Source organism: Lonchura striata, unplaced genomic scaffold (genome assembly GCF_046129695.1).
Source record: "Lonchura striata isolate bLonStr1 unplaced genomic scaffold, bLonStr1.mat Scaffold_82, whole genome shotgun sequence".
NCBI classification, from domain to species: domain Eukaryota; kingdom Metazoa; phylum Chordata; class Aves; order Passeriformes; family Estrildidae; genus Lonchura; species Lonchura striata.
Window position 1 is genome coordinate 3008088 of NW_027461187.1, and position 72089 is coordinate 3080176.

A 72089-nucleotide genomic window follows, 5' to 3' on the forward strand; every position below is an offset into this window, starting at 1 on the left:
TTGTGGAATTGTCAGAGGTGGTCGCAAGGCTTTTGCCGTGACCATCAACTCCTCATTATGGTTTGCTGAAATCAAAGATGGATAAACAACAAGTCCAAGGATAGTACTTCTGTCCCTGGCCATTATTAAAAAGTCCTGCCTTTTCCAAGAAGTCCCTGTGACACCTGTAGGTATCACTGCATGGCTATTGTCCAAAAGACACGTCAATTTGGAGGTTGCCAAGACACATTGGAATCCAGGTGGTACCAAGTCTGGGTCGCTGGGGATTTTGGAGATTGCTCTGCTGAGGGGCTCTGTTCATTTCTCCCCGAGGATTGTTCCTGTTGGTTCTGTGTCACCGCCAGGATTTTTGCCTGAGCGCGCTGGTGTTGATTTGCGCTCTTTTTCCTGTTTCCCAGAATCGGAAGAAGTTTCCCATCCACATCTGTCTGTGAGTGACACTCACTTGTGAGATGTTTCCCTCTCCTGCATCGAGGGCAAAGGTCTGGTGGCTTGTTGGTCTTTGCAAGTTGTGGGCAGTTCCTTTTAATATGTCCTTGTGTCCCACACCCAAAGCACCGTCTCTTTGCCTAGAGTTGCCCTTTGTATAATTTGCAAGAACTTCCCTAACACGTTTTTCAATTCGATCCCCCAAGTGTTCCTCCATGATGGAATCAACATGTTGTGGTGTCCCCACCTTGCTGCACGCCTCGATCATGTCTGCCAAGGTGGCCTGGTACGGCATCATGCTGATGATCCGTCTGCACTCCGGATTGGCATTGGAGAACGCAAGGCTTTTGACCAGGTGTGGTTTCCCTCCCTCCTCGCTCACCTGCCGCTCCACTGCCTGAGAAAGACGATCCACGAATGAAGAAAACGGCTCTGAAGGACCCTGTTTGATCTCCGTGTAGATGTTGTCCTGGACCCCCACTGGAGCAATTTGAAGAATTGCCCTCCGTGCTGCCTCTTTGATGTCGCTGAGCACGTGATGCGGGAGCCTCACCGCCTGTTGAGTTAGACCGTCCTCAGGAGGATCACCAGCAAGCTGCACCATGGTGAGGTTTGCATTTGGCCCACCCTGGTATCTGGCTCTCAGCTCCTCCAGGGATCTCCTCCATGCCTTCTGCCACATGAGAGCTTGGGTGTCTGTAAGAACTGATGTTGCAAGATATTTAAGATCATATGGTGTTAAGTCATACATGCTAAAAATACTTTTTAACATCTGCTTGAAATATGGTGATGACAACCCATTGTCCCGAATGGCCTTAGCTAAATCTTTGATTGCTCCACGGTCCAGGCGTTCCCATCTCGGGTCTTGGCCCTAAGCGTCATAGTTCACGGCCATCATTATATTTCCCGAGCCAACTCTGCTCGAATGTCCTGCCAGTCCAATTTTGCACTCTGCAAAGCTGTAAATTCAGTGGGTACTTGCCTGTAGAGTGGAGTCATCTGTTGTGGCTGCACCTCTGGTGCAGCAGCACTCACCGATACCAACGGCGTCTGCAGCATCTGCGAAGATGAAGGCTGAGAGTCTCTGGAGAAAAGTGAAGCATCTGCTGTGGAGGAGAACACACGACTGCCCTGCATTATTTGGAAAATTTTTGGAAGATGAACCAACAGTTCTGGCTCTGACTCCAAGGCTGTGCTTAAATATTGTAAAATAAATTCAACAACCCCCTTTGATATTAAAATTGACTCTCCCGGCCCCGAAATTTTGTCAGACCTTGATTTTGGAATTGTCCAAGCTGGGACACCCTCCGAAGCAGTGATGCGTATCGTTTCATCCCGTTGCTGCGCCTCAGCAGAAGTGTCCTGAGTCCCGCACTGTTCCGGTGTCAGTGGAGGTTCCTGCTGCCGTGCAGATGTGACCTTTTTCACCCTGGTGTTTTTCTTATAAGAAACTGGAAAAAAGTCCTGCAATGTCACAGTCCCACCACTGGGTGGCGCAGTGCCTTGACCGGACAAGTTCTGCGAAGCCTGTTGCAATGTTGTGGTTCCGCCGCTAGATGGCGCTGCCGCCTGACCAGCTGAGGTGGGAACCGCACTCTGCTCTTCAATCTGCACTTCCGATAAACATTTGAGCATTTCTTCTGACAATTGATTTACATTTGCAAATCCCGCAATATTCCTGATAAACCTTTGAGCATTTCTCCTAACAACTGATTCACGTTTGCGATCCCTGCAATCGGAGAAACTGACTCTTGTTGCAATAATTGTTTTAATTTGGCCATGTCTGAAGCTGACAGGGATTAGCCCTGGGTTTGGGCTGTCTGTTGCCATGGGAATGATGACGGAACCGTGCCCTGAGGAATTTTTACATCCTGGCCACGCCCCGTCCGTGCCTGCATCATCACGGGGGAGTGAACGCTTCTGCTCCAACCCCGGCTATGCTTCGGCCTCGCTCTGCCCCACAACGCCTCTGATTCAGAGCCACTGTCATACCCCTGAGACTGACATAACCACTCTCCTGTTCCCATTCCGGCTTTGGCATCGCCCCAGGAAATGAAGGGTTGAGCCTGGAGCAGACAGTGTCTGTGATGAGCTCCAGAGGAGCTGAGCCCAGGGGCTGCTGGCCAAGGCCCAGGCCCAGTGAGCATTTCTCAGCTGGCAGGGCGGCCTGAGAAGGGGAAAGGGGAATGCACCAGATCAGGAACCATGGAACCAAGGGACTATTGTTACACTGTGGGGCCACGTGAGAAGAAGTGACCATTGGGACACTGTGGGGCCTTGTGAGACCAAGGGACCATTGGGACACTGTGGGACCATGTGAGATCAAGAGACCATTGGGACACTGTGAGTCCTCATGGATTCATGGACACCACTGTGACATTGCTGGGCCTCATGGAAGCAAGGGGACCCTAGTGACGCCGTGTGCCTCAGTGGAATGTAGGCATCATTGTGACACTGTGAGGCCCCATCCAACCAAGGCTCCATTGGGACACTGCGAGACCCCACGGAAACAAAGCTCCAGGGTAACACAGAGAGGCTGCCTGTAATCAGTGCTCCATTGTGACCCTGTGGAGCCAAAGGAGAGCGTTGTGACACTGCAAAGCCCCATGGTCCATTGGTCCAAAGGTCCATTGTGACATTGCAGGACTCATGGAACAGAGGAGTCACATGACACTGTGGGGCCTGTGGAACCATGGAGAACATTGTGACACTGCAAGGCCTCAAGGAATCATTAGGACTGTTATATGTCTATAGGATAATTCGTGCAAATAAAATTGTCGTCTATTTTAGAGTCATGTGCTGTTAAATTATACTCTTATAAGAAGTTTTTAAATCGCACAAGCCAGCAACAGCGACTGCAACACCATGTGAAAGCCACCTGGACGAGAGAGGGAGGACTTTATTTACAAGAGAACGAAAGTGGCCAGCCCAGAGAGGGATCATGCATCAAGGTTGTCCGAGAAACACCCGGACGATAAATACACGATAAATATCCGAGACCGAGATAGTCAGAGCCATCAGGGAGGTACATCTCAAATCCGAATTCCGGGACTGCAAACACAGGTGTTCATCACTCTCCGGACACGTATTGTTCAACTTGCCACAGAGAAAAGAACTCCACATGAATACATGCACTTTGAAAAGGAAGAAAGGGAACTCTGGCTCAGGCAAGGAAAATCGTATAAAAATGGGTCAGACAGGATGGTCGGTGTGAAGCATAGAGGACCCTCTGCTGCAGCTGTCCAACCTGTGTCTCACCCGGTGGCAATCCCGGGCTCCACATTGACTTTTTTTTATAGTGGCTTTTTTTCATTTTTCTCAAAGTTTATATTTGGTACACTTAATAACTTTTATTAAATTAAAAATTAATAACTTGGAGCCTTGCATTTCTAAGATGTTTATCACATTCGGTTTCTCATGATAAGCCTATCTACTTCTGCTAATCCTGAGATGGGGAAAATGAACTGTCATGATTCCCGCTTGCACTAAAGGATTGTGACACGGGCTGACTTTGTGATGCCAGAGTCTTCTGTGCCATCACAGCGCAACTGTATGACATCCCAGAGTGATAGAGCAGCACTGGCTCTGTGACATCACAAGGGGGATTTGTGAGATCTCAGGGTGGGCTGTGACATCCCAGGAGGCAGTGTGACATCTCAGGGGCTCTGTGACCTTACTGGGGAGGTCACTTCAAGCCAGCTCCCACTCACAGTTCCTCCCAGAGAAGTCCAAAGCTGCTCGTGCCCGGTGGCATCCCGTGTCCCTCTGGGTCCCCCTGCCCCTGGCGCTGCAGCCTCCTGCTGAGGATGTTCGAGGAGATCAAGCCCAGAGCCTGACACGGGGACAGGGGCTCAGGGCCGTCACAGTTGGAACAGGGAGACAGGGACCCCCTAGCAGCATCCCTGTGCCCCCAGGGCCAGAGCTTGGCCAGGGCTCCTTCACCCTCTTATGAAGGAGGGCTTGAGAGCACTTTAAAAATCCCCAGCAGGGGAGTAGCATAAAACAGCTTTAATATTAAGTGACAGCACCACAGAGTTCCTTGGCAAGAGTCACTCTGCTCCTGACTGGACACTTCAGGCACACCAAGGAAACAAAGCAACAACAAAACCAAACAAAATCCAGGCAATGAAACCAAAAAGGAGTCAAGAACTGTCCCGGTGTCTGTGTGTCTCTGTGTGTTTGTGTGTGTGTGTGTGTGTGTGTGTGTGTGTGTGTGTGTGTGTGTGTGTGTTTGACGAAAGGACAGTGAGGGCAAGGATAAAAGGAATACAGCCTAAAAGCTAAACAGAGCTGTGGAATAACACTTAACAATATTCAACTTCGCTTATAACTTCTATTAAGCTTCACAAATTAGCAAAAGAACAACTCTTAGCAGCATTTAACTTTGCTTACAGCTTGTGACTTTGTCGCTATAAGACACGTGAAAGCACGACGCGAGCCACCTGCTATTTTCAAGGTAAAGAGAAAAGTTTATTCTCTGACTCCAACTTTTATACTTTCCCAAAGGTGACATTGGATTGGAGAGTGAATGGGCCACCTGTCCAAAGACATTGGACAAAGCACTAGTACATCAAGTTTGTCCAGCCCCATAAAAGATTGTAAACAATATGTTGTTGACAGAAATTGTGTGGGAAGGTTCTCCAACAGAATGGAAACTCAGAAGGCTTTAGAAAATCTTAAGAATCAGGGTGACATGACTTAACCTTACTTCCAGGCCTGACTGGCTCAGCTATCCAAGGCAATCAAAGCCCTCAGAGAGCAGCATTTCTGCCACATTTCCCTGAGCACAGGCACTCCTGTGTGCACACAGACACAAAGAGTCACTACAAGGCACCTGTGAGAAATTCCCCTGAGCAAAGGGAAATGTTCCCTGAGGAGACTTTGGCATCTCCCCAGGGGATGAAGGGTTGAGCCTGGAGCAGACAGTGTCTGTGATGAGCTCCAGAGGAGCTGAGCCCAGGGGCTGCTGGCCAAGGCCCTGGCCCAGTGAGCATTTCTCAGCTGGCAGGGCGGCCTGAGAAGGGGAGAGGGGAATGCACCAGACCAGGAACCATGGAACCAAGGGACCATTGTTACACTGTGGGGCCATGTGAGAAGAAGTGACCATTGGGACACTGTGGGGCCTTGTGAGACCAAGGGACCATTGGGACAATGTGGGACCATGTGAGATCAAGAGACCATTGGGATACTGTGAGTCCTCATGGATTCATGGACACCACTGTGACATTGCTGGGCCTCATGGAAGCAAGGGGACCCTAGTGACGCCGTGTGCCTCAGTGGAATGTAGGCATCATTGTGACACTGTGAGGCCCCATCCAGCCAAGGCTCCATTGGGACACTGCGAGACCCCACGGAAACAAAGCTCCAGGGTAACACAGAGAGGCTGCCTGTAATCAGTGCTCCATTGTGACCCTGTGGAGCCAAAGGAGAGCGTTGTGACACTGCAAAGCCCCATGGTCCATTGGTCCAAAGGTCCATTGTGACATTGCAGGACTCATGGAACAGAGGAGTCACATGACACTGTGGGGCCTGTGGAACCATGGAGAACATTGTGACACTGCAAGGCCTCAAGGAATCATTAGGACTGTTATATGTCTATAGGATAATTCGTGCAAATAAAATTGTCGTCTATTTTATAGTTATGTGCTGTTAAATTATACTCTTATAAGAAGTTTTTAAATCGCACAAGCCAGCAACAGCGACTGCAACACCATGTGAAAGCCACCTGGACAAGAGAGGGAGGACTTTATTTACAAGCGAACGAAAGTGGCCAGCCCAGAGAGGGATCATGCATCAAGGTTGTCCGAGAAACACCCGGACGATAAATACACGATAAATATCCGAGACCGAGATAGTCAGAGCCATCAGGGAGGTACATCTCAAATCCGAATTCCGGGACTGCAAACACAGGTGTTCATCACTCTCCGGACACGTATTGTTCAACTTGCCACAGAGAAAAGAACTCCACATGAATACATGCACTTTGAAAAGGAAGAAAGGGGACTCTGGCTCAGGCAAGGAAAATCGTATAAAAATGGGTCAGACAGGATGGTCGGTGTGAAGCATAGAGGACCCTCTGCTGCAGCTGTCCAACCTGTGTCTCACCCGGTGGCAATCCCGGGCTCCACATTGACTTTTTTTTATAGTGGCTTTTTTTCATTTTTCTCAAAGTTTATATTTGGTACACTTAATAACTTTTATTAAATTAAAAATTAATAACTTGGAGCCTTGCATTTCTAAGATGTTTATCACATTCGGTTTCTCATGATAAGCCTATCTACTTCTGCTAATCCTGAGATGGGGAAAATGAACTGTCATGATTCCCGCTTGCACTAAAGGATTGTGACACGGGCTGACTTTGTGATGCCAGAGTCTTCTGTGCCATCACAGCGCAACTGTATGACATCCCAGAGTGATAGAGCAGCACTGGCTCTGTGACATCACAAGGGGGATTTGTGAGATCTCAGGGTGGGCTGTGACATCCCAGGAGGCAGTGTGACATCTCAGGGGCTCTGTGACCTTACTGGGGAGGTCACTTCAAGCCAGCTCCCACTCACAGTTCCTCCCAGAGAAGTCCAAAGCTGCTCGTGCCCGGTGGCATCCCGTGTCCCTCTGGGTCCCCCTGCCCCTGGCGCTGCAGCCTCCTGCTGAGGATGTTCGAGGAGATCAAGCCCAGAGCCTGACACGGGGACAGGGGCTCAGGGCCGTCACAGTTGGAACAGGGAGACAGGGACCCCCTAGCAGCATCCCTGTGCCCCCAGGGCCAGAGCTTGGCCAGGGCTCCTTCACCCTCTTATGAAGGAGGGCTTGAGAGCACTTTAAAAATCCCCAGCAGGGGAGTAGCATAAAACAGCTTTAATATTAAGTGACAGCACCACAGAGTTCCTTGGCAAGAGTCACTCTGCTCCTGACTGGACACTTCAGGCACACCAAGGAAACAAAGCAACAACAAAACCAAACAAAATCCAGGCAATGAAACCAAAAAGGAGTCAAGAACTGTCCCGGTGTCTGTGTGTCTCTGTGTGTTTGTGTGTGTGTGTGTGTGTGTGTGTGTGTGTGTGTGTGTGTGTGTGTGTTTGACGAAAGGACAGTGAGGGCAAGGATAAAAGGAATACAGCCTAAAAGCTAAACAGAGCTGTGGAATAACACTTAACAATATTCAACTTCGCTTATAACTTCTATTAAGCTTCACAAATTAGCAAAAGAACAACTCTTAGCAGCATTTAACTTTGCTTACAGCTTGTGACTTTGTCGCTATAAGACACGTGAAAGCACGACGCGAGCCACCTGCTATTTTCAAGGTAAAGAGAAAAGTTTATTCTCTGACTCCAACTTTTATACTTTCCCAAAGGTGACATTGGATTGGAGAGTGAATGGGCCACCTGTCCAAAGACATTGGACAAAGCACTAGTACATCAAGTTTGTCCAGCCCCATAAAAGATTGTAAACAATATGTTGTTGACAGAAATTGTGTGGGAAGGTTCTCCAACAGAATGGAAACTCAGAAGGCTTTAGAAAATCTTAAGAATCAGGGTGACATGACTTAACCTTACTTCCAGGCCTGACTGGCTCAGCTATCCAAGGCAATCAAAGCCCTCAGAGAGCAGCATTTCTGCCACATTTCCCTGAGCACAGGCACTCCTGTGTGCACACAGACACAAAGAGTCACTACAAGGCACCTGTGAGAAATTCCCCTGAGCAAAGGGAAATGTTCCCTGAGGAGACTTTGGCATCTCCCCAGGGGATGAAGGGTTGAGCCTGGAGCAGACAGTGTCTGTGATGAGCTCCAGAGGAGCTGAGCCCAGGGGCTGCTGGCCAAGGCCCTGGCCCAGTGAGCATTTCTCAGCTGGCAGGGCGGCCTGAGAAGGGGAGAGGGGAATGCACCAGACCAGGAACCATGGAACCAAGGGACCATTGTTACACTGTGGGGCCATGTGAGAAGAAGTGACCATTGGGACACTGTGGGGCCTTGTGAGACCAAGGGACCATTGGGACAATGTGGGACCATGTGAGATCAAGAGACCATTGGGATACTGTGAGTCCTCATGGATTCATGGACACCACTGTGACATTGCTGGGCCTCATGGAAGCAAGGGGACCCTAGTGACGCCGTGTGCCTCAGTGGAATGTAGGCATCATTGTGACACTGTGAGGCCCCATCCAGCCAAGGCTCCATTGGGACACTGCGAGACCCCACGGAAACAAAGCTCCAGGGTAACACAGAGAGGCTGCCTGTAATCAGTGCTCCATTGTGACCCTGTGGAGCCAAAGGAGAGCGTTGTGACACTGCAAAGCCCCATGGTCCATTGGTCCAAAGGTCCATTGTGACATTGCAGGACTCATGGAACAGAGGAGTCACATGACACTGCGGGGCCTGTGGAACCATGGAGAACATTGTGACACTGCAAGGCCTCAAGGAATCATTAGGACTGTTATATGTCTATAGGATAATTCGTGCAAATAAAATTGTCGTCTATTTTATAGTTATGTGCTGTTAAATTATACTCTTATAAGAAGTTTTTAAATCGCACAAGCCAGCAACAGCGACTGCAACACCATGTGAAAGCCACCTGGACAAGAGAGGGAGGACTTTATTTACAAGCGAACGAAAGTGGCCAGCCCAGAGAGGGATCATGCATCAAGGTTGTCCGAGAAACACCCGGACGATAAATACACGATAAATATCCGAGACCGAGATAGTCAGAGCCATCAGGGAGGTACATCTCAAATCCGAATTCCGGGACTGCAAACACAGGTGTTCATCACTCTCCGGACACGTATTGTTCAACTTGCCACAGAGAAAAGAACTCCACATGAATACATGCACTTTGAAAAGGAAGAAAGGGGACTCTGGCTCAGGCAAGGAAAATCGTATAAAAATGGGTCAGACAGGATGGTCGGTGTGAAGCATAGAGGACCCTCTGCTGCAGCTGTCCAACCTGTGTCTCACCCGGTGGCAATCCCGGGCTCCACATTGACTTTTTTTTATAGTGGCTTTTTTTCATTTTTCTCAAAGTTTATATTTGGTACACTTAATAACTTTTATTAAATTAAAAATTAATAACTTGGAGCCTTGCATTTCTAAGATGTTTATCACATTCGGTTTCTCATGATAAGCCTATCTACTTCTGCTAATCCTGAGATGGGGAAAATGAACTGTCATGATTCCCGCTTGCACTAAAGGATTGTGACACGGGCTGACTTTGTGATGCCAGAGTCTTCTGTGCCATCACAGCGCAACTGTATGACATCCCAGAGTGATAGAGCAGCACTGGCTCTGTGACATCACAAGGGGGATTTGTGAGATCTCAGGGTGGGCTGTGACATCCCAGGAGGCAGTGTGACATCTCAGGGGCTCTGTGACCTTACTGGGGAGGTCACTTCAAGCCAGCTCCCACTCACAGTTCCTCCCAGAGAAGTCCAAAGCTGCTCGTGCCCGGTGGCATCCCGTGTCCCTCTGGGTCCCCCTGCCCCTGGCGCTGCAGCCTCCTGCTGAGGATGTTCGAGGAGATCAAGCCCAGAGCCTGACACGGGGACAGGGGCTCAGGGCCGTCACAGTTGGAACAGGGAGACAGGGACCCCCTAGCAGCATCCCTGTGCCCCCAGGGCCAGAGCTTGGCCAGGGCTCCTTCACCCTCTTATGAAGGAGGGCTTGAGAGCACTTTAAAAATCCCCAGCAGGGGAGTAGCATAAAACAGCTTTAATATTAAGTGACAGCACCACAGAGTTCCTTGGCAAGAGTCACTCTGCTCCTGACTGGACACTTCAGGCACACCAAGGAAACAAAGCAACAACAAAACCAAACAAAATCCAGGCAATGAAACCAAAAAGGAGTCAAGAACTGTCCCGGTGTCTGTGTGTCTCTGTGTGTTTGTGTGTGTGTGTGTGTGTGTGTGTGTGTGTGTGTGTGTGTGTGTGTGTTTGACGAAAGGACAGTGAGGGCAAGGATAAAAGGAATACAGCCTAAAAGCTAAACAGAGCTGTGGAATAACACTTAACAATATTCAACTTCGCTTATAACTTCTATTAAGCTTCACAAATTAGCAAAAGAACAACTCTTAGCAGCATTTAACTTTGCTTACAGCTTGTGACTTTGTCGCTATAAGACACGTGAAAGCACGACGCGAGCCACCTGCTATTTTCAAGGTAAAGAGAAAAGTTTATTCTCTGACTCCAACTTTTATACTTTCCCAAAGGTGACATTGGATTGGAGAGTGAATGGGCCACCTGTCCAAAGACATTGGACAAAGCACTAGTACATCAAGTTTGTCCAGCCCCATAAAAGATTGTAAACAATATGTTGTTGACAGAAATTGTGTGGGAAGGTTCTCCAACAGAATGGAAACTCAGAAGGCTTTAGAAAATCTTAAGAATCAGGGTGACATGACTTAACCTTACTTCCAGGCCTGACTGGCTCAGCTATCCAAGGCAATCAAAGCCCTCAGAGAGCAGCATTTCTGCCACATTTCCCTGAGCACAGGCACTCCTGTGTGCACACAGACACAAAGAGTCACTACAAGGCACCTGTGAGAAATTCCCCTGAGCAAAGGGAAATGTTCCCTGAGGAGACTTTGGCATCTCCCCAGGGGATGAAGGGTTGAGCCTGGAGCAGACAGTGTCTGTGATGAGCTCCAGAGGAGCTGAGCCCAGGGGCTGCTGGCCAAGGCCCTGGCCCAGTGAGCATTTCTCAGCTGGCAGGGCGGCCTGAGAAGGGGAGAGGGGAATGCACCAGACCAGGAACCATGGAACCAAGGGACCATTGTTACACTGTGGGGCCATGTGAGAAGAAGTGACCATTGGGACACTGTGGGGCCTTGTGAGACCAAGGGACCATTGGGACAATGTGGGACCATGTGAGATCAAGAGACCATTGGGATACTGTGAGTCCTCATGGATTCATGGACACCACTGTGACATTGCTGGGCCTCATGGAAGCAAGGGGACCCTAGTGACGCCGTGTGCCTCAGTGGAATGTAGGCATCATTGTGACACTGTGAGGCCCCATCCAGCCAAGGCTCCATTGGGACACTGCGAGACCCCACGGAAACAAAGCTCCAGGGTAACACAGAGAGGCTGCCTGTAATCAGTGCTCCATTGTGACCCTGTGGAGCCAAAGGAGAGCGTTGTGACACTGCAAAGCCCCATGGTCCATTGGTCCAAAGGTCCATTGTGACATTGCAGGACTCATGGAACAGAGGAGTCACATGACACTGCGGGGCCTGTGGAACCATGGAGAACATTGTGACACTGCAAGGCCTCAAGGAATCATTAGGACTGTTATATGTCTATAGGATAATTCGTGCAAATAAAATTGTCGTCTATTTTATAGTTATGTGCTGTTAAATTATACTCTTATAAGAAGTTTTTAAATCGCACAAGCCAGCAACAGCGACTGCAACACCATGTGAAAGCCACCTGGACAAGAGAGGGAGGACTTTATTTACAAGCGAACGAAAGTGGCCAGCCCAGAGAGGGATCATGCATCAAGGTTGTCCGAGAAACACCCGGACGATAAATACACGATAAATATCCGAGACCGAGATAGTCAGAGCCATCAGGGAGGTACATCTCAAATCCGAATTCCGGGACTGCAAACACAGGTGTTCATCACTCTCCGGACACGTATTGTTCAACTTGCCACAGAGAAAAGAACTCCACATGAATACATGCACTTTGAAAAGGAAGAAAGGGGACTCTGGCTCAGGCAAGGAAAATCGTATAAAAATGGGTCAGACAGGATGGTCGGTGTGAAGCATAGAGGACCCTCTGCTGCAGCTGTCCAACCTGTGTCTCACCCGGTGGCAATCCCGGGCTCCACATTGACTTTTTTTTATAGTGGCTTTTTTTCATTTTTCTCAAAGTTTATATTTGGTACACTTAATAACTTTTATTAAATTAAAAATTAATAACTTGGAGCCTTGCATTTCTAAGATGTTTATCACATTCGGTTTCTCATGATAAGCCTATCTACTTCTGCTAATTCTGAGATGGGGAAAATGAACTGTCATGATTCCCGCTTGCACTAAAGGATTGTGACACGGGCTGACTTTGTGATGCCAGAGTCTTCTGTGCCATCACAGCGCAACTGTATGACATCCCAGAGTGATAGAGCAGCACTGGCTCTGTGACATCACAAGGGGGATTTGTGAGATCTCAGGGTGGGCTGTGACATCCCAGGAGGCAGTGTGACATCTCAGGGGCTCTGTGACCTTACTGGGGAGGTCACTTCAAGCCAGCTCCCACTCACAGTTCCTCCCAGAGAAGTCCAAAGCTGCTCGTGCCCGGTGGCATCCCGTGTCCCTCTGGGTCCCCCTGCCCCTGGCGCTGCAGCCTCCCGCTGAGGATGTTCGAGGAGATCAAGCCCAGAGCCTGACACGGGGACAGGGGCTCAGGGCCGTCACAGTTGGAACAGGGAGACAGGGACCCCCTAGCAGCATCCCTGTGCCCCCAGGGCCAGAGCTTGGCCAGGGCTCCTTCACCCTCTTATGAAGGAGGGCTTGAGAGCACTTTAAAAATCCCCAGCAGGGGAGTAGCATAAAACAGCTTTAAGATTAAGTGACAGCACCACAGAGTTCCTTGGCAAGAGTCACTCTGCTCCTGACTGGACACTTCAGGCACACCAAGGAAACAAAGCAACAACAAAACCAAACAAAATCCAGGCAATGAAACCAAAAAGGAGTCAAGAACTGTCCCGGTGTCTGTGTGTCTCTGTGTGTTTGTGTGTGTGTGTGTGTGTGTGTGTGTGTGTGTGTGTGTGTGTGTGTGTGTTTGACGAAAGGACAGTGAGGGCAAGGATAAAAGGAATACAGCCTAAAAGCTAAACAGAGCTGTGGAATAACACTTAACAATATTCAACTTTGCTTATAACTTCTATTAAGCTTCACAAATTAGCAAAAGAACAACTCTTAGCAGCATTTAACTTTGCTTACAGCTTGTGACTTTGTCGCTATAAGACACGTGAAAGCACGACGCGAGCCACCTGCTATTTTCAAGGTAAAGAGAAAAGTTTATTCTCTGACTCCAACTTTTATACTTTCCCAAAGGTGACATTGGATTGGAGAGTGAATGGGCCACCTGTCCAAAGACATTGGACAAAGCACTAGTACATCAAGTTTGTCCAGCCCCATAAAAGATTGTAAACAATATGTTGTTGACAGAAATTGTGTGGGAAGGTTCTCCAACAGAATGGAAACTCAGAAGGCTTTAGAAAATCTTAAGAATCAGGGTGACATGACTTAACCTTACTTCCAGGCCTGACTGGCTCAGCTATCCAAGGCAATCAAAGCCCTCAGAGAGCAGCATTTCTGCCACATTTCCCTGAGCACAGGCACTCCTGTGTGCACACAGACACAAAGAGTCACTACAAGGCACCTGTGAGAAATTCCCCTGAGCAAAGGGAAATGTTCCCTGAGGAGACTTTGGCATCTCCCCAGGGGATGAAGGGTTGAGCCTGGAGCAGACAGTGTCTGTGATGAGCTCCAGAGGAGCTGAGCCCAGGGGCTGCTGGCCAAGGCCCTGGCCCAGTGAGCATTTCTCAGCTGGCAGGGCGGCCTGAGAAGGGGAAAGGGGAATGCACCAGACCAGGAACCATGGAACCAAGGGACCATTGTTACACTGTGGGGCCATGTGAGAAGAAGTGACCATTGGGACACTGTGGGGCCTTGTGAGACCAAGGGACCATTGGGACACTGTGGGACCATGTGAGATCAAGGGACCATTGGGATACTGTGAGTCCTCATGGATTCATGGACACCACTGTGACATTGCTGGGCCTCATGGAAGCAAGGGGACCCTAGTGACGCCGTGTGCCTCAGTGGAATGTAGGCATCATTGTGACACTGTGAGGCCCCATCCAGCCAAGGCTCCATTGGGACACTGCGAGACCCCACGGAAACAAAGCTCCAGGGTAACACAGAGAGGCTGCCTGTAATCAGTGCTCCATTGTGACCCTGTGGAGCCAAAGGAGAGCGTTGTGACACTGCAAAGCCCCATGGTCCATTGGTCCAAAGGTCCATTGTGACATTGCAGGACTCATGGAACAGAGGAGTCACATGACACTGTGGGGCCTGTGGAACCATGGAGAACATTGTGACACTGCAAGGCCTCAAGGAATCATTAGGACTGTTATATGTCTATAGGATAATTCGTGCAAATAAAATTGTCGTCTCTTTTATAGTTATGTGCTGTTAAATTATACTCTTATAAGAAGTTTTTAAATCGCACAAGCCAGCAACAGCGACTGCAACACCATGTGAAAGCCACCTGGACAAGAGAGGGAGGACTTTATTTACAAGCGAACGAAAGTGGCCAGCCCAGAGAGGGATCATGCATCAAGGTTGTCCGAGAAACACCCGGACGATAAATACACGATAAATATCCGAGACCGAGATAGTCAGAGCCATCAGGGAGGTACATGTCAAATCCGAATTCCGGGACTGCAAACACAGGTGTTCATCACTCTCCGGACACGTATTGTTCAACTTGCCACAGAGAAAAGAACTCCACATGAATACATGCACTTTGAAAAGGAAGAAAGGGGACTCTGGCTCAGGCAAGGAAAATCGTATAAAAATGGGTCAGACAGGATGGTCGGTGTGAAGCATAGAGGACCCTCTGCTGCAGCTGTCAAACCTGTGTCTCACCCGGTGGCAATCCCGGGCTCCACATTGACCTTTTTTTATAGTGGCTTTTTTTCATTTTTCTCAAAGTTTATATTTGGTACACTTAATAACTTTTATTAAATTAAAAATTAATAACTTGGAGCCTTGCATTTCTAAGATGTTTATCACATTCGGTTTCTCATGATAAGCCTATCTACTTCTGCTAATTCTGAGATGGGGAAAATGAACTGTCATGATTCCCGCTTGCACTAAAGGATTGTGACACGGGCTGACTTTGTGATGCCAGAGTCTTCTGTGCCATCACAGCGCAACTGTATGACATCCCAGAGTGATAGAGCAGCACTGGCTCTGTGACATCACAAGGGGGATTTGTGAGATCTCAGGGTGGGCTGTGACATCCCAGGAGGCAGTGTGACATCTCAGGGGCTCTGTGACCTTACTGGGGAGGTCACTTCAAGCCAGCTCCCACTCACAGTTCCTCCCAGAGAAGTCCAAAGCTGCTCGTGCCCGGTGGCATCCCGTGTCCCTCTGGGTCCCCCTGCCCCTGGCGCTGCAGCCTCCCGCTGAGGATGTTCGAGGAGATCAAGGCCAGAGCCTGACACGGGGACAGGGGCTCAGGGCCGTCACAGTTGGAACAGGGAGACAGGGACCCCCTAGCAGCATCCCTGTGCCCCCAGGGCCAGAGCTTGGCCAGGGCTCCTTCACCCTCTTATGAAGGAGGGCTTGAGAGCACTTTAAAAATCCCCAGCAGGGGAGTAGCATAAAACAGCTTTAATATTAAGTGACAGCACCACAGAGTTCCTTGGCAAGAGTCACTCTGCTCCTGACTGGACACTTCAGGCACACCAAGGAAACAAAGCAACAACAAAACCAAACAAAATCCAGGCAATCAAACCAAAAAGGAGTCAAGAACTGTCCCGGTGTCTGTGTGTCTCTGTGTGTTTGTGTGTCTGGGTGTGTGTGTGTGTGTGTGTGTGTGTGTGACGAAAGGACAGTGAGGGCAAGGATAAAAGGAATACAGCCTAAAAGCTAAACAGAGCTGTGGAATAACACTTAACAATATTCAACTTCGCTTATAACTTCTATTAAGCTTCACAAATTAGCAAAAGAACAACTCTTAGCAGCATTTAACTTTGCTTACAGCTTGTGACTTTGTCGCTATAAGACACGTGAAAGCACGACGCGAGCCACCTGCTATTTTCAAGGTAAAGAGAAAAGTTTATTCTCTGACTCCAACTTTTATACTTTCCCAAAGGTGACATTGGATTGGAGAGTGAATGGGCCACCTGTCCAAAGACATTGGACAAAGCACTAGTACATCAAGTTTGTCCAGCCCCATAAAAGATTGTAAACAATATGTTGTTGACAGAAATTGTGTGGGAAGGTTCTCCAACAGAATGGAAACTCAGAAGGCTTTAGAAAATCTTAAGAATCAGGGTGACATGACTTAACCTTACTTGCAGGCCTGACTGGCTCAGCTATCCAAGGCAATCAAAGCCCTCAGGGAGCAGCATATCTGCCACATTTCCCTGAGCACAGGCACTCCTGTGTGCACACAGACACAAAGAGTCACTACAAGGCACCTGTGAGAAATTCCCCTGAGCAAAGGGAAATGTTCCCTGAGGAGACTTTGCATCTCCCCAGGGGATGAAGGGTTGAGCCTGGAGCAGACAGTGTCTGTGATGAGCTCCAGAGGAGCTGAGCCCAGGGGCTGCTGGCCAAGGCCCAGGCCCAGTGAGCATTTCTCAGCTGGCAGGGCGGCCTGAGAAGGGGAAAGGGGAATGCACCAGACCAGGAACCATGGAACCAAGGGACCATTGTTACACTGTGGGGCCATGTGAGAAGAAGTGACCATTGGGACACTGTGGGGCCTTGTGAGACCAAGGGACCATTGGGACACTGTGGGACCATGTGAGATCAAGAGACCATTGGGATACTGTGAGTCCTCATGGATTCATGGACACCACTGTGACATTGCTGGGCCTCATGGAAGCAAGGGGACCCTAGTGACGCCATGTGCCTCAGTGGAATGTAGGCATCATTGTGACACTGTGAGGCCCCATCCAGCCAAGGCTCCATTGGGACACTGCGAGACCCCACGGAAACAAAGCTCCAGGGTAACACAGAGAGGCTGCCTGTAATCAGTGCTCCATTGTGACCCTGTGGAGCCAAAGGAGAGCGTTGTGACACTGCAAAGCCCCATGGTCCATTGGTCCAAAGGTCCATTGTGACATTGTAGGACTCATGGAACAGAGGAGTCACATGACACTGTGGGGCCTGTGGAACCATGGAGAACATTGTGACACTGCAAGGCCTCAAGGAATCATTAGGACTGTTATATGTCTATAGGATAATTCGTGCAAATAAAATTGTCGTCTATTTTATAGTTATGTGCTGTTAAATTATACTCTTATAAGAAGTTTTTAAATCGCACAAGCCAGCAACAGCGACTGCAACACCATGTGAAAGCCACCTGGACAAGAGAGGGAGGACTTTATTTACAAGCGAACGAAAGTGGCCAGCCCAGAGAGGGATCATGCATCAAGGTTGTCCGAGAAACACCCGGACGATAAATACACGATAAATATCCGAGACCGAGATAGTCAGAGCCATCAGGGAGGTACATGTCAAATCCGAATTCCGGGACTGCAAACACAGGTGTTCATCACTCTCCGGACACGTATTGTTCAACTTGCCACAGAGAAAAGAACTCCACATGAATACATGCACTTTGAAAAGGAAGAAAGGGGACTCTGGCTCAGGCAAGGAAAATCGTATAAAAATGGGTCAGACAGGATGGTCGGTGTGAAGCATAGAGGACCCTCTGCTGCAGCTGTCCAACCTGTGTCTCACCCGGTGGCAATCCCGGGCTCCACATTGACTTTTTTTTATAGTGGCTTTTTTTCATTTTTCTCAAAGTTTATATTTGGTACACTTAATAACTTTTATTAAATTAAAAATTAATAACTTGGAGCCTTGCATTTCTAAGATGTTTATCACATTCGGTTTCTCATGATAAGCCTATCTACTTCTGCTAATTCTGAGATGGGGAAAATGAACTGTCATGATTCCCGCTTGCACTAAAGGATTGTGACACGGGCTGACTTTGTGATGCCAGAGTCTTCTGTGCCATCACAGCGCAACTGTATGACATCCCAGAGTGATAGAGCAGCACTGGCTCTGTGACATCACAAGGGGGATTTGTGAGATCTCAGGGTGGGCTGTGACATCCCAGGAGGCAGTGTGACATCTCAGGGGCTCTGTGACCTTACTGGGGAGGTCACTTCAAGCCAGCTCCCACTCACAGTTCCTCCCAGAGAAGTCCAAAGCTGCTCGTGCCCGGTGGCATCCCGTGTCCCTCTGGGTCCCCCTGCCCCTGGCGCTGCAGCCTCCCGCTGAGGATGTTCGAGGAGATCAAGGCCAGAGCCTGACACGGGGACAGGGGCTCAGGGCCGTCACAGTTGGAACAGGGAGACAGGGACCCCCTAGCAGCATCCCTGTGCCCCCAGGGCCAGAGCTTGGCCAGGGCTCCTTCACCCTCTTATGAAGGAGGGCTTGAGAGCACTTTAAAAATCCCCAGCAGGGGAGTAGCATAAAACAGCTTTAATATTAAGTGACAGCACCACAGAGTTCCTTGGCAAGAGTCACTCTGCTCCTGACTGGACACTTCAGGCACACCAAGGAAACAAAGCAACAACAAAACCAAACAAAATCCAGGCAATCAAACCAAAAAGGAGTCAAGAACTGTCCCGGTGTCTGTGTGTCTCTGTGTGTTTGTGTGTGTGTGTGTGTGTGTGTGTGTGTGTGTGTGTGTGTGTGTGTTTGACGAAAGGACAGTGAGGGCAAGGATAAAAGGAATACAGCCTAAAAGCTAAACAGAGCTGTGGAATAACACTTAACAATATTCAACTTCGCTTATAACTTCTATTAAGCTTCACAAATTAGCAAAAGAACAACTCTTAGCAGCATTTAACTTTGCTTACAGCTTGTGACTTTGTCGCTATAAGACACGTGAAAGCACGACGCGAGCCACCTGCTATTTTCAAGGTAAAGAGAAAAGTTTATTCTCTGACTCCAACTTTTATACTTTCCCAAAGGTGACATTGGATTGGAGAGTGAATGGGCCACCTGTCCAAAGACATTGGACAAAGCACTAGTACATCAAGTTTGTCCAGCCCCATAAAAGATTGTAAACAATATGTTGTTGACAGAAATTGTGTGGGAAGGTTCTCCAACAGAATGGAAACTCAGAAGGCTTTAGAAAATCTTAAGAATCAGGGTGACATGACTTAACCTTACTTCCAGGCCTGACTGGCTCAGCTATCCAAGGCAATCAAAGCCCTCAGAGAGCAGCATTTCTGCCACATTTCCCTGAGCACAGGCACTCCTGTGTGCACACAGACACAAAGAGTCACTACAAGGCACCTGTGAGAAATTCCCCTGAGCAAAGGGAAATGTTCCCTGAGGAGACTTTGGCATCTCCCCAGGGGATGAAGGGTTGAGCCTGGAGCAGACAGTGTCTGTGATGAGCTCCAGAGGAGCTGAGCCCAGGGGCTGCTGGCCAAGGCCCTGGCCCAGTGAGCATTTCTCAGCTGGCAGGGCGGCCTGAGAAGGGGAGAGGGGAATGCACCAGACCAGGAACCATGGAACCAAGGGACCATTGTTACACTGTGGGGCCATGTGAGAAGAAGTGACCATTGGGACACTGTGGGGCCTTGTGAGACCAAGGGACCATTGGGACAATGTGGGACCATGTGAGATCAAGAGACCATTGGGATACTGTGAGTCCTCATGGATTCATGGACACCACTGTGACATTGCTGGGCCTCATGGAAGCAAGGGGACCCTAGTGACGCCGTGTGCCTCAGTGGAATGTAGGCATCATTGTGACACTGTGAGGCCCCATCCAGCCAAGGCTCCATTGGGACACTGCGAGACCCCACGGAAACAAAGCTCCAGGGTAACACAGAGAGGCTGCCTGTAATCAGTGCTCCATTGTGACCCTGTGGAGCCAAAGGAGATCGTTGTGACACTGCAAAGCCCCATGGTCCATTGGTCCAAAGGTCCATTGTGACATTGCAGGACTCATGGAACAGAGGAGTCACATGACACTGTGGGGCCTGTGGAACCATGGAGAACATTGTGACACTGCAAGGCCTCAAGGAATCATTAGGACTGTTATATGTCTATAGGATAATTCGTGCAAATAAAATTGTCGTCTATTTTATAGTTATGTGCTGTTAAATTATACTCTTATAAGAAGTTTTTAAATCGCACAAGCCAGCAACAGCGACTGCAACACCATGTGAAAGCCACCTGGACAAGAGAGGGAGGACTTTATTTACAAGCGAACGAAAGTGGCCAGCCCAGAGAGGGATCATGCATCAAGGTTGTCCGAGAAACACCCGGACGATAAATACACGATAAATATCCGAGACCGAGATAGTCAGAGCCATCAGGGAGGTACATCTCAAATCCGAATTCCGGGACTGCAAACACAGGTGTTCATCACTCTCCGGACACGTATTGTTCAACTTGCCACAGAGAAAAGAACTCCACATGAATACATGCACTTTGAAAAGGAAGAAAGGGGACTCTGGCTCAGGCAAGGAAAATCGTATAAAAATGGGTCAGACAGGATGGTCGGTGTGAAGCATAGAGGACCCTCTGCTGCAGCTGTCCAACCTGTGTCTCACCCGGTGGCAATCCCGGGCTCCACATTGACTTTTTTTTATAGTGGCTTTTTTTCATTTTTCTCAAAGTTTATATTTGGTACACTTAATAACTTTTATTAAATTAAAAATTAATAACTTGGAGCCTTGCATTTCTAAGATGTTTATCACATTCGGTTTCTCATGATAAGCCTATCTACTTCTGCTAATTCTGAGATGGGGAAAATGAACTGTCATGATTCCTGCTTGCACTAAAGGATTGTGACACGGGCTGACTTTGTGATGCCAGAGTCTTCTGTGCCATCACAGCGCAACTGTATGACATCCCAGAGTGATGGAGCAGCACTGGCTCTGTGACATCACAAGGGGGATTTGTGAGATCTCAGGGTGGGCTGTGACATCCCAGGAGGCAGTGTGACATCTCAGGGGCTCTGTGACCTTACTGGGGAGGTCACTTCAAGCCAGCTCCCACTCACAGTTCCTCCCAGAGAAGTCCAAAGCTGCTCGTGCCCGGTGGCATCCCGTGTCCCTCTGGGTCCCCCTGCCCCTGGCGCTGCAGCCTCCCGCTGAGGATGTTCGAGGAGATCAAGCCCAGAGCCTGACACGGGGACAGGGGCTCAGGGCCGTCACAGTTGGAACAGGGAGACAGGGACCCCCTAGCAGCATCCCTGTGCCCCCAGGGCCAGAGCTTGGCCAGGGCTCCTTCACCCTCTTATGAAGGAGGGCTTGAGAGCACTTTAAAAATCCCCAGCAGGGGAGTAGCATAAAACAGCTTTAATATTAAGTGACAGCACCACAGAGTTCCTTGGCAAGAGTCACTCTGCTCCTGACTGGACACTTCAGGCACACCAAGGAAACAAAGCAACAACAAAACCAAACAAAATCCAGGCAATGAAACCAAAAAGGAGTCAAGAACTGTCCCGGTGTCTGTGTGTCTCTGTGTGTGTGTGTGTGTGTGTGTGTGTGTGTGTGTGTGTGTGTGTGTTTGACGAAAGGACAGTGAGGGCAAGGATAAAAGGAATACAGCCTAAAAGCTAAACAGAGCTGTGGAATAACACTTAACAATATTCAACTTCGCTTATAACTTCTATTAAGCTTCACAAATTAGCAAAAGAACAACTCTTAGCAGCATTTAACTTTGCTTACAGCTTGTGACTTTGTCGCTATAAGACACGTGAAAGCACGACGCGAGCCACCTGCTATTTTCAAGGTAAAGAGAAAAGTTTATTCTCTGACTCCAACTTTTATACTTTCCCAAAGGTGACATTGGATTGGAGAGTGAATGGGCCACCTGTCCAAAGACATTGGACAAAGCACTAGTACATCAAGTTTGTCCAGCCCCATAAAAGATTGTAAACAATATGTTGTTGACAGAAATTGTGTGGGAAGGTTCTCCAACAGAATGGAAACTCAGAAGGCTTTAGAAAATCTTAAGAATCAGGGTGACATGACTTAACCTTACTTCCAGGCCTGACTGGCTCAGCTATCCAAGGCAATCAAAGCCCTCAGAGAGCAGCATTTCTGCCACATTTCCCTGAGCACAGGCACTCCTGTGTGCACACAGACACAAAGAGTCACTACAAGGCACCTGTGAGAAATTCCCCTGAGCAAAGGGAAATGTTCCCTGAGGAGACTTTGGCATCTCCCCAGGGGATGAAGGGTTGAGCCTGGAGCAGACAGTGTCTGTGATGAGCTCCAGAGGAGCTGAGCCCAGGGGCTGCTGGCCAAGGCCCAGGCCCAGTGAGCATTTCTCAGCTGGCAGGGCGGCCTGAGAAGGGGAAAGGGGAATGCACCAGACCAGGAACCATGGAACCAAGGGACCATTGTTACACTGTGGGGCCATGTGAGAAGAAGTGACCATTGGGACACTGTGGGGCCTTGTGAGACCAAGGGACCATTGGGACACTGTGGGACCATGTGAGATCAAGAGACCATTGGGATACTGTGAGTCCTCATGGATTCATGGACACCACTGTGACATTGCTGGGCCTCATGGAAGCAAGGGGACCCTAGTGACGCCGTGTGCCTCAGTGGAATGTAGGCATCATTGTGACACTGTGAGGCCCCATCCAGCCAAGGCTCCATTGGGACACTGCGAGACCCCACGGAAACAAAGCTCCAGGGTAACACAGAGAGGCTGCCTGTAATCAGTGCTCCATTGTGACCCTGTGGAGCCAAAGGAGAGCGTTGTGACACTGCAAAGCCCCATGGTCCATTGGTCCAAAGGTCCATTGTGACATTGCAGGACTCATGGAACAGAGGAGTCACATGACACTGTGGGGCCTGTGGAACCATGGAGAACATTGTGACACTGCAAGGCCTCAAGGAATCATTAGGACTGTTATATGTCTATAGGATAATTCGTGCAAATAAAATTGTCGTCTCTTTTATAGTTATGTGCTGTTAAATTATACTCTTATAAGAAGTTTTTAAATCGCACAAGCCAGCAACAGCGACTGCAACACCATGTGAAAGCCACCTGGACAAGAGAGGGAGGACTTTATTTACAAGCGAACGAAAGTGGCCAGCCCAGAGAGGGATCATGCATCAAGGTTGTCCGAGAAACACCCGGACGATAAATACACGATAAATATCCGAGACCGAGATAGTCAGAGCCATCAGGGAGGTACATGTCAAATCCGAATTCCGGGACTGCAAACACAGGTGTTCATCACTCTCCGGACACGTATTGTTCAACTTGCCACAGAGAAAAGAACTCCACATGAATACATGCACTTTGAAAAGGAAGAAAGGGGACTCTGGCTCAGGCAAGGAAAATCGTATAAAAATGGGTCAGACAGGATGGTCGGTGTGAAGCATAGAGGACCCTCTGCTGCAGCTGTCAAACCTGTGTCTCACCCGGTGGCAATCCCGGGCTCCACATTGACCTTTTTTTATAGTGGCTTTTTTTCATTTTTCTCAAAGTTTATATTTGGTACACTTAATAACTTTTATTAAATTAAAAATTAATAACTTGGAGCCTTGCATTTCTAAGATGTTTATCACATTCGGTTTCTCATGATAAGCCTATCTACTTCTGCTAATTCTGAGATGGGGAAAATGAACTGTCATGATTCCCGCTTGCACTAAAGGATTGTGACACGGGCTGACTTTGTGATGCCAGAGTCTTCTGTGCCATCACAGCGCAACTGTATGACATCCCAGAGTGATAGAGCAGCACTGGCTCTGTGACATCACAAGGGGGATTTGTGAGATCTCAGGGTGGGCTGTGACATCCCAGGAGGCAGTGTGACATCTCAGGGGCTCTGTGACCTTACTGGGGAGGTCACTTCAAGCCAGCTCCCACTCACAGTTCCTCCCAGAGAAGTCCAAAGCTGCTCGTGCCCGGTGGCATCCCGTGTCCCTCTGGGTCCCCCTGCCCCTGGCGCTGCAGCCTCCCGCTGAGGATGTTCGAGGAGATCAAGCCCAGAGCCTGACACGGGGACAGGGGCTCAGGGCCGTCACAGTTGGAACAGGGAGACAGGGACCCCCTAGCAGCATCCCTGTGCCCCCAGGGCCAGAGCTTGGCCAGGGCTCCTTCACCCTCTTATGAAGGAGGGCTTGAGAGCACTTTAAAAATCCCCAGCAGGGGAGTAGCATAAAACAGCTTTAATATTAAGTGACAGCACCACAGAGTTCCTTGGCAAGAGTCACTCTGCTCCTGACTGGACACTTCAGGCACACCAAGGAAACAAAGCAACAACAAAACCAAACAAAATCCAGGCAATGAAACCAAAAAGGAGTCAAGAACTGTCCCGGTGTCTGTGTGTCTCTGTGTGTTTGTGTGTCTGGGTGTGTGTGTGTGTGTGTGTGTGTGTGACGAAAGGACAGTGAGGGCAAGGATAAAAGGAATACAGCCTAAAAGCTAAACAGAGCTGTGGAATAACACTTAACAATATTCAACTTCGCTTATAACTTCTATTAAGCTTCACAAATTAGCAAAAGAACAACTCTTAGCAGCATTTAACTTTGCTTACAGCTTGTGACTTTGTCGCTATAAGACACGTGAAAGCACGACGCGAGCCACCTGCTATTTTCAAGGTAAAGAGAAAAGTTTATTCTCTGACTCCAACTTTTATACTTTCCCAAAGGTGACATTGGATTGGAGAGTGAATGGGCCACCTGTCCAAAGACATTGGACAAAGCACTAGTACATCAAGTTTGTCCAGCCCCATAAAAGATTGTAAAAAATATGTTGTTGACAGAAATTGTGTGGGAAGGTTCTCCAACAGAATGGAAACTCAGAAGGCTTTAGAAAATCTTAAGAATCAGGGTGACATGACTTAACCTTACTTCCAGGCCTGACTGGCTCAGCTATCCAAGGCAATCAAAGCCCTCAGAGAGCAGCATTTCTGCCACATTTCCCTGAGCACAGGCACTCCTGTGTGCACACAGACACAAAGAGTCACTACAAGGCACCTGTGAGAAATTCCCCTGAGCAAAGGGAAATGTTCCCTGAGGAGACTTTGCATCTCCCCAGGGGATGAAGGGTTGAGCCTGGAGCAGACAGTGTCTGTGATGAGCTCCAGAGGAGCTGAGCCCAGGGGCTGCTGGCCAAGGCCCTGGCCCAGTGAGCATTTCTCAGCTGGCAGGGCGGCCTGAGAAGGGGAAAGGGGAATGCACCAGACCAGGAACCATGGAACCAAGGGACCATTGTTACACTGTGGGGCCATGTGAGAAGAAGTGACCATTGGGACACTGTGGGGCCTTGTGAGACCAAGGGACCATTGGGACACTGTGGGACCATGTGAGATCAAGAGACCATTGGGATACTGTGAGTCCTCATGGATTCATGGACACCACTGTGACATTGCTGGGCCTCATGGAAGCAAGGGGACCCTAGTGACGCCGTGTGCCTCAGTGGAATGTAGGCATCATTGTGACACTGTGAGGCCCCATCCAGCCAAGGCTCCATTGGGACACTGCGAGACCCCACGGAAACAAAGCTCCAGGGTAACACAGAGAGGCTGCCTGTAATCAGTGCTCCATTGTGACCCTGTGGAGCCAAAGGAGAGCGTTGTGACACTGCAAAGCCCCATGGTCCATTGGTCCAAAGGTCCATTGTGACATTGCAGGACTCATGGAACAGAGGAGTCACATGACACTGTGGGGCCTGTGGAACCATGGAGAACATTGTGACACTGCAAGGCCTCAAGGAATCATTAGGACTGTTATATGTCTATAGGATAATTCGTGCAAATAAAATTGTCGTCTATTTTATAGTTATGTGCTGTTAAATTATACTCTTATAAGAAGTTTTTAAATCGCACAAGCCAGCAACAGCGACTGCAACACCATGTGAAAGCCACCTGGACAAGAGAGGGAGGACTTTATTTACAAGCGAACGAAAGTGGCCAGCCCAGAGAGGGATCATGCATCAAGGTTGTCCGAGAAACACCCGGACGATAAATACACGATAAATATCCGAGACCGAGATAGTCAGAGCCATCAGGGAGGTACATGTCAAATCCGAATTCCGGGACTGCAAACACAGGTGTTCATCACTCTCCGGACACGTATTGTTCAACTTGCCACAGAGAAAAGAACTCCACATGAATACATGCACTTTGAAAAGGAAGAAAGGGGACTCTGGCTCAGGCAAGGAAAATCGTATAAAAATGGGTCAGACAGGATGGTCGGTGTGAAGCATAGAGGACCCTCTGCTGCAGCTGTCAAACCTGTGTCTCACCCGGTGGCAATCCCGGGCTCCACATTGACCTTTTTTTATAGTGGCTTTTTTTCATTTTTCTCAAAGTTTATATTTGGTACACTTAATAACTTTTATTAAATTAAAAATTAATAACTTGGAGCCTTGCATTTCTAAGATGTTTATCACATTCGGTTTCTCATGATAAGCCTATCTACTTCTGCTAATTCTGAGATGGGGAAAATGAACTGTCATGATTCCTGCTTGCACTAAAGGATTGTGACACGGGCTGACTTTGTGATGCCAGAGTCTTCTGTGCCATCACAGCGCAACTGTATGACATCCCAGAGTGATAGAGCAGCACTGGCTCTGTGACATCACAAGGGGGATTTGTGAGATCTCAGGGTGGGCTGTGACATCCCAGGAGGCAGTGTGACATCTCAGGGGCTCTGTGACCTTACTGGGGAGGTCACTTCAAGCCAGCTCCCACTCACAGTTCCTCCCAGAGAAGTCCAAAGCTGCTCGTGCCCGGTGGCATCCCGTGTCCCTCTGGGTCCCCCTGCCCCTGGCGCTGCAGCCTCCCGCTGAGGATGTTCGAGGAGATCAAGCCCAGAGCCTGACACGGGGACAGGGGCTCAGGGCCGTCACAGTTGGAACAGGGAGACAGGGACCCCCTAGCAGCATCCCTGTGCCCCCAGGGCCAGAGCTTGGCCAGGGCTCCTTCACCCTCTTATGAAGGAGGGCTTGAGAGCACTTTAAAAATCCCCAGCAGGGGAGTAGCATAAAACAGCTTTAATATTAAGTGACAGCACCACAGAGTTCCTTGGCAAGAGTCACTCTGCTCCTGACTGGACACTTCAGGCACACCAAGGAAACAAAGCAACAACAAAACCAAACAAAATCCAGGCAATGAAACCAAAAAGGAGTCAAGAACTGTCCCGGTGTCTGTGTGTCTCTGTGTGTTTGTGTGTCTGGGTGTGTGTGTGTGTGTGTGTGTGTGTGTGACGAAAGGACAGTGAGGGCAAGGATAAAAGGAATACAGCCTAAAAGCTAAACAGAGCTGTGGAATAACACTTAACAATATTCAACTTTGCTTATAACTTCTATTAAGCTTCACAAATTAGCAAAAGAACAACTCTTAGCAGCATTTAACTTTGCTTACAGCTTGTGACTTTGTCGCTATAAGACACGTGAAAGCACGACGCGAGCCACCTGCTATTTTCAAGGTAAAGAGAAAAGTTTATTCTCTGACTCCAACTTTTATACTTTCCCAAAGGTGACATTGGATTGGAGAGTGAATGGGCCACCTGTCCAAAGACATTGGACAAAGCACTAGTACATCAAGTTTGTCCAGCCCCATAAAAGATTGTAAACAATATGTTGTTGACAGAAATTGTGTGGGAAGGTTCTCCAACAGAATGGAAACTCAGAAGGCTTTAGAAAATCTTAAGAATCAGGGTGACATGACTTAACCTTACTTCCAGGCCTGACTGGCTCAGCTATCCAAGGCAATCAAAGCCCTCAGAGAGCAGCATTTCTGCCACCTTTCCCTGAGCACAGGCACTCCTGTGTGCACACAGACACAAAGAGTCACTACAAGGCACCTGTGAGAAATTCCCCTGAGCAAAGGGAAATGTTCCCTGAGGAGACTTTGGCATCTCCCCAGGGGATGAAGGGTTGAGCCTGGAGCAGACAGTGTCTGTGATGAGCTCCAGAGGAGCTGAGCCCAGGGGCTGCTGGCCAAGGCCCTGGCCCAGTGAGCATTTCTCAGCTGGCAGGGCGGCCTGAGAAGGGGAAAGGGGAATGCACCAGACCAGGAACCATGGAACCAAGGGACCATTGTTACACTGTGGGGCCATGTGAGAAGAAGTGACCATTGGGACACTGTGGAGCCTTGTGAGACCAAGGGACCATTGGGACACTGTGGGACCATGTGAGATCAAGAGACCATTGGGACACTGTGAGTCCTCATGGATTCATGGACACCACTGTGACATTGCTGGGCCTCATGGAAGCAAGGGGACCCTAGTGACGCCGTGTGCCTCAGTGGAATGTAGGCATCATTGTGACACTGTGAGGCCCCATCCAGCCAAGGCTCCATTGGGACACTGCGAGACCCCACGGAAACAAAGCTCCAGGGTAACACAGAGTGGCTGCCTGTAATCAGTGCTCCATTGTGACCCTGTGGAGCCAAAGGAGAGCGTTGTGACACTGCAAAGCCCCATGGTCCATTGGTCCAAAGGTCCATTGTGACATTGCAGGACTCATGGAACAGAGGAGTCACATGACACTGTGGGGCCTGTGGAACCATGGAGAACATTGTGACACTGCAAGGCCTCAAGGAATCATTAGGACTGTTATATGTCTATAGGATAATTCGTGCAAATAAAATTGTCGTCTATTTTATAGTTATGTGCTGTTAAATTATACTCTTATAAGAAGTTTTTAAATTGCACAAGCCAGCAACTGCGACTGCAACACCATGTGAAAGCCACCTGGACGAGAGAGGGAGGACTTTATTTACAAGCGAACGAAAGTGGCCAGCCCAGAGAGGGATCATGCACAAGGTTGTCCGAGAAACACCCGGACGATAAATACACGATAAATATCCGAGACCGAGATAGTCAGAGCCATCAGGGAGGTACATCTCAAATCTGAATTCCGGGACTGCAAACACAGGTGTTCATCACTCTCCGGACACGTATTGTTCAACTTGCCACAGAGAAAAGAACTCCACATGAATACATGCACTTTGAAAAGGAAGAAAGGGGACTCTGGCTCAGGCAAGGAAAATCGTATAAAAATGGGTCAGACAGGACGGTCGGTGTGAAGCATAGAGGACCCTCTGCTGCAGCTGTCCAACCTGTGTCTCACCCGGTGGCAATCCCGGGCTCCACATTGACCTTTTTTTATAGTGGCTTTTTTTCATTTTTCTCAAAGTTTATATTTGGTACACTTAATAACTTTTATTAAATTAAAAATTAATAACTTGGAGCCTTGCATTTCTAAGATGTTTATCACATTCGGTTTCTCATGATAAGCCTATCTACTTCTGCTAATTCTGAGATGGGGAAAATGAACTGTCATGATTCCCGCTTGCACTAAAGGATTGTGACACGGGCTGACTTTGTGATGCCAGAGTCTTCTGTGCCATCACAGCGCAACTGTATGACATCCCAGAGTGATAGAGCAGCACTGGCTCTGTGACATCACAAGGGGGATTTGTGAGATCTCAGGGTGGGCTGTGACATCCCAGGAGGCAGTGTGACATCTCAGGGGCTCTGTGACCTTACTGGGGAGGTCACTTCAAGCCAGCTCCCACTCACAGTTCCTCCCAGAGAAGTCCAAAGCTGCTCGTGCCCGGTGGCATCCCGTGTCCCTCTGGGTCCCCCTGCCCCTGGCGCTGCAGCCTCCCGCTGAGGATGTTCGAGGAGATCAAGGCCAGAGCCTGACACGGGGACAGGGGCTCAGGGCCGTCACAGTTGGAACAGGGAGACAGGGACCCCCTAGCAGCATCCCTGTGCCCCCAGGGCCAGAGCTTGGCCAGGGCTCCTTCACCCTCTTATGAAGGAGGGCTTGAGAGCACTTTAAAAATCCCCAGCAGGGGAGTAGCATAAAACAGCTTTAATATTAAGTGACAGCACCACAGAGTTCCTTGGCAAGAGTCACTCTGCTCCTGACTGGACACTTCAGGCACACCAAGGAAACAAAGCAACAACAAAACCAAACAAAATCCAGGCAATCAAACCAAAAAGGAGTCAAGAACTGTCCCGGTGTCTGTGTGTCTCTGTGTGTTTGTGTGTGTGTGTGTGTGTGACGAAAGGACAGTGAGGGCAAGGATAAAAGGAATACAGCCTAAAAGCTAAACAGAGCTGTGGAATAACACTTAACAATATTCAACTTTGCTTATAACTTCTATTAAGCTTCACAAATTAGCAAAAGAACAACTCTTAGCAGCATTTAACTTTGCTTACAGCTTGTGACTTTGTCGCTATAAGACACGTGAAAGCACGACGCGAGCCACCTGCTATTTTCAAGGTAAAGAGAAAAGTTTATTCTCTGACTCCAACTTTTATACTTTCCCAAAGGTGACATTGGATTGGAGAGTGAATGGGCCACCTGTCCAAAGACATTGGACAAAGCACTAGTACATCAAGTTTGTCCAGCCCCATAAAAGATTGTAAACAATATGTTGTTGACAGAAATTGTGTGGGAAGGTTCTCCAACAGAATGGAAACTCAGAAGGCTTTAGAAAATCTTAAGAATCAGGGTGACATGACTTAACCTTACTTCCAGGCCTGACTGGCTCAGCTATCCAAGGCAATCAAAGCCCTCAGAGAGCAGCATTTCTGCCACATTTCCCTGAGCACAGGCACTCCTGTGTGCACACAGACACAAAGAGTCACTACAAGGCACCTGTGAGAAATTCCCCTGAGCAAAGGGAAATGTTCCCTGAGGAGACTTTGGCATCTCCCCAGGGGATGAAGGGTTGAGCCTGGAGCAGACAGTGTCTGTGATGAGCTCCAGAGGAGCTGAGCCCAGGGGCTGCTGGCCAAGGCCCTGGCCCAGTGAGCATTTCTCAGCTGGCAGGGCGGCCTGAGAAGGGGAAAGGGGAATGCACCAGACCAGGAACCATGGAACCAAGGGACCATTGTTACACTGTGGGGCCATGTGAGAAGAAGTGACCATTGGGACACTGTGGAGCCTTGTGAGACCAAGGGACCATTGGGACACTGTGGGACCATGTGAGATCAAGAGACCATTGGGACACTGTGAGTCCTCATGGATTCATGGACACCACTGTGACATTGCTGGGCCTCATGGAAGCAAGGGGACCCTAGTGACGCCGTGTGCCTCAGTGGAATGTAGGCATCATTGTGACACTGTGAGGCCCCATCCAACCAAGGCTCCATTGGGACACTGCGAGACCCCACGGAAACAAAGCTCCAGGGTAACACAGAGAGGCTGCCTGTAATCAGTGCTCCATTGTGACCCTGTGGAGCCAAAGGAGAGCGTTGTGACACTGCAAAGCCCCATGGTCCATTGGTCCAAAGGTCCATTGTGACATTGCAGGACTCATGGAACAGAGGAGTCACATGACACTGTGGGGCCTGTGGAACCATGGAGAACATTGTGACACTGCAAGGCCTCAAGGAATCATTAGGACTGTTATATGTCTATAGGATAATTCGTGCAAATAAAATTGTCGTCTCTTTTATAGTTATGTGCTGTTAAATTATACTCTTATAAGAAGTTTTTAAATCGCACAAGCCAGCAACAGCGACTGCAGCACCATGTGAAAGCCACCTGGACAAGAGAGGGAGGACTTTATTTACAAGCGAACGAAAGTGGCCAGCCCAGAGAGGGATCATGCATCAAGGTTGTCCGAGAAACACCCGGACGATAAATACACGATAAATATCCGAGACCGAGATAGTCAGAGCCATCAGGGAGGTACATGTCAAATCCGAATTCCGGGACTGCAAACACAGGTGTTCATCACTCTCCGGACACGTATTGTTCAACTTGCCACAGAGAAAAGAACTCCACATGAATACATGCACTTTGAAAAGGAAGAAAGGGGACTCTGGCTCAGGCAAGGAAAATCGTATAAAAATGGGTCAGACAGGATGGTCGGTGTGAAGCATAGAGGACCCTCTGCTGCAGCTGTCAAACCTGTGTCTCACCCGGTGGCAATCCCGGGCTCCACATTGACCTTTTTTTATAGTGGCTTTTTTTCATTTTTCTCAAAGTTTATATTTGGTACACTTAATAACTTTTATTAAATTAAAAATTAATAACTTGGAGCCTTGCATTTCTAAGATGTTTATCACATTCGGTTTCTCATGATAAGCCTATCTACTTCTGCTAATTCTGAGATGGGGAAAATGAACTGTCATGATTCCCGCTTGCACTAAAGGATTGTGACACGGGCTGACTTTGTGATGCCAGAGTCTTCTGTGCCATCACAGCGCAACTGTATGACATCCCAGAGTGATAGAGCAGCACTGGCTCTGTGACATCACAAGGGGGATTTGTGAGATCTCAGGGTGGGCTGTGACATCCCAGGAGGCAGTGTGACATCTCAGGGGCTCTGTGACCTTACTGGGGAGGTCACTTCAAGCCAGCTCCCACTCACAGTTCCTCCCAGAGAAGTCCAAAGCTGCTCGTGCCCGGTGGCATCCCGTGTCCCTCTGGGTCCCCCTGCCCCTGGCGCTGCAGCCTCCCGCTGAGGATGTTCGAGGAGATCAAGGCCAGAGCCTGACACGGGGACAGGGGCTCAGGGCCGTCACAGTTGGAACAGGGAGACAGGGACCCCCTAGCAGCATCCCTGTGCCCCCAGGGCCAGAGCTTGGCCAGGGCTCCTTCACCCTCTTATGAAGGAGGGCTTGAGAGCACTTTAAAAATCCCCAGCAGGGGAGTAGCATAAAACAGCTTTAATATTAAGTGACAGCACCACAGAGTTCCTTGGCAAGAGTCACTCTGCTCCTGACTGGACACTTCAGGCACACCAAGGAAACAAAGCAACAACAAAACCAAACAAAATCCAGGCAATCAAACCAAAAAGGAGTCAAGAACTGTCCCGGTGTCTGTGTGTCTCTGTGTGTTTGTGTGTGTGTGTGTGTGTGTGGGTGTGTGTGGGTGTGTGTGTGACGAAAGGACAGTGAGGGCAAGGATAAAAGGAATACAGCCTAAAAGCTAAACAGAGCTGTGGAATAACACTTAACAATATTCAACTTTGCTTATAACTTCTATTAAGCTTCACAAATTAGCAAAAGAACAACTCTTAGCAGCATTTAACTTTGCTTACAGCTTGTGACTTTGTCGCTATAAGACACGTCAAAGCACGACGCGAGCCACCTGCTATTTTCAAGGTAAAGAGAAAAGTTTATTCTCTGACTCCAACTTTTATACTTTCCCAAAGGTGACATTGGATTGGAGAGTGAATGGGCCACCTGTCCAAAGACATTGGACAAAGCACTAGTACATCAAGTTTGTCCAGCCCCATAAAAGATTGTAAACAATATGTTGTTGACAGAAATTGTGTGGGAAGGTTCTCCAACAGAATGGAAACTCAGAAGGCTTTAGAAAATCTTAAGAATCAGGGTGACATGACTTAACCTTACTTCCAGGCCTGACTGGCTCAGCTATCCAAGGCAATCAAAGCCCTCAGAGAGCAGCATTTCTGCCACCTTTCCCTGAGCACAGGCACTCCTGTGTGCACACAGACACAAAGAGTCACTACAAGGCACCTGTGAGAAATTCCCCTGAGCAAAGGGAAATGTTCCCTGAGGAGACTTTGGCATCTCCCCAGGGGATGAAGGGTTGAGCCTGGAGCAGACAGTGTCTGTGATGAGCTCCAGAGGAGCTGAGCCCAGGGGCTGCTGGCCAAGGCCCTGGCCCAGTGAGCATTTCTCAGCTGGCAGGGCGGCCTGAGAAGGGGAAAGGGGAATGCACCAGACCAGGAACCATGGAACCAAGGGACCATTGTTACACTGTGGGGCCATGTGAGAAGAAGTGACCATTGGGACACTGTGGAGCCTTGTGAGACCAAGGGACCATTGGGACACTGTGGGACCATGTGAGATCAAGAGACCATTGGGACACTGTGAGTCCTCATGGATTCATGGACACCACTGTGACATTGCTGGGCCTCATGGAAGCAAGGGGACCCTAGTGACGCCGTGTGCCTCAGTGGAATGTAGGCATCATTGTGACACTGTGAGGCCCCATCCAGCCAAGGCTCCATTGGGACACTGCGAGACCCCACGGAAACAAAGCTCCAGGGTAACACAGAGAGGCTGCCTGTAATCAGTGCTCCATTGTGACCCTGTGGAGCCAAAGGAGAGCGTTGTGACACTGCAAAGCCCCATGGTCCATTGGTCCAAAGGTCCATTGTGACATTGCAGGACTCATGGAACAGAGGAGTCACATGACACTGTGGGGCCTGTGGAACCATGGAGAACATTGTGACACTGCAAGGCCTCAAGGAATCATTAGGACTGTTATATGTCTATAGGATAATTCGTGCAAATAAAATTGTCGTCTATTTTATAGTTATGTGCTGTTAAATTATACTCTTATAAGAAGTTTTTAAATTGCACAAGCCAGCAACTGCGACTGCAACACCATGTGAAAGCCACCTGGACGAGAGAGGGAGGACTTTATTTACAAGCGAACGAAAGTGGCCAGCCCAGAGAGGGATCATGCATCAAGGTTGTCCGAGAAACACCCGGACCATAAATACACGATAAATATCCGAGACCGAGATAGTCAGAGCCATCAGGGAGGTACATCTCAAATCTGAATTCCGGGACTGCAAACACAGGTGTTCATCACTCTCCGGACACGTATTGTTCAACTTGCCACAGAGAAAAGAACTCCACATGAATACATGCACTTTGAAAAGGAAGAAAGGGGACTCTGGCTCAGGCAAGGAAAATCGTATAAAAATGGGTCAGACAGGACGGTCGGTGTGAAGCATAGAGGACCCTCTGCTGCAGCTGTCAAACCTGTGTCTCACCCGGTGGCAATCCCGGGCTCCACATTGACCTTTTTTTATAGTGGCTTTTTTTCATTTTTCTCAAAGTTTATATTTGGTACACTTAATAACTTTTATTAAATTAAAAATTAATAACTTGGAGCCTTGCATTTCTAAGATGTTTATCACATTCGGTTTCTCATGATAAGCCTATCTACTTCTGCTAATTCTGAGATGGGGAAAATGAACTGTCATGATTCCCGCTTGCACTAAAGGATTGTGACACGGGCTGACTTTGTGATGCCAGAGTCTTCTGTGCCATCACAGCGCAACTGTATGACATCCCAGAGTGATAGAGCAGCACTGGCTCTGTGACATCACAAGGGGGATTTGTGAGATCTCAGGGTGGGCTGTGACATCCCAGGAGGCAGTGTGACATCTCAGGGGCTCTGTGACCTTACTGGGGAGGTCACTTCAAGCCAGCTCCCACTCACAGTTCCTCCCAGAGAAGTCCAAAGCTGCTCGTGCCCGGTGGCATCCCGTGTCCCTCTGGGTCCCCCTGCCCCTGGCGCTGCAGCCTCCCGCTGAGGATGTTCGAGGAGATCAAGCCCAGAGCCTGACACGGGGACAGGGGCTCAGGGCCGTCACAGTTGGAACAGGGAGACAGGGACCCCCTAGCAGCATCCCTGTGCCCCCAGGGCCAGAGCTTGGCCAGGGCTCCTTCACCCTCTTATGAAGGAGGGCTTGAGAGCACTTTAAAAATCCCCAGCAGGGGAGTAGCATAAAACAGCTTTAATATTAAGTGACAGCACCACAGAGTTCCTTGGCAAGAGTCACTCTGCTCCTGACTGGACACTTCAGGCACACCAAGGAAACAAAGCAACAACAAAACCAAACAAAATCCAGGCAATCAAACCAAAAAGGAGTCAAGAACTGTCCCGGTGTCTGTGTGTCTCTGTGTGTTTGTGTGTGTGTGTGTGTGTGTGTGTGTGTGTGTGTGACGAAAGGACAGTGAGGGCAAGGATAAAAGGAATACAGCCTAAAAGCTAAACAGAGCTGTGGAATAACACTTAACAATATTCAACTTTGCTTATAACTTCTATTAAGCTTCACAAATTAGCAAAAGAACAACTCTTAGCAGCATTTAACTTTGCTTACAGCTTGTGACTTTGTCGCTATAAGACACGTCAAAGCACGACGCAAGCCACCTGCTATTTTCAAGGTAAAGAGAAAAGTTTATTCTCTGACTCCAACTTTTATACTTTCCCAAAGGTGACATTGGATTGGAGAGTGAATGGGCCACCTGTCCAAAGACATTGGACAAAGCACTAGTACATCAAGTTTGTCCAGCCCCATAAAAGATTGTAAACAATATGTTGTTGACAGAAATTGTGTGGGAAGGTTCTCCAACAGAATGGAAACTCAGAAGGCTTTAGAAAATCTTAAGAATCAGGGTGACATGACTTAACCTTACTTCCAGGCCTGACTGGCTCAGCTATCCAAGGCAATCAAAGCCCTCAGAGAGCAGCATTTCTGCCACCTTTCCCTGAGCACAGGCACTCCTGTGTGCACACAGACACAAAGAGTCACTACAAGGCACCTGTGAGAAATTCCCCTGAGCAAAGGGAAATGTTCCCTGAGGAGACTTTGGCATCTCCCCAGGGGATGAAGGGTTGAGCCTGGAGCAGACAGTGTCTGTGATGAGCTCCAGAGGAGCTGAGCCCAGGGGCTGCTGGCCAAGGCCCTGGCCCAGTGAGCATTTCTCAGCTGGCAGGGCGGCCTGAGAAGGGGAAAGGGGAATGCACCAGACCAGGAACCATGGAACCAAGGGACCATTGTTACACTGTGGGGCCATGTGAGAAGAAGTGACCATTGGGACACTGTGGAGCCTTGTGAGACCAAGGGACCATTGGGACACTGTGGGACCATGGGAGATCAAGAGACCATTGGGACACTGTGAGTCCTCATGGATTCATGGACACCACTGTGACATTGCTGGGCCTCATGGAAGCAAGGGGACCCTAGTGACGCCATGTGCCTCAGTGGAATGTAGGCATCATTGTGACACTGTGAGGCCCCATCCAGCCAAGGCTCCATTGGGACACTGCGAGACCCCACGGAAACAAAGCTCCAGGGTAACACAGAGAGGCTGCCTGTAATCAGTGCTCCATTGTGACCCTGTGGAGCCAAAGGAGAGCGTTGTGACACTGCAAAGCCCCATGGTCCATTGGTCCAAAGGTCCATTGTGACATTGCAGGACTCATGGAACAGAGGAGTCACATGACACTGTGGGGCCTGTGGAACCATGGAGAACATTGTGACACTGCAAGGCCTCAAGGAATCATTAGGACTGTTATATGTCTATAGGATAATTCGTGCAAATAAAATTGTCGTCTATTTTATAGTTATGTGCTGTTAAATTATACTCTTATAAGAAGTTTTTAAATTGCACAAGCCAGCAACTGCGACTGCAACACCATGTGAAAGCCACCTGGACGAGAGAGGGAGGACTTTATTTACAAGCGAACGAAAGTGGCCAGCCCAGAGAGGGATCATGCATCAAGGTTGTCCGAGAAACACCCGGACGATAAATACACGATAAATATCCGAGACCGAGATAGTCAGAGCCATCAGGGAGGTACATCTCAAATCTGAATTCCGGGACTGCAAACACAGGTGTTCATCACTCTCCGGACACGTATTGTTCAACTTGCCACAGAGAAAAGAACTCCACATGAATACATGCACTTTGAAAAGGAAGAAAGGGGACTCTGGCTCAGGCAAGGAAAATCGTATAAAAATGGGTCAGACAGGATGGTCGGTGTGAAGCATAGAGGACCCTCTGCTGCAGCTGTCCAACCTGTGTCTCACCCGGTGGCAATCCCGGGCTCCACATTGACTTTTTTTTATAGTGGCTTTTTTTCATTTTTCTCAAAGTTTATATTTGGTACACTTAATAACTTTTATTAAATTAAAAATTAATAACTTGGAGCCTTGCATTTCTAAGATGTTTATCACATTCGGTTTCTCATGATAAGCCTATCTACTTCTGCTAATTCTGAGATGGGGAAAATGAACTGTCATGATTCCCGCTTGCACTAAAGGATTGTGACACGGGCTGACTTTGTGATGCCAGAGTCTTCTGTGCCATCACAGCGCAACTGTATGACATCCCAGAGTGATGGAGCAGCACTGGCTCTGTGACATCACAAGGGGGATTTGTGAGATCTCAGGGTGGGCTGTGACATCCCAGGAGGCAGTGTGACATCTCAGGGGCTCTGTGACCTTACTGGGGAGGTCACTTCAAGCCAGCTCCCACTCACAGTTCCTCCCAGAGAAGTCCAAAGCTGCTCGTGCCCGGTGGCATCCCGTGTCCCTCTGGGTCCCCCTGCCCCTGGCGCTGCAGCCTCCCGCTGAGGATGTTCGAGGAGATCAAGCCCAGAGCCTGACACGGGGACAGGGGCTCAGGGCCGTCACAGTTGGAACAGGGAGACAGGGACCCCCTAGCAGCATCCCTGTGCCCCCAGGGCCAGAGCTTGGCCAGGGCTCCTTCACCCTCTTATGAAGGAGGGCTTGAGAGCACTTTAAAAATCCCCAGCAGGGGAGTAGCATAAAACAGCTTTAATATTAAGTGACAGCACCACAGAGTTCCTTGGCAAGAGTCACTCTGCTCCTGACTGGACACTTCAGGCACACCAAGGAAACAAAGCAACAACAAAACCAAACAAAATCCAGGCAATCAAACCAAAAAGGAGTCAAGAACTGTCCCGGTGTCTGTGTGTCTCTGTGTGTTTGTGTGTGTGTGTGTGTGTGTGTGTGTGTGTGTGTGACGAAAGGACAGTGAGGGCAAGGATAAAAGGAATACAGCCTAAAAGCTAAACAGAGCTGTGGAATAACACTTAACAATATTCAACTTTGCTTATAACTTCTATTAAGCTTCACAAATTAGCAAAAGAACAACTCTTAGCAGCATTTAACTTTGCTTACAGCTTGTGACTTTGTCGCTATAAGACACGTCAAAGCACGACGCGAGCCACCTGCTATTTTCAAGGTAAAGAGAAAAGTTTATTCTCTGACTCCAACTTTTATACTTTCCCAAAGGTGACATTGGATTGGAGAGTGAATGGGCCACCTGTCCAAAGACATTGGACAAAGCACTAGTACATCAAGTTTGTCCAGCCCCATAAAAGATTGTAAACAATATGTTGTTGACAGAAATTGTGTGGGAAGGTTCTCCAACAGAATGGAAACTCAGAAGGCTTTAGAAAATCTTAAGAATCAGGGTGACATGACTTAACCTTACTTCCAGGCCTGACTGGCTCAGCTATCCAAGGCATCCAAAGCCCTCAGAGAGCAGCATTTCTGCCACATTTCCCTGAGCACAGGCACTCCTGTGTGCACACAGACACAAAGAGTCACTACAAGGCACCTGTGAGAAATTCCCCTGAGCAAAGGGAAATGTTCCCTGAGGAGACTTTGGCATCTCCCCAGGGGATGAAGGGTTGAGCCTGGAGCAGACAGTGTCTGTGATGAGCTCCAGAGGAGCTGAGCCCAGGGGCTGCTGGCCAAGGCCCTGGCCCAGTGAGCATTTCTCAGCTGGCAGGGCGGCCTGAGAAGGGGAAAGGGGAATGCACCAGACCAGGAACCATGGAACCAAGGGACCATTGTTACACTGTGGGGCCATGTGAGAAGAAGTGACCATTGGGACACTGTGGGGCCTTGTGAGACCAAGGGACCATTGGGACACTGTGGGACCATGTGAGATCATGAGACCATTGGGACACTGTGAGTCCTCATGGATTCATGGACACCACTGTGACATTGCTGGGCCTCATGGAAGCAAGGGGACCCTAGTGACGCCGTGTGCCTCAGTGGAATGTAGGCATCATTGTGACACTGTGAGGCCCCATCCAGCCAAGGCTCCATTGGGACACTGCGAGACCCCACGGAAACAAAGCTCCAGGGTAACACAGAGAGGCTGCCTGTAATCAGTGCTCCATTGTGACCCTGTGGAGCCAAAGGAGAGCGTTGTGACACTGCAAAGCCCCATGGTCCATTGGTCCAAAGGTCCATTGTGACATTGCAGGACTCATGGAACAGAGGAGTCACATGACACTGTGGGGCCTGTGGAACCATGGAGAACATTGTGACACTGCAAGGCCTCAAGGAATCATTAGGACTGTTATATGTCTATAGGATAATTCGTGCAAATAAAATTGTCGTCTATTTTATAGTTATGTGCTGTTAAATTATACTCTTATAAGAAGTTTTTAAATTGCACAAGCCAGCAACTGCGACTGCAACACCATGTGAAAGCCACCTGGACGAGAGAGGGAGGACTTTATTTACAAGCGAACGAAAGTGGCCAGCCCAGAGAGGGATCATGCATCAAGGTTGTCCGAGAAACACCCGGACGATAAATACACGATAAATATCCGAGACCGAGATAGTCAGAGCCATCAGGGAGGTACATCTCAAATCTGAATTCCGGGACTGCAAACACAGGTGTTCATCACTCTCCGGACACGTATTGTTCAACTTGCCACAGAGAAAAGAACTCCACATGAATACATGCACTTTGAAAAGGAAGAAAGGGGACTCTGGCTCAGGCAAGGAAAATCGTATAAAAATGGGTCAGACAGGACGGTCGGTGTGAAGCATAGAGGACCCTCTGCTGCAGCTGTCCAACCTGTGTCTCACCCGGTGGCAATCCCGGGCTCCACATTGACTTTTTTTTATAGTGGCTTTTTTTCATTTTTCTCAAAGTTTATATTTGGTACACTTAATAACTTTTATTAAATTAAAAATTAATAACTTGGAGCCTTGCATTTCTAAGATGTTTATCACATTCGGTTTCTCATGATAAGCCTATCTACTTCTGCTAATTCTGAGATGGGGAAAATGAACTGTCATGATTCCCGCTTGCACTAAAGGATTGTGACACGGGCTGACTTTGTGATGCCAGAGTCTTCTGTGCCATCACAGCGCAACTGTATGACATCCCAGAGTGATGGAGCAGCACTGGCTCTGTGACATCACAAGGGGGATTTGTGAGATCTCAGGGTGGGCTGTGACATCCCAGGAGGCAGTGTGACATCTCAGGGGCTCTGTGACCTTACTGGGGAGGTCACTTCAAGCCAGCTCCCACTCACAGTTCCTCCCAGAGAAGTCCAAAGCTGCTCGTGCCCGGTGGCATCCCGTGTCCCTCTGGGTCCCCCTGCCCCTGGCGCTGCAGCCTCCCGCTGAGGATGTTCGAGGAGATCAAGCCCAGAGCCTGACACGGGGACAGGGGCTCAGGGCCGTCACAGTTGGAACAGGGAGACAGGGACCCCCTAGCAGCATCCCTGTGCCCCCAGGGCCAGAGCTTGGCCAGGGCTCCTTCACCCTCTTATGAAGGAGGGCTTGAGAGCACTTTAAAAATCCCCAGCAGGGGAGTAGCATAAAACAGCTTTAATATTAAGTGACAGCACCACAGAGTTCCTTGGCAAGAGTCACTCTGCTCCTGACTGGACACTTCAGGCACACCAAGGAAACAAAGCAACAACAAAACCAAACAAAATCCAGGCAATCAAACCAAAAAGGAGTCAAGAACTGTCCCGGTGTCTGTGTGTCTCTGTGTGTTTGTGTGTGTGTGTGTGTGTGTGTGTGTGTGTGTGTGACGAAAGGACAGTGAGGGCAAGGATAAAAGGAATACAGCCTAAAAGCTAAACAGAGCTGTGGAATAACACTTAACAATATTCAACTTTGCTTATAACTTCTATTAAGCTTCACAAATTAGCAAAAGAACAACTCTTAGCAGCATTTAACTTTGCTTACAGCTTGTGACTTTGTCGCTATAAGACACGTGAAAGCACGACGCGAGCCACCTGCTATTTTCAAGGTAAAGAGAAAAGTTTATTCTCTGACTCCAACTTTTATACTTTCCCAAAGGTGACATTGGATTGGAGAGTGAATGGGCCACCTGTCCAAAGACATTGGACAAAGCACTAGTACATCAAGTTTGTCCAGCCCCATAAAAGATTGTAAACAATATGTTGTTGACAGAAATTGTGTGGGAAGGTTCTCCAACAGAATGGAAACTCAGAAGGCTTTAGAAAATCTTAAGAATCAGGGTGACATGACTTAACCTTACTTGCAGGCCTGACTGGCTCAGCTATCCAAGGCAATCAAAGCCCTCAGAGAGCAGCATTTCTGCCACATTTCCCTGAGCACAGGCACTCCTGTGTGCACACAGACACAAAGAGTCACTACAAGGCACCTGTGAGAAATTCCCCTGAGCAAAGGGAAATGTTCCCTGAGGAGACTTTGGCATCTCCCCAGGGGATGAAGGGTTGAGCCTGGAGCAGACAGTGTCTGTGATGAGCTCCAGAGGAGCTGAGCCCAGGGGCTGCTGGCCAAGGCCCTGGCCCAGTGAGCATTTCTCAGCTGGCAGGGCGGCCTGAGAAGGGGAAAGGGGAATGCACCAGACCAGGAACCATGGAACCAAGGGACCATTGTTACACTGTGGGGCCATGTGAGAAGAAGTGACCATTGGGACACTGTGGAGCCTTGTGAGACCAAGGGACCATTGGGACACTGTGGGACCATGTGAGATCAAGAGACCATTGGGACACTGTGAGTCCTCATGGATTCATGGACACCACTGTGACATTGCTGGGCCTCATGGAAGCAAGGGGACCCTAGTGACGCCGTGTGCCTCAGTGGAATGTAGGCATCATTGTGACACTGTGAGGCCCCATCCAGCCAAGGCTCCATTGGGACACTGCGAGACCCCACGGAAACAAAGCTCCAGGGTAACACAGAGAGGCTGCCTGTAATCAGTGCTCCATTGTGACCCTGTGGAGCCAAAGGAGAGCGTTGTGACACTGCAAAGCCCCATGGTCCATTGGTCCAAAGGTCCATTGTGACATTGCAGGACTCATGGAACAGAGGAGTCACATGACACTGTGGGGCCTGTGGAACCATGGAGAACATTGTGACACTGCAAGGCCTCAAGGAATCATTAGGACTGTTATATGTCTATAGGATAATTCGTGCAAATAAAATTGTCGTCTATTTTATAGTTATGTGCTGTTAAATTATACTCTTATAAGAAGTTTTTAAATTGCACAAGCCAGCAACTGCGACTGCAACACCATGTGAAAGCCACCTGGACAAGAGAGGGAGGACTTTATTTACAAGCGAACGAAAGTGGCCAGCCCAGAGAGGGATCATGCATCAAGGTTGTCCGAGAAACACCCGGACGATAAATACACGATAAATATCCGAGACCGAGATAGTCAGAGCCATCAGGGAGGTACATCTCAAATCTGAATTCCGGGACTGCAAACACAGGTGTTCATCACTCTCCGGACACGTATTGTTCAACTTGCCACAGAGAAAAGAACTCCACATGAATACATGCACTTTGAAAAGGAAGAAAGGGGACTCTGGCTCAGGCAAGGAAAATCGTATAAAAATGGGTCAGACAGGACGGTCGGTGTGAAGCATAGAGGACCCTCTGCTGCAGCTGTCAAACCTGTGTCTCACCCGGTGGCAATCCCGGGCTCCACATTGAACTTTTTTTATAGTGGCTTTTTTTCATTTTTCTCAAAGTTTATATTTGGTACACTTAATAACTTTTATTAAATTAAAAATTAATAACTTGGAGCCTTGCATTTCTAAGATGTTTATCACATTCGGTTTCTCATGATAAGCCTATCTACTTCTGCTAATTCTGAGGTGGGGAAAATGAACTGTCATGATTCCCGCTTGCACTAAAGGATTGTGACACGGGCTGACTTTGTGATGCCAGAGTCTTCTGTGCCATCACAGCGCAACTGTATGACATCCCAGAGTGCTAGAGCAGCACTGGCTCTGTGACATCACAAGGGGGATTTGTGAGATCTCAGGGTGGGCTGTGACATCCCAGGAGGCAGTGTGACATCTCAGGGGCTCTGTGACCTTACTGGGGAGGTCACTTCAAGCCAGCTCCCACTCACAGTTCCTCCCAGAGAAGTCCAAAGCTGCTCGTGCCCGGTGGCATCCCGTGTCCCTCTGGGTCCCCCTGCCCCTGGCGCTGCAGCCTCCCCCTGAGGATGTTCGAGGAGATCAAGCCCAGAGCCTGACACGGGGACAGGGGCTCAGGGCCGTCACAGTTGGAACAGGGAGACAGGGACCCCCTAGCAGCATCCCTGTGCCCCCAGGGCCAGAGCTTGGCCAGGGCTCCTTCACCCTCTTATGAAGGAGGGCTTGAGAGCACTTTAAAAATCCCCAGCAGGGGAGTAGCATAAAACAGCTTTAATATTAAGTGACAGCACCACAGAGTTCCTTGGCAAGAGTCACTCTGCTCCTGACTGGACACTTCAGGCACACCAAGGAAACAAAGCAACAACAAAACCAAACAAAATCCAGGCAATGAAACCAAAAAGGAGTCAAGAACTGTCCCGGTGTCTGTGTGTCTCTGTGTGTTTGTGTGTGTGTGTGTGTGTGTGTGTGTGTGTGTGTGTGTGTGTGTGTGTGTGACGAAAGGACAGTGAGGGCAAGGATAAAAGGAATACAGCCTAAAAGCTAAACAGAGCTGTGGAATAACATTTAACAATATTCAACTTTGCTTATAACTTCTATTAAGCTTCACAAATTAGCAAAAGAGCAACACTTAGCAGCATTTAACTTTGCTTACAGCTTGTGACTTTGTCGCTATAAGACACGTGAAAGCACGACGCGAGCCACCTGCTATTTTCAAGGTAAAGCTAAAAGTTTATTCTCTGACTCCAACTTTTATACTTTCCCAAAGGTGACATTGGATTGGAGAGTGAATGGGCCACCTGTCCAAAGACATTGGACAAAGCACTAGTACATCAAGTTTGTCCAGCCCCATAAAAGATTGTAAACAATATGTTGTTGACAGAAATTGTGTGGGAAGGTTCTCCAACAGAATGGAAACTCAGAAGGCTTTAGAAAATCTTAAGAATCAGGGTGACATGACTTAACCTTACTTCCAGGCCTGACTGGCTCAGCTATCCAAGGCAATCAAAGCCCTCAGAGAGCAGCATTTCTGCCACATTTCCCTGAGCACAGGCACTCCTGTGTGCACACAGACACAAAGAGTCACTACAAGGCACCTGTGAGAAATTCCCCTGAGCAAAGGGAAATGTTCCCTGAGGAGACTTTGGCATCTCCCCAGGGGATGAAGGGTTGAGCCTGGAGCAGACAGTGTCTGTGATGAGCTCCAGAGGAGCTGAGCCCAGGGGCTGCTGGCCAAGGCCCTGGCCCAGTGAGCATTTCTCAGCTGGCAGGGCGGCCTGAGAAGGGGAAAGGGGAATGCACCAGACCAGGAACCATGGAACCAAGGGACCATTGTTACACTGTGGGGCCATGTGAGAAGAAGTGACCATTGGGACACTGTGGAGCCTTGTGAGACCAAGGGACCATTGGGACACTGTGGGACCATGTGAGATCATGAGACCATTGGGACACTGTGAGTCCTCATGGATTCATGGACACCACTGTGACATTGCTGGGCCTCATGGAAGCAAGGGGACCCTAGTGACGCCGTGTGCCTCAGTGGAATGTAGGCATCATTGTGACACTGTGAGGCCCCATCCAGCCAAGGCTCCATTGGGACACTGCGAGACCCCATGGAAACAAAGCTCCAGGGTAACACAGAGAGGCTGCCTGTAATCAGTGCTCCATTGTGACCCTGTGGAGCCAAAGGAGAGCGTTGTGACACTGCAAAGCCCCATGGTCCATTGGTCCAAAGGTCCATTGTGACATTGCAGGACTCATGGAACAGAGGAGTCACATGACACTGTGGGGCCTGTGGAACCATGGAGAACATTGTGACACTGCAAGGCCTCAAGGAATCATTAGGACTGTTATATGTCTATAGGATAATTCGTGCAAATAAAATTGTCGTCTATTTTATAGTTATGTGCTGTTAAATTATACTCTTATAAGAAGTTTTTAAATCGCACAAGCCAGCAACAGCGACTGCAACACCATGTGAAAGCCACCTGGACAAGAGAGGGAGGACTTTATTTACAAGCGAACGAAAGTGGCCAGCCCAGAGAGGGATCATGCATCAAGGTTGTCCGAGAAACACCCGGACGATAAATACACGATAAATATCCAAGACCGAGATAGTCAGAGCCATCAGGGAGGTACATCTCAAATCCGAATTCCGGGACTGCAAACACAGGTGTTCATCACTCTCCGGACACGTATTGTTCAACTTGCCACAGAGAAAAGAACTCCACATGAATACATGCACTTTGAAAAGGAAGAAAGGGGACTCTGGCTCAGGCAAGGAAAATCGTATAAAAATGGGTCAGACAGGACGGTCGGTGTGAAGCATAGAGGACCCTCTGCTGCAGCTGTCAAACCTGTGTCTCACCCGGTGGCAATCCCGGGCTCCACATTGACTTTTTTTTATAGTGGCTTTTTTTCATTTTTCTCAAAGTTTATATTTGGTACACTTAATAACTTTTATTAAATTAAAAATTAATAACTTGGAGCCTTGCATTTCTAAGATGTTTATCACATTCGGTTTCTCATGATAAGCCTATCTACTTCTGCTAATTCTGAGATGGGGAAAATGAACTGTCATGATTCCCGCTTGCACTAAAGGATTGTGACACGGGCTGACTTTGTGATGCCAGAGTCTTCTGTGCCATCACAGCGCAACTGTATGACATCCCAGAGTGATAGAGCAGCACTGGCTCTGTGACATCACAAGGGGGATTTGTGAGATCTCAGGGTGGGCTGTGACATCCCAGGAGGCAGTGTGACATCTCAGGGGCTCTGTGACCTTACTGGGGAGGTCACTTCAAGCCAGCTCCCACTCACAGTTCCTCCCAGAGAAGTCCAAAGCTGCTCGTGCCCGGTGGCATCCCGTGTCCCTCTGGGTCCCCCTGCCCCTGGCGCTGCAGCCTCCCGCTGAGGATGTTCGAGGAGATCAAGCCCAGAGCCTGACACGGGGACAGGGGCTCAGGGCCGTCACAGTTGGAACAGGGAGACAGGGACCCCCTAGCAGCATCCCTGTGCCCCCAGGGCCAGAGCTTGGCCAGGGCTCCTTCACCCTCTTATGAAGGAGGGCTTGAGAGCACTTTAAAAATCCCCAGCAGGGGAGTAGCATAAAACAGCTTTAATATTAAGTGACAGCACCACAGAGTTCCTTGGCAAGAGTCACTCTGCTCCTGACTGGACACTTCAGGCACACCAAGGAAACAAAGCAACAACAAAACCAAACAAAATCCAGGCAATGAAACCAAAAAGGAGTCAAGAACTGTCCCGGTGTCTGTGTGTCTCTGTGTGTTTGTGTGTGTGTGTGTGTGTGTGTGTGTGTGTGTGTGTGTGTGTGTGTGTGTGACGAAAGGACAGTGAGGGCAAGGATAAAAGGAATACAGCCTAAAAGCTAAACAGAGCTGTGGAATAACATTTAACAATATTCAACTTTGCTTATAACTTCTATTAAGCTTCACAAATTAGCAAAAGAGCAACACTTAGCAGCATTTAACTTTGCTTACAGCTTGTGACTTTGTCGCTATAAGACACGTGAAAGCACGACGCGAGCCACCTGCTATTTTCAAGGTAAAGCTAAAAGTTTATTCTCTGACTCCAACTTTTATACTTTCCCAAAGGTGACATTGGATTGGAGAGTGAATGGGCCACCTGTCCAAAGACATTGGACAAAGCACTAGTACATCAAGTTTGTCCAGCCCCATAAAAGATTGTAAACAATATGTTGTTGACAGAAATTGTGTGGGAAGGTTCTCCAACAGAATGGAAACTCAGAAGGCTTTAGAAAATCTTAAGAATCAGGGTGACATGACTTAACCTTACTTCCAGGCCTGACTGGCTCAGCTATCCAAGGCAATCAAAGCCCTCAGAGAGCAGCATTTCTGCCACATTTCCCTGAGCACAGGCACTCCTGTGTGCACACAGACACAAAGAGTCACTACAAGGCACCTGTGAGAAATTCCCCTGAGCAAAGGGAAATGTTCCCTGAGGAGACTTTGGCATCTCCCCAGGGGATGAAGGGTTGAGCCTGGAGCAGACAGTGTCTGTGATGAGCTCCAGAGGAGCTGAGCCCAGGGGCTGCTGGCCAAGGCCCTGGCCCAGTGAGCATTTCTCAGCTGGCAGGGCGGCCTGAGAAGGGGAAAGGGGAATGCACCAGACCAGGAACCATGGAACCAAGGGACCATTGTTACACTGTGGGGCCATGTGAGAAGAAGTGACCATTGGGACACTGTGGGGCCTTGTGAGACCAAGGGACCATTGGGACACTGTGGGACCATGTGAGATCAAGAGACCATTGGGATACTGTGAGTCCTCATGGATTCATGGACACCACTGTGACATTGCTGGGCCTCATGGAAGCAAGGGGACCCTAGTGACGCCATGTGCCTCAGTGGAATGTAGGCATCATTGTGACACTGTGAGGCCCCATCCAGCCAAGGCTCCATTGGGACACTGCGAGACCCCACGGAAACAAAGCTCCAGGGTAACACAGAGAGGCTGCCTGTAATCAGTGCTCCATTGTGACCCTGTGGAGCCAAAGGAGAGCGTTGTGACACTGCAAAGCCCCATGGTCCATTGGTCCAAAGGTCCATTGTGACATTGCAGGACTCATGGAACAGAGGAGTCACATGACACTGTGGGGCCTGTGGAACCATGGAGAACATTGTGACACTGCAAGGCCTCAAGGAATCATTAGGACTGTTATATGTCTATAGGATAATTCGTGCAAATAAAATTGTCGTCTATTTTATAGTTATGTGCTGTTAAATTATACTCTTATAAGAAGTTTTTAAATCGCACAAGCCAGCAACAGCGACTGCAACACCACGTGAAAGCCACCTGGACAAGAGAGGGAGGACTTTATTTACAAGCGAACGAAAGTGGCCAGCCCAGAGAGGGATCATGCATCAAGGTTGTCCGAGAAACACCCGGACGATAAATACACAATAAATATCCGAGACCGAGATAGTCAGAGCCATCAGGGAGGTACATCTCAAATCCGAATTCCGGGACTGCAAACACAGGTGTTCATCACTCTCCGGACACGTATTGTTCAACTTGCCACAGAGAAAAGAACTCCACATGAATACATGCACTTTGAAAAGGAAGAAAGGGGACTCTGGCTCAGGCAAGGAAAATCGTATAAAAATGGGTCAGACAGGATGGTCGGTGTGAAGCATAGAGGACCCTCTGCTGCAGCTGTCAAACCTGTGTCTCACCCGGTGGCAATCCCGGGCTCCACATTGAACTTTTTTTATAGTGGCTTTTTTTCATTTTTCTCAAAGTTTATATTTGGTACACTTAATAACTTTTATTAAATTAAAAATTAATAACTTGGAGCCTTGCATTTCTAAGATGTTTATCACATTCGGTTTCTCATGATAAGCCTATCTACTTCTGCTAATTCTGAGGTGGGGAAAATGAACTGTCATGATTCCCGCTTGCACTAAAGGATTGTGACACGGGCTGACTTTGTGATGCCAGAGTCTTCTGTGCCATCACAGCGCAACTGTATGACATCCCAGAGTGATGGAGCAGCACTGGCTCTGTGACATCACAAGGGGGATTTGTGAGATCTCAGGGTGGGCTGTGACATCCCAGGAGGCAGTGTGACATCTCAGGGGCTCTGTGACCTTACTGGGGAGGTCACTTCAAGCCAGCTCCCACTCACAGTTCCTCCCAGAGAAGTCCAAAGCTGCTCGTGCCCGGTGGCATCCCGTGTCCCTCTGGGTCCCCCTGCCCCTGGCGCTGCAGCCTCCCGCTGAGGATGTTCGAGGAGATCAAGCCCAGAGCCTGACACGGGGACAGGGGCTCAGGGCCGTCACAGTTGGAACAGGGAGACAGGGACCCCCTAGCAGCATCCCTGTGCCCCCAGGGCCAGAGCTTGGCCAGGGCTCCTTCACCCTCTTATGAAGGAGGGCTTGAGAGCACTTTAAAAATCCCCAGCAGGGGAGTAGCATAAAACAGCTTTAATATTAAGTGACAGCACCACAGAGTTCCTTGGCAAGAGTCACTCTGCTCCTGACTGGACACTTCAGGCACACCAAGGAAACAAAGCAACAACAAAACCAAACAAAATCCAGGCAATCAAACCAAAAAGGAGTCAAGAACTGTCCCGGTGTCTGTGTGTCTCTGTGTGTTTGTGTGTGTGTGTGGGTGTGTGTGTGTGTGTGTGTGTGTGTGTGTGTGTGTGTGACGAAAGGACAGTGAGGGCAAGGATAAAAGGAATACAGCCTAAAAGCTAAACAGAGCTGTGGAATAACACTTAACAATATTCAACTTTGCTTATAACTTCTATTAAGCTTCACAAATTAGCAAAAGAACAACTCTTAGCAGCATTTAACTTTGCTTACAGCTTGTGACTTTGTCGCTATAAGACACGTGAAAGCACGACGCGAGCCACCTGCTATTTTCAAGGTAAAGAGAAAAGTTTATTCTCTGACTCCAACTTTTATACTTTCCCAAAGGTGACATTGGATTGGAGAGTGAATGGGCCACCTGTCCAAAGACATTGGACAAAGCACTAGTACATCAAGTTTGTCCAGCCCCATAAAAGATTGTAAACAATATGTTGTTGACAGAAATTGTGTGGGAAGGTTCTCCAACAGAATGGAAACTCAGAAGGCTTTAGAAAATCTTAAGAATCAGGGTGACATGACTTAACCTTACTTGCAGGCCTGACTGGCTCAGCTATCCAAGGCAATCAAAGCCCTCAGAGAGCAGCATTTCTGCCACATTTCCCTGAGCACAGGCACTCCTGTGTGCACACAGACACAAAGAGTCACTACAAGGCACCTGTGAGAAATTCCCCTGAGCAAAGGGAAATGTTCCCTGAGGAGACTTTGGCATCTCCCCAGGGGATGAAGGGTTGAGCCTGGAGCAGACAGTGTCTGTGATGAGCTCCAGAGGAGCTGAGCCCAGGGGCTGCTGGCCAAGGCCCTGGCCCAGTGAGCATTTCTCAGCTGGCAGGGCGGCCTGAGAAGGGGAAAGGGGAATGCACCAGACCAGGAACCATGGAACCAAGGGACCATTGTTACACTGTGGGGCCATATGAGAAGAAGTGACCATTGTGACACTGTGGGGCCTTGTGAGACCAAGGGACCATTGGGACACTGTGGGACCATGTGAGATCAAGGGACCATTGGGATACTGTGAGTCCTCATGGATTCATGGACACCACTGTGACATTGCTGGGCCTCATGGAAGCAAGGGGACCCTAGTGACGCCGTGTGCCTCAGTGGAATGTAGGCATCATTGTGACACTGTGAGGCCCCATCCAGCCAAGGCTCCATTGGGACACTGCGAGACCCCACGGAAACAAAGCTCCAGGGTAACACAGAGAGGCTGCCTGTAATCAGTGCTCCATTGTGACCCTGTGGAGCCAAAGGAGAGCGTTGTGACACTGCAAAGCCCCATGGTCCATTGGTCCAAAGGTCCATTGTGACATTGCAGGACTCATGGAACAGAGGAGTCACATGACACTGTGGGGCCTGTGGAACCATGGAGAACATTGTGACACTGCAAGGCCTCAAGGAATCATTAGGACTGTTATATGTCTATAGGATAATTCGTGCAAATAAAATTGTCGTCTATTTTATAGTTATGTGCTGTTAAATTATACTCTTATAAGAAGTTTTTAAATCGCACAAGCCAGCAACAGCGACTGCAACACCATGTGAAAGCCACCTGGACAAGAGAGGGAGGACTTTATTTACAAGCGAACGAAAGTGGCCAGCCCAGAGAGGGATCATGCATCAAGGTTGTCCGAGAAACACCCGGACGATAAATACACAATAAATATCCGAGACCGAGATAGTCAGAGCCATCAGGGAGGTACATCTCAAATCCGAATTCCGGGACTGCAAACACAGGTGTTCATCACTCTCCGGACACGTATTGTTCAACTTGCCACAGAGAAAAGAACTCCACATGAATACATGCACTTTGAAAAGGAAGAAAGGGGACTCTGGCTCAGGCAAGGAAAATCGTATAAAAATGGGTCAGACAGGACGGTCGGTGTGAAGCATAGAGGACCCTCTGCTGCAGCTGTCCAACCTGTGTCTCACCCGGTGGCAATCCCGGGCTCCACATTGACTTTTTTTTATAGTGGCTTTTTTTCATTTTTCTCAAAGTTTATATTTGGTACACTTAATAACTTTTATTAAATTAAAAATTAATAACTTGGAGCCTTGCATTTCTAAGATGTTTATCACATTCGGTTTCTCATGATAAGCCTATCTACTTCTGCTAATTCTGAGATGGGGAAAATGAACTGTCATGATTCCCGCTTGCACTAAAGGATTGTGACACGGGCTGACTTTGTGATGCCAGAGTCTTCTGTGCCATCACAGCGCAACTGTATGACATCCCAGAGTGATAGAGCAGCACTGGCTCTGTGACATCACAAGGGGGATTTGTGAGATCTCAGGGTGGGCTGTGACATCCCAGGAGGCAGTGTGACATCTCAGGGGCTCTGTGACCTTACTGGGGAGGTCACTTCAAGCCAGCTCCCACTCACAGTTCCTCCCAGAGAAGTCCAAAGCTGCTCGTGCCCGGTGGCATCCCGTGTCCCTCTGGGTCCCCCTGCCCCTGGCGCTGCAGCCTCCCGCTGAGGATGTTCGAGGAGATCAAGCCCAGAGCCTGACACGGGGACAGGGGCTCAGGGCCGTCACAGTTGGAACAGGGAGACAGGGACCCCCTAGCAGCATCCCTGTGCCCCCAGGGCCAGAGCTTGGCCAGGGCTCCTTCACCCTCTTATGAAGGAGGGCTTGAGAGCACTTTAAAAATCCCCAGCAGGGGAGTAGCATAAAACAGCTTTAATATTAAGTGACAGCACCACAGAGTTCCTTGGCAAGAGTCACTCTGCTCCTGACTGGACACTTCAGGCACACCAAGGAAACAAAGCAACAACAAAACCAAACAAAATCCAGGCAATCAAACCAAAAAGGAGTCAAGAACTGTCCCGGTGTCTGTGTGTCTCTGTGTGTTTGTGTGTGTGTGTGGGTGTGTGTGTGTGTGTGTGTGTGTGTGTGTGTGTGTGTGACGAAAGGACAGTGAGGGCAAGGATAAAAGGAATACAGCCTAAAAGCTAAACAGAGCTGTGGAATAACACTTAACAATATTCAACTTTGCTTATAACTTCTATTAAGCTTCACAAATTAGCAAAAGAACAACTCTTAGCAGCATTTAACTTTGCTTACAGCTTGTGACTTTGTCGCTATAAGACACGTCAAAGCACGACGCGAGGCACCTGCTATTTTCAAGGTAAAGAGAAAAGTTTATTCTCTGACTCCAACTTTTATACTTTCCCAAAGGTGACATTGGATTGGAGAGTGAATGGGCCACCTGTCCAAAGACATTGGACAAAGCACTAGTACATCAAGTTTGTCCAGCCCCATAAAAGATTGTAAACAATATGTTGTTGACAGAAATTGTGTGGGAAGGTTCTCCAACAGAATGGAAACTCAGAAGGCTTTAGAAAATCTTAAGAATCAGGGTGACATGACTTAACCTTACTTCCAGGCCTGACTGGCTCAGCTATCCAAGGCAATCAAAGCCCTCAGAGAGCAGCATTTCTGCCACATTTCCCTGAGCACAGGCACTCCTGTGTGCACACAGACACAAAGAGTCACTACAAGGCACCTGTGAGAAATTCCCCTGAGCAAAGGGAAATGTTCCCTGAGGAGACTTTGGCATCTCCCCAGGGGATGAAGGGTTGAGCCTGGAGCAGACAGTGTCTGTGATGAGCTCCAGAGGAGCTGAGCCCAGGGGCTGCTGGCCAAGGCCCTGGCCCAGTGAGCATTTCTCAGCTGGCAGGGCGGCCTGAGAAGGGGAAAGGGGAATGCACCAGACCAGGAACCATGGAACCAAGGGACCATTGTTACACTGTGGGGCCATATGAGAAGAAGTGACCATTGTGACACTGTGGGGCCTTGTGAGACCAAGGGACCATTGGGACACTGTGGGACCATGTGAGATCAAGGGACCATTGGGATACTGTGAGTCCTCATGGATTCATGGACACCACTGTGACATTGCTGGGCCTCATGGAAGCAAGGGGACCCTAGTGACGCCGTGTGCCTCAGTGGAATGTAGGCATCATTGTGACACTGTGAGGCCCCATCCAGCCAAGGCTCCATTGGGACACTGCGAGACCCCACGGAAACAAAGCTCCAGGGTAACACAGAGAGGCTGCCTGTAATCAGTGCTCCATTGTGACCCTGTGGAGCCAAAGGAGAGCGTTGTGACACTGCAAAGCCCCATGGTCCATTGGTCCAAAGGTCCATTGTGACATTGCAGGACTCATGGAACAGAGGAGTCACATGACACTGTGGGGCCTGTGGAACCATGGAGAACATTGTGACACTGCAAGGCCTCAAGGAATCATTAGGACTGTTATATGTCTATAGGATAATTCGTGCAAATAAAATTGTCGTCTATTTTATAGTTATGTGCTGTTAAATTATACTCTTATAAGAAGTTTTTAAATCGCACAAGCCAGCAACAGCGACTGCAACACCATGTGAAAGCCACCTGGACAAGAGAGGGAGGACTTTATTTACAAGCGAACGAAAGTGGCCAGCCCAGAGAGGGATCATGCATCAAGGTTGTCCGAGAAACACCCGGACGATAAATACACAATAAATATCCGAGACCGAGATAGTCAGAGCCATCAGGGAGGTACATGTCAAATCCGAATTCCGGGACTGCAAACACAGGTGTTCATCACTCTCCGGACACGTATTGTTCAACTTGCCACAGAGAAAAGAACTCCACATGAATACATGCACTTTGAAAAGGAAGAAAGGGGACTCTGGCTCAGGCAAGGAAAATCGTATAAAAATGGGTCAGACAGGACGGTCGGTGTGAAGCATAGAGGACCCTCTGCTGCAGCTGTCAAACCTGTGTCTCACCCGGTGGCAATCCCGGGCTCCACATTGACTTTTTTTTATAGTGGCTTTTTTTCATTTTTCTCAAAGTTTATATTTGGTACACTTAATAACTTTTATTAAATTAAAAATTAATAACTTGGAGCCTTGCATTTCTAAGATGTTTATCACATTCGGTTTCTCATGATAAGCCTATCTACTTCTGCTAATTCTGAGATGGGGAAAATGAACTGTCATGATTCCCGCTTGCACTAAAGGATTGTGACACGGGCTGACTTTGTGATGCCAGAGTCTTCTGTGCCATCACAGCGCAACTGTATGACATCCCAGAGTGATAGAGCAGCACTGGCTCTGTGACATCACAAGGGGGATTTGTGAGATCTCAGGGTGGGCTGTGACATCCCAGGAGGCAGTGTGACATCTCAGGGGCTCTGTGACCTTACTGGGGAGGTCACTTCAAGCCAGCTCCCACTCACAGTTCCTCCCAGAGAAGTCCAAAGCTGCTCGTGCCCGGTGGCATCCCGTGTCCCTCTGGGTCCCCCTGCCCCTGGCGCTGCAGCCTCCCGCTGAGGATGTTCGAGGAGATCAAGCCCAGAGCCTGACACGGGGACAGGGGCTCAGGGCCGTCACAGTTGGAACAGGGAGACAGGGACCCCCTAGCAGCATCCCTGTGCCCCCAGGGCCAGAGCTTGGCCAGGGCTCCTTCACCCTCTTATGAAGGAGGGCTTGAGAGCACTTTAAAAATCCCCAGCAGGGGAGTAGCATAAAACAGCTTTAATATTAAGTGACAGCACCACAGAGTTCCTTGGCAAGAGTCACTCTGCTCCTGACTGGACACTTCAGGCACACCAAGGAAACAAAGCAACAACAAAACCAAACAAAATCCAGGCAATGAAACCAAAAAGGAGTCAAGAACTGTCCCGGTGTCTGTGTGTCTCTGTGTGTTTGTGTGTGTGTGTGGGTGTGTGTGTGTGTGTGTGTGGGTGTGTGTGTGTGTGTGACGAAAGGACAGTGAGGGCAAGGATAAAAGGAATACAGCCTAAAAGCTAAACAGAGCTGTGGAATAACACTTAACAATATTCAACTTCGCTTATAACTTCTATTAAGCTTCACAAATTAGCAAAAGAACAACTCTTAGCAGCATTTAACTTTGCTTACAGCTTGTGACTTTGTCGCTATAAGACACGTGAAAGCACGACGCGAGCCACCTGCTATTTTCAAGGTAAAGAGAAAAGTTTATTCTCTGACTCCAACTTTTATACTTTCCCAAAGGTGACATTGGATTGGAGAGTGAATGGGCCACCTGTCCAAAGACATTGGACAAAGCACTAGTACATCAAGTTTGTCCAGCCCCATAAAAGATTGTAAACAATATGTTGTTGACAGAAATTGTGTGGGAAGGTTCTCCAACAGAATGGAAACTCAGAAGGCTTTAGAAAATCTTAAGAATCAGGGTGACATGACTTAACCTTACTTCCAGGCCTGACTGGCTCAGCTATCCAAGGCAATCAAAGCCCTCAGAGAGCAGCATTTCTGCCACATTTCCCTGAGCACAGGCACTCCTGTGTGCACACAGACACAAAGAGTCACTACAAGGCACCTGTGAGAAATTCCCCTGAGCAAAGGGAAATGTTCCCTGAGGAGACTTTGGCATCTCCCCAGGGGATGAAGGGTTGAGCCTGGAGCAGACAGTGTCTGTGATGAGCTCCAGAGGAGCTGAGCCCAGGGGCTGCTGGCCAAGGCCCTGGCCCAGTGAGCATTTCTCAGCTGGCAGGGCAGCCTGAGAAGGGGAAAGGGGAATGCACCAGACCAGGAACCATGGAACCAAGGGACCATTGTTACACTGTGGGGCCATGTGAGAAGAAGTGACCATTGGGACACTGTGGGGCCTTGTGAGACCAAGGGACCATTGGGACACTGTGGGACCATGTGAGATCAAGAGACCATTGGGATACTGTGAGTCCTCATGGATTCATGGACACCACTGTGACATTGCTGGGCCTCATGGAAGCAAGGGGACCCTAGTGACGCCATGTGCCTCAGTGGAATGTAGGCATCATTGTGACACTGTGAGGCCCCATCCAGCCAAGGCTCCATTGGGACACTGCGAGACCCCACGGAAACAAAGCTCCAGGGTAACACAGAGAGGCTGCCTGTAATCAGTGCTCCATTGTGACCCTGTGGAGCCAAAGGAGAGCGTTGTGACACTGCAAAGCCCCATGGTCCATTGGTCCAAAGGTCCATTGTGACATTGCAGGACTCATGGAACAGAGGAGTCACATGACACTGTGGGGCCTGTGGAACCATGGAGAACATTGTGACACTGCAAGGCCTCAAGGAATCATTAGGACTGTTATATGTCTATAGGATAATTCGTGCAAATAAAATTGTCGTCTCTTTTATAGTTATGTGCTGTTAAATTATACTCTTATAAGAAGTTTTTAAATCGCACAAGCCAGCAACAGCGACTGCAACACCATGTGAAAGCCACCTGGACAAGAGAGGGAGGACTTTATTTACAAGCGAACGAAAGTGGCCAGCCCAGAGAGGGATCATGCATCAAGGTTGTCCGAGAAACACCCGGACGATAAATACACAATAAATATCCGAGACCGAGATAGTCAGAGCCATCAGGGAGGTACATCTCAAATCTGAATTCCGGGACTGCAAACACAGGTGTTCATCACTCTCCGGACACGTATTGTTCAACTTGCCACAGAGAAAAGAACTCCACATGAATACATGCACTTTGAAAAGGAAGAAAGGGGACTCTGGCTCAGGCAAGGAAAATCGTATAAAAATGGGTCAGACAGGATGGTCGGTGTGAAGCATAGAGGACCCTCTGCTGCAGCTGTCAAACCTGTGTCTCACCCGGTGGCAATCCCGGGCTCCACATTGAACTTTTTTTATAGTGGCTTTTTTTCATTTTTCTCAAAGTTTATATTTGGTACACTTAATAACTTTTATTAAATTAAAAATTAATAACTTGGAGCCTTGCATTTCTAAGATGTTTATCACATTCGGTTTCTCATGATAAGCCTATCTACTTCTGCTAATTCTGAGATGGGGAAAATGAACTGTCATGATTCCCGCTTGCACTAAAGGATTGTGACACGGGCTGACTTTGTGATGCCAGAGTCTTCTGTGCCATCACAGCGCAACTGTATGACATCCCAGAGTGATAGAGCAGCACTGGCTCTGTGACATCACAAGGGGGATTTGTGAGATCTCAGGGTGGGCTGTGACATCCCAGGAGGCAGTGTGACATCTCAGGGGCTCTGTGACCTTACTGGGGAGGTCACTTCAAGCCAGCTCCCACTCACAGTTCCTCCCAGAGAAGTCCAAAGCTGCTCGTGCCCGGTGGCATCCCGTGTCCCTCTGGGTCCCCCTGCCCCTGGCGCTGCAGCCTCCCGCTGAGGATGTTCGAGGAGATCAAGCCCAGAGCCTGACACGGGGACAGGAGCTCAGGGCCGTCACAGTTGGAACAGGGAGACAGGGACCCCCTAGCAGCATCCCTGTGCCCCCAGGGCCAGAGCTTGGCCAGGGCTCCTTCACCCTCTTATGAAGGAGGGCTTGAGAGCACTTTAAAAATCCCCAGCAGGGGAGTAGCATAAAACAGCTTTAATATTAAGTGACAGCACCACAGAGTTCCTTGGCAAGAGTCACTCTGCTCCTGACTGGACACTTCAGGCACACCAAGGAAACAAAGCAACAACAAAACCAAACAAAATCCAGGCAATCAAACCAAAAAGGAGTCAAGAACTGTCCCGGTGTCTGTGTGTCTCTGTGTGTTTGTGTGTGTGTGTGGGTGTGTGTGTGTGTGTGTGTGTGTGTGTGTGACGAAAGGACAGTGAGGGCAAGGATAAAAGGAATACAGCCTAAAAGCTAAACAGAGCTGTGGAATAACACTTAACAATATTCAACTTTGCTTATAACTTCTATTAAGCTTCACAAATTAGCAAAAGAGCAACTCTTAGCAGCATTTAACTTTGCTTACAGCTTGTGACTTTGTCGCTATAAGACACGTGAAAGCACGACGCGAGCCACCTGCTATTTTCAAGGTAAAGAGAAAAGTTTATTCTCTGACTCCAACTTTTATACTTTCCCAAAGGTGACATTGGATTGGAGAGTGAATGGGCCACCTGTCCAAAGACATTGGACAAAGCACTAGTACATCAAGTTTGTCCAGCCCCATAAAAGATTGTAAACAATATGTTGTTGACAGAAATTGTGTGGGAAGGTTCTCCAACAGAATGGAAACTCAGAAGGCTTTAGAAAATCTTAAGAATCAGGGTGACATGACTTAACCTTACTTCCAGGCCTGACTGGCTCAGCTATCCAAGGCAATCAAAGCCCTCAGAGAGCAGCATTTCTGCCACATTTCCCTGAGCACAGGCACTCCTGTGTGCACACAGACACAAAGAGTCACTACAAGGCACCTGTGAGAAATTCCCCTGAGCAAAGGGAAATGTTCCCTGAGGAGACTTTGGCATCTCCCCAGGGGATGAAGGGTTGAGCCTGGAGCAGACAGTGTCTGTGATGAGCTCCAGAGGAGCTGAGCCCAGGGGCTGCTGGCCAAGGCCCTGGCCCAGTGAGCATTTCTCAGCTGGCAGGGCGGCCTGAGAAGGGGAAAGGGGAATGCACCAGACCAGGAACCATGGAACCAAGGGACCATTGTTACACTGTGGGGCCATGTGAGAAGAAGTGACCATTGGGACACTGTGGGGCCTTGTGAGACCAAGGGACCATTGGGACACTGTGGGACCATGTGAGATCAAGAGACCATTGGGATACTGTGAGTCCTCATGGATTCATGGACACCACTGTGACATTGCTGGGCCTCATGGAAGCAAGGGGACCCTAGTGACGCCGTGTGCCTCAGTGGAATGTAGGCATCATTGTGACACTGTGAGGCCCCATCCAGCCAAGGCTCCATTGGGACACTGCGAGACCCCACGGAAACAAAGCTCCAGGGTAACACAGAGAGGCTGCCTGTAATCAGTGCTCCATTGTGACCCTGTGGAGCCAAAGGAGAGCGTTGTGACACTGCAAAGCCCCATGGTCCATTGGTCCAAAGGTCCATTGTGACATTGCAGGACTCATGGAACAGAGGAGTCACATGACACTGTGGGGCCTGTGGAACCATGGAGAACATTGTGACACTGCAAGGCCTCAAGGAATCATTAGGACTGTTATATGTCTATAGGATAATTCGTGCAAATAAAATTGTCGTCTATTTTATAGTTATGTGCTGTTAAATTATACTCTTATAAGAAGTTTTTAAATCGCACAAGCCAGCAACAGCGACTGCAACACCATGTGAAAGCCACCTGGACGAGAGAGGGAGGACTTTATTTACAAGCGAACGAAAGTGGCCAGCCCAGAGAGGGATCATGCATCAAGGTTGTCCGAGAAACACCCGGACGATAAATACACGATAAATATCCGAGACCGAGATAGTCAGAGCCATCAGGGAGGTACATCTCAAATCCGAATTCCGGGACTGCAAACACAGGTGTTCATCACTCTCCGGACACGTATTGTTCAACTTGCCACAGAGAAAAGAACTCCACATGAATACATGCACTTTGAAAAGGAAGAAAGGGGACTCTGGCTCAGGCAAGGAAAATCGTATAAAAATGGGTCAGACAGGATGGTCGGTGTGAAGCATAGAGGACCCTCTGCTGCAGCTGTCAAACCTGTGTCTCACCGGGTGGCAATCCCGGGCTCCACATTGAACTTTTTTTATAGTGGCTTTTTTTCATTTTTCTCAAAGTTTATATTTGGTACACTTAATAACTTTTATTAAATTAAAAATTAATAACTTGGAGCCTTGCATTTCTAAGATGTTTATCACATTCGGTTTCTCATGATAAGCCTATCTACTTCTGCTAATTCTGAGATGGGGAAAATGAACTGTCATGATTCCCGCTTGCACTAAAGGATTGTGACACGGGCTGACTTTGTGATGCCAGAGTCTTCTGTGCCATCACAGCGCAACTGTATGACATCCCAGAGTGATAGAGCAGCACTGGCTCTGTGACATCACAAGGGGGATTTGTGAGATCTCAGGGTGGGCTGTGACATCCCAGGAGGCAGTGTGACATCTCAGGGGCTCTGTGACCTTACTGGGGAGGTCACTTCAAGCCAGCTCCCACTCACAGTTCCTCCCAGAGAAGTCCAAAGCTGCTCGTGCCCGGTGGCATCCCGTGTCCCTCTGGGTCCCCCTGCCCCTGGCGCTGCAGCCTCCCGCTGAGGATGTTCGAGGAGATCAAGCCCAGAGCCTGACATGGGGACAGGGGCTCAGGGCCGTCACAGTTGGAACAGGGAGACAGGGACCCCCTAGCAGCATCCCTGTGCCCCCAGGGCCAGAGCTTGGCCAGGGCTCCTTCACCCTCTTATGAAGGAGGGCTTGAGAGCACTTATAAAAATCCCCAGCAGGGGAGTAGCATAAAACAGCTTTAATATTAAGTGACAGCACCACAGAGTTCCTTGGCAAGAGTCACTCTGCTCCTGACTGGAAACTTCAGGCACAGCAAGGAAACAAAGCAACAACAAAACCAAACAAAATCCAGGCAATCAAACCAAAAAGGAGTCAAGAACTGTCCCGGTGTCTGTGTGTCTCTGTGTGTTTGTGTGTGTGTGTGTGTGTGTGTGTGAGTGTGTGTGTGTGTGTGTGTGACGAAAGGACAGTGAGGGCAAGGATAAAAGGAATACAGCCTAAAAGCTAAACAGAGCTGTGGAATAACACTTAACAATATTCAACTTTGCTTATAACTTCTATTAAGCTTCACAAATTAGCAAAAGAGCAACTCTTAGCAGCATTTAACTTTGCTTACAGCTTGTGACTTTGTCGCTATAAGACACGTGAAAGCACGACGCGAGCCACCTGCTATTTTCAAGGTAAAGAGAAAAGTTTATTCTCTGACTCCAACTTTTATACTTTCCCAAAGGTGACATTGGATTGGAGAGTGAATGGGCCACCTGTCCAAAGACATTGGACAAAGCACTAGTACATCAAGTTTGTCCAGCCCCATAAAAGATTGTAAACAATATGTTGTTGACAGAAATTGTGTGGGAAGGTTCTCCAACAGAATGGAAACTCAGAAGGCTTTAGAAAATCTTAAGAATCAGGGTGACATGACTTAACCTTACTTCCAGGCCTGACTGGCTCAGCTATCCAAGGCAATCAAAGCCCTCAGAGAGCAGCATTTCTGCCACATTTCCCTGAGCACAGGCACTCCTGTGTGCACACAGACACAAAGAGTCACTACAAGGCACCTGTGAGAAATTCCCCTGAGCAAAGGGAAATGTTCCCTGAGGAGACTTTGGCATCTCCCCAGGGGATGAAGGGTTGAGCCTGGAGCAGACAGTGTCTGTGATGAGCTCCAGAGGAGCTGAGCCCAGGGGCTGCTGGCCAAGGCCCTGGCCCAGTGAGCATTTCTCAGCTGGCAGGGCGGCCTGAGAAGGGGAAAGGGGAATGCACCAGACCAGGAACCATGGAACCAAGGGACCATTGTTACACTGTGGGGCCATGTGAGAAGAAGTGACCATTGGGACACTGTGGGGCCTTGTGAGACCAAGGGACCATTGGGACACTGTGGGACCATGTGAGATCAAGAGACCATTGGGATACTGTGAGTCCTCATGGATTCATGGACACCACTGTGACATTGCTGGGCCTCATGGAAGCAAGGGGACCCTAGTGACGCCGTGTGCCTCAGTGGAATGTAGGCATCATTGTGACACTGTGAGGCCCCATCCAGCCAAGGCTCCATTGGGACACTGCGAGACCCCACGGAAACAAAGCTCCAGGGTAACACAGAGAGGCTGCCTGTAATCAGTGCTCCATTGTGACCCTGTGGAGCCAAAGGAGAGCGTTGTGACACTGCAAAGCCCCATGGTCCATTGGTCCAAAGGTCCATTGTGACATTGCAGGACTCATGGAACAGAGGAGTCACATGACACTGTGGGGCCTGTGGAACCATGGAGAACATTGTGACACTGCAAGGCCTCAAGGAATCATTAGGACTGTTATATGTCTATAGGATAATTCGTGCAAATAAAATTGTCGTCTCTTTTATAGTTATGTGCTGTTAAATTATACTCTTATAAGAAGGTTTTAAATCGCACAAGCCAGCAACAGCGACTGCAACACCATGTGAAAGCCACCTGGACGAGAGAGGGAGGACTTTATTTACAAGCGAACGAAAGTGGCCAGCCCAGAGAGGGATCATGCATCAAGGTTGTCCGAGAAACACCCGGATGATAAATACACGATAAATATCCGAGACCGAGATAGTCAGAGCCATCAGGGAGGTACATCTCAAATCTGAATTCCGGGACTGCAAACACAGGTGTTCATCACTCTCCGGACACGTATTGTTCAACTTGCCACAGAGAAAAGAACTCCATATGAATACATGCACTTTGAAAAGGAAGAAAGGGGACTCTGGCTCAGGCAAGGAAAATCGTATAAAAATGGGTCAGACAGGATGGTCGGTGTGAAGCATAGAGGACCCTCTGCTGCAGCTGTCAAACCTGTGTCTCACCCGGTGGCAATCCCGGGCTCCACATTGAACTTTTTTTATAGTGGCTTTTTTTCATTTTTCTCAAAGTTTATATTTGGTACACTTAATAACTTTTATTAAATTAAAAATTAATAACTTGGAGCCTTGCATTTCTAAGATGTTTATCACATTCGGTTTCTCATGATAAGCCTATCTACTTCTGCTAATTCTGAGGTGGGGAAAATGAACTGTCATGATTCCCGCTTGCACTAAAGGATTGTGACACGGGCTGACTTTGTGATGCCAGAGTCTTCTGTGCCATCACAGCGCAACTGTATGACATCCCAGAGTGATGGAGCAGCACTGGCTCTGTGACATCACAAGGGGGATTTGTGAGATCTCAGGGTGGGCTGTGACATCCCAGGAGGCAGTGTGACATCTCAGGGGCTCTGTGACCTTACTGGGGAGGTCACTTCAAGCCAGCTCCCACTCACAGTTCCTCCCAGAGAAGTCCAAAGCTGCTCGTGCCCGGTGGCATCCCGTGTCCCTCTGGGTCCCCCTGCCCCTGGCGCTGCAGCCTCCCGCTGAGGATGTTCGAGGAGATCAAGCCCAGAGCCTGACACGGGGACAGGGGCTCAGGGCCGTCACAGTTGGAACAGGGAGACAGGGACCCCCTAGCAGCATCCCTGTGCCCCCAGGGCCAGAGCTTGGCCAGGGCTCCTTCACCCTCTTATGAAGGAGGGCTTGAGAGCACTTTAAAAATCCCCAGCAGGGGAGTAGCATAAAACAGCTTTAATATTAAGTGACAGCACCACAGAGTTCCTTGGCAAGAGTCACTCTGCTCCTGACTGGACACTTCAGGCACACCAAGGAAACAAAGCAACAACAAAACCAAACAAAATCCAGGCAATCAAACCAAAAAGGAGTCAAGAACTGTCCCGGTGTCTGTGTGTCTCTGTGTGTTTGTGTGTGTGTGTGTGTGTGTGTGTGTGTGTGTGTGTGTGACGAAAGGACAGTGAGGGCAAGGATAAAAGGAATACAGCCTAAAAGCTAAACAGAGCTGTGGAATAACACTTAACAATATTCAACTTTGCTTATAACTTCTATTAAGCTTCACAAATTAGCAAAAGAACAACTCTTAGCAGCATTTAACTTTGCTTACAGCTTGTGACTTTGTCGCTATAAGACACGTCAAAGCACGACGCGAGGCACCTGCTATTTTCAAGGTAAAGAGAAAAGTTTATTCTCTGACTCCAACTTTTATACTTTCCCAAAGGTGACATTGGATTGGAGAGTGAATGGGCCACCTGTCCAAAGACATTGGACAAAGCACTAGTACATCAAGTTTGTCCAGCCCCATAAAAGATTGTAAACAATATGTTGTTGACAGAAATTGTGTGGGAAGGTTCTCCAACAGAATGGAAACTCAGAAGGCTTTAGAAAATCTTAAGAATCAGGGTGACATGACTTAACCTTACTTCCAGGCCTGACTGGCTCAGCTATCCAAGGCAATCAAAGCCCTCAGAGAGCAGCATTTCTGCCACATTTCCCTGAGCACAGGCACTCCTGTGTGCACACAGACACAAAGAGTCACTACAAGGCACCTGTGAGAAATTCCCCTGAGCAAAGGGAAATGTTCCCTGAGGAGACTTTGGCATCTCCCCAGGGGATGAAGGGTTGAGCCTGGAGCAGACAGTGTCTGTGATGAGCTCCAGAGGAGCTGAGCCCAGGGGCTGCTGGCCAAGGCCCTGGCCCAGTGAGCATTTCTCAGCTGGCAGGGCGGCCTGAGAAGGGGAAAGGGGAATGCACCAGACCAGGAACCATGGAACCAAGGGACCATTGTTACACTGTGGGGCCATGTGAGAAGAAGTGACCATTGGGACACTGTGGGGCCTTGTGAGACCAAGGGACCATTGGGACACTGTGGGACCATGTGAGATCAAGAGACCATTGGGATACTGTGAGTCCTCATGGATTCATGGACACCACTGTGACATTGCTGGGCCTCATGGAAGCAAGGGGACCCTAGTGACGCCGTGTGCCTCAGTGGAATGTAGGCATCATTGTGACACTGTGAGGCCCCATCCAGCCAAGGCTCCATTGGGACACTGCGAGACCCCACGGAAACAAAGCTCCAGGGTAACACAGAGAGGCTGCCTGTAATCAGTGCTCCATTGTGACCCTGTGGAGCCAAAGGAGAGCGTTGTGACACTGCAAAGCCCCATGGTCCATTGGTCCAAAGGTCCATTGTGACATTGCAGGACTCATGGAACAGAGGAGTCACATGACACTGTGGGGCCTGTGGAACCATGGAGAACATTGTGACACTGCAAGGCCTCAAGGAATCATTAGGACTGTTATATGTCTATAGGATAATTCGTGCAAATAAAATTGTCGTCTATTTTATAGTTATGTGCTGTTAAATTATACTCTTATAAGAAGTTTTTAAATCGCACAAGCCAGCAACAGCGACTGCAACACCATGTGAAAGCCACCTGGACGAGAGAGGGAGGACTTTATTTACAAGCGAACGAAAGTGGCCAGCCCAGAGAGGGATCATGCATCAAGGTTGTCCAAGAAACACCCGGATGATAAATACACGATAAATATCCGAGACCGAGATAGTCAGAGCCATCAGGGAGGTACATGTCAAATCCGAATTCCGGGACTGCAAACACAGGTGTTCATCACTCTCCGGACACGTATTGTTCAACTTGCCACAGAGAAAAGAACTCCACATGAATACATGCACTTTGAAAAGGAAGAAAGGGGACTCTGGCTCAGGCAAGGAAAATCGTATAAAAATGGGTCAGACAGGATGGTCGGTGTGAAGCATAGAGGACCCTCTGCTGCAGCTGTCAAACCTGTGTCTCACCCGGTGGCAATCCCGGGCTCCACATTGAACTTTTTTTATAGTGGCTTTTTTTCATTTTTCTCAAAGTTTATATTTGGTACACTTAATAACTTTTATTAAATTAAAAATTAATAACTTGGAGCCTTGCATTTCTAAGATGTTTATCACATTCGGTTTCTCATGATAAGACTATCTACTTCTGCTAATTCTGAGATGGGGAAAATGAACTGTCATGATTCCCGCTTGCACTAAAGGATTGTGACACGGGCTGACTTTGTGATGCCAGAGTCTTCTGTGCCATCACAGCGCAACTGTATGACATCCCAGAGTGATGGAGCAGCACTGGCTCTGTGACATCACAAGGGGGATTTGTGAGATCTCAGGGTGGGCTGTGACATCCCAGGAGGCAGTGTGACATCTCAGGGGCTCTGTGACCTTACTGGGGAGGTCACTTCAAGCCAGCTCCCACTCACAGTTCCTCCCAGAGAAGTCCAAAGCTGCTCGTGCCCGGTGGCATCCCGTGTCCCTCTGGGTCCCCCTGCCCCTGGCGCTGCAGCCTCCCGCTGAGGATGTTCGAGGAGATCAAGCCCAGAGCCTGACACGGGGACAGGGGCTCAGGGCCGTCACAGTTGGAACAGGGAGACAGGGACCCCCTAGCAGCATCCCTGTGCCCCCAGGGCCAGAGCTTGGCCAGGGCTCCTTCACCCTCTTATGAAGGAGGGCTTGAGAGCACTTTAAAAATCCCCAGCAGGGGAGTAGCATAAAACAGCTTTAATATTAAGTGACAGCACCACAGAGTTCCTTGGCAAGAGTCACTCTGCTCCTGACTGGACACTTCAGGCACACCAAGGAAACAAAGCAACAACAAAACCAAACAAAATCCAGGCAATGAAACCAAAAAGGAGTCAAGAACTGTCCCGGTGTCTGTGTGTCTCTGTGTGTTTGTGTGTGTGTGTGTGTGTGTGTGTGTGTGTGTGTGTGTGTGTGACGAAAGGACAGTGAGGGCAAGGATAAAAGGAATACAGCCTAAAAGCTAAACAGAGCTGTGGAATAACACTTAACAATATTCAACTTCGCTTATAACTTCTATTAAGCTTCACAAATTAGCAAAAGAACAACTCTTAGCAGCATTTAACTTTGCTTACAGCTTGTGACTTTGTCGCTATAAGACACGTGAAAGCACGACGCGAGCCACCTGCTATTTTCAAGGTAAAGAGAAAAGTTTATTCTCTGACTCCAACTTTTATACTTTCCCAAAGGTGACATTGGATTGGAGAGTGAATGGGCCACCTGTCCAAAGACATTGGACAAAGCACTAGTACATCAAGTTTGTCCAGCCCCATAAAAGATTGTAAACAATATGTTGTTGACAGAAATTGTGTGGGAAGGTTCTCCAACAGAATGGAAACTCAGAAGGCTTTAGAAAATCTTAAGAATCAGGGTGACATGACTTAACCTTACTTCCAGGCCTGACTGGCTCAGCTATCCAAGGCAATCAAAGCCCTCAGAGAGCAGCATTTCTGCCACATTTCCCTGAGCACAGGCACTCCTGTGTGCACACAGACACAAAGAGTCACTACAAGGCACCTGTGAGAAATTCCCCTGAGCAAAGGGAAATGTTCCCTGAGGAGACTTTGGCATCTCCCCAGGGGATGAAGGGTTGAGCCTGGAGCAGACAGTGTCTGTGATGAGCTCCAGAGGAGCTGAGCCCAGGGGCTGCTGGCCAAGGCCCTGGCCCAGTGAGCATTTCTCAGCTGGCAGGGCGGCCTGAGAAGGGGAAAGGGGAATGCACCAGACCAGGAACCATGGAACCAAGGGACCATTGTTACACTGTGGGGCCATGTGAGAAGAAGTGACCATTGGGACACTGTGGGGCCTTGTGAGACCAAGGGACCATTGGGACACTGTGGGACCATGTGAGATCAAGAGACCATTGGGATACTGTGAGTCCTCATGGATTCATGGACACCACTGTGACATTGCTGGGCCTCATGGAAGCAAGGGGACCCTAGTGACGCCGTGTGCCTCAGTGGAATGTAGGCATCATTGTGACACTGTGAGGCCCCATCCAGCCAAGGCTCCATTGGGACACTGCGAGACCCCACGGAAACAAAGCTCCAGGGTAACACAGAGAGGCTGCCTGTAATCAGTGCTCCATTGTGACCCTGTGGAGCCAAAGGAGAGCGTTGTGACACTGCAAAGCCCCATGGTCCATTGGTCCAAAGGTCCATTGTGACATTGCAGGACTCATGGAACAGAGGAGTCACATGACACTGTGGGGCCTGTGGAACCATGGAGAACATTGTGACACTGCAAGGCCTCAAGGAATCATTAGGACTGTTATATGTCTATAGGATAATTCGTGCAAATAAAATTGTCGTCTATTTTATAGTTATGTGCTGTTAAATTATACTCTTATAAGAAGTTTTTAAATCGCACAAGCCAGCAACAGCGACTGCAACACCATGTGAAAGCCACCTGGACGAGAGAGGGAGGACTTTATTTACAAGCGAACGAAAGTGGCCAGCCCAGAGAGGGATCATGCATCAAGGTTGTCCAAGAAACACCCGGATGATAAATACACGATAAATATCCGAGACCGAGATAGTCAGAGCCATCAGGGAGGTACATCTCAAATCCGAATTCCGGGACTGCAAACACAGGTGTTCATCACTCTCCGGACACGTATTGTTCAACTTGCCACAGAGAAAAGAACTCCACATGAATACATGCACTTTGAAAAGGAAGAAAGGGGACTCTGGCTCAGGCAAGGAAAATCGTATAAAAATGGGTCAGACAGGATGGTCGGTGTGAAGCATAGAGGACCCTCTGCTGCAGCTGTCAAACCTGTGTCTCACCCGGTGGCAATCCCGGGCTCCACATTGAACTTTTTTTATAGTGGCTTTTTTTCATTTTTCTCAAAGTTTATATTTGGTACACTTAATAACTTTTATTAAATTAAAAATTAATAACTTGGAGCCTTGCATTTCTAAGATGTTTATCACATTCGGTTTCTCATGATAAGACTATCTACTTCTGCTAATTCTGAGATGGGGAAAATGAACTGTCATGATTCCCGCTTGCACTAAAGGATTGTGACACGGGCTGACTTTGTGATGCCAGAGTCTTCTGTGCCATCACAGCGCAACTGTATGACATCCCAGAGTGATGGAGCAGCACTGGCTCTGTGACATCACAAGGGGGATTTGTGAGATCTCAGGGTGGGCTGTGACATCCCAGGAGGCAGTGTGACATCTCAGGGGCTCTGTGACCTTACTGGGGAGGTCACTTCAAGCCAGCTCCCACTCACAGTTCCTCCCAGAGAAGTCCAAAGCTGCTCGTGCCCGGTGGCATCCCGTGTCCCTCTGGGTCCCCCTGCCCCTGGCGCTGCAGCCTCCCGCTGAGGATGTTCGAGGAGATCAAGCCCAGAGCCTGACACGGGGACAGGGGCTCAGGGCCGTCACAGTTGGAACAGGGAGACAGGGACCCCCTAGCAGCATCCCTGTGCCCCCAGGGCCAGAGCTTGGCCAGGGCTCCTTCACCCTCTTATGAAGGAGGGCTTGAGAGCACTTTAAAAATCCCCAGCAGGGGAGTAGCATAAAACAGCTTTAATATTAAGTGACAGCACCACAGAGTTCCTTGGCAAGAGTCACTCTGCTCCTGACTGGACACTTCAGGCACACCAAGGAAACAAAGCAACAACAAAACCAAACAAAATCCAGGCAATGAAACCAAAAAGGAGTCAAGAACTGTCCCGGTGTCTGTGTGTCTCTGTGTGTTTGTGTGTGTGTGTGTGTGTGTGTGTGTGTGTGTGTGTGTGACGAAAGGACAGTGAGGGCAAGGATAAAAGGAATACAGCCTAAAAGCTAAACAGAGCTGTGGAATAACACTTAACAATATTCAACTTTGCTTATAACTTCTATTAAGCTTCACAAATTAGCAAAAGAACAACTCTTAGCAGCATTTAACTTTGCTTACAGCTTGTGACTTTGTCGCTATAAGACACGTCAAAGCACGACGCGAGGCACCTGCTATTTTCAAGGTAAAGAGAAAAGTTTATTCTCTGACTCCAACTTTTATACTTTCCCAAAGGTGACATTGGATTGGAGAGTGAATGGGCCACCTGTCCAAAGACATTGGACAAAGCACTAGTACATCAAGTTTGTCCAGCCCCATAAAAGATTGTAAACAATATGTTGTTGACAGAAATTGTGTGGGAAGGTTCTCCAACAGAATGGAAACTCAGAAGGCTTTAGAAAATCTTAAGAATCAGGGTGACATGACTTAACCTTACTTCCAGGCCTGACTGGCTCAGCTATCCAAGGCAATCAAAGCCCTCAGAGAGCAGCATTTCTGCCACATTTCCCTGAGCACAGGCACTCCTGTGTGCACACAGACACAAAGAGTCACTACAAGGCACCTGTGAGAAATTCCCCTGAGCAAAGGGAAATGTTCCCTGAGGAGACTTTGGCATCTCCCCAGGGGATGAAGGGTTGAGCCTGGAGCAGACAGTGTCTGTGATGAGCTCCAGAGGAGCTGAGCCCAGGGGCTGCTGGCCAAGGCCCTGGCCCAGTGAGCATTTCTCAGCTGGCAGGGCGGCCTGAGAAGGGGAAAGGGGAATGCACCAGACCAGGAACCATGGAACCAAGGGACCATTGTTACACTGTGGGGCCATGTGAGAAGAAGTGACCATTGGGACACTGTGGGGCCTTGTGAGACCAAGGGACCATTGGGACACTGTGGGACCATGTGAGATCAAGAGACCATTGGGATACTGTGAGTCCTCATGGATTCATGGACACCACTGTGACATTGCTGGGCCTCATGGAAGCAAGGGGACCCTAGTGACGCCGTGTGCCTCAGTGGAATGTAGGCATCATTGTGACACTGTGAGGCCCCATCCAGCCAAGGCTCCATTGGGACACTGCGAGACCCCACGGAAACAAAGCTCCAGGGTAACACAGAGAGGCTGCCTGTAATCAGTGCTCCATTGTGACCCTGTGGAGCCAAAGGAGAGCGTTGTGACACTGCAAAGCCCCATGGTCCATTGGTCCAAAGGTCCATTGTGACATTGCAGGACTCATGGAACAGAGGAGTCACATGACACTGTGGGGCCTGTGGAACCATGGAGAACATTGTGACACTGCAAGGCCTCAAGGAATCATTAGGACTGTTATATGTCTATAGGATAATTCGTGCAAATAAAATTGTCGTCTATTTTATAGTTATGTGCTGTTAAATTATACTCTTATAAGAAGTTTTTAAATCGCACAAGCCAGCAACAGCGACTGCAACACCATGTGAAAGCCACCTGGACGAGAGAGGGAGGACTTTATTTACAAGCGAACGAAAGTGGCCAGCCCAGAGAGGGATCATGCATCAAGGTTGTCCAAGAAACACCCGGATGATAAATACACGATAAATATCCGAGACCGAGATAGTCAGAGCCATCAGGGAGGTACATCTCAAATCCGAATTCCGGGACTGCAAACACAGGTGTTCATCACTCTCCGGACACGTATTGTTCAACTTGCCACAGAGAAAAGAACTCCACATGAATACATGCACTTTGAAAAGGAAGAAAGGGGACTCTGGCTCAGGCAAGGAAAATCGTATAAAAATGGGTCAGACAGGATGGTCGGTGTGAAGCATAGAGGACCCTCTGCTGCAGCTGTCAAACCTGTGTCTCACCCGGTGGCAATCCCGGGCTCCACATTGAACTTTTTTTATAGTGGCTTTTTTTCATTTTTCTCAAAGTTTATATTTGGTACACTTAATAACTTTTATTAAATTAAAAATTAATAACTTGGAGCCTTGCATTTCTAAGATGTTTATCACATTCGGTTTCTCATGATAAGACTATCTACTTCTGCTAATTCTGAGATGGGGAAAATGAACTGTCATGATTCCCGCTTGCACTAAAGGATTGTGACACGGGCTGACTTTGTGATGCCAGAGTCTTCTGTGCCATCACAGCGCAACTGT